The following is a 72089-nucleotide window of genomic DNA, read 5'->3' as shown; positions in this document are numbered from 1 at the left end:
GTAATGTGGTCGAACTACTCGCACCTGTTCACAGTGATATCTTCTTTCAGGAAAAACTATTACTTAATGGATTAGATCTTAAAATTAGAATGACTAGAGGTAAAGATGAATTCTGCCTGATGAGGAGCAACGCTACAGCCTATAAACTAAACATCATGTCTGCGTCGCTATTTGTGAAAAAAGTGTCTGTGTCGCCAGCTGTGAGACTTGGGCATGCACAAGCCCTACTCTCAACCACAGCCAAATACCCCATCGACAGAGTGTGTCTGAAAAACTTCTCAATACCTGCAGGCTCACGTGTCTGCAATCAAGAAAACTTGTTCTTAGGAACTCTGCCAAAATCTCTGGTTCTAGCTATGGTTGATAATGATGCATTTGTGGGTGCCTATAATAAAAACCCATTTGCGTTTAAAAACTATGATTTAGAATTTCTGGCCATTTACCTGGATGGGCAACAGTACCCAGCGAAGCCCCTGCAACCTGAATATGAAAATGGTTCTGCAGTGCGGGAGTTTTACCAGCTAGCGCTGGCTTCTGGAAGGCATCTTAAAAACCAGCCTCTATGTATCGATAGAGAGGATTTTCTGCACGGCTATACACTCTATGCGTTCAATTTCACACCAGATCAGGAGTGTAGCCAGCACGTATCGCTTATCAAAAGTGGCAATATTAGACTAGAAGCCCGTTTTAGACAGCCGCTACCACGTACGATTAACTTAATTGTTTATGATAGTTTGATTGAAGTGTCAAATCGCCGACAGGTCCTGGTTGATTACTAATAATACATTCAAATGAACACTGTACAGCTTACGGCTGTCATGGATAAGGTTTCATGCGATACTTATTTTCTCGGAGTTCTACCATGTGACTACCTACCAAAAACCCCTTTAAGAAAACTACCAGCAATGGTTTTGATCAATACACATCCTTCAGGACTCCCAGGGGAACACTGGTTGGCTATCTACATAAATGAGGATGGTGTAGGATGTTTTTTCGACAGCTTCGGTAATAAACCAGATTATCATGGTTTTCCGCCGATTATCAAAAACTTTTTAAAGCTCAACTCTAGTCAAGTACTAAATTCAACTGTGCAAGTCCAAGATTTTTCATCAGATACATGTGGACAACATTGTGTGTTCTTTCTCTACCACATGGCAAAGGGATTTGATTATGATTATGTGATGAAATTGTATACCAACGATTTTATTAAAAATGACAAAAAGGTGTCATCATTTGTGAGAAAACTAAAACAAGCACCATGTAGTGAAAATGTTTTCAAATGTGTTCAGTGTGTACAAATGGGTGAAATGTTCATGTCTCATGCTTAATATTTTAATAAAAACAACTAAAGAACGGAATTTTGTTTCTTTATCCCCACTTTTATTACACATACATCACATCATAAGTTCTCAAAAAAAAGAGAGAAAATTAGAACACAATACATACAAACTGTTAGTTTAAAAACTTAACCACTGACTCAGGTCGAGATTGGGTGAATTGAACACGAGGTCTTCTGGATATTTTGAATGTATCGGGGTGCCTGGAAGGGCTTTCTGTTTCTTACTCCTCTTAGATGATCCTGTTATAGACGTGGTCGATTTGGTTTTGAAAGAGTTAATTGCATGTCTGACATTGTGGTTTGGTACCACAGAGTATGGCAAATTTAAACTAGCAAAAGCCTCCAGAAATTCACGCCACCCGCCAGGTCTCCGCTCGTCAACAATCTTTTGTGGAGCCGTGACGCTTTTAACTAAGTCAAGCATGTGTGAACCAGGGATTGTTCTGCCTTTAAACACAAACTCTCCCGACTCAGTCCATGAAGTAACATCTTTAGTTTTAGACATTTTATCTAAAATGTAACGAACATTTTTCACACTCCTCTGTGGAATATTCTTTAAAATCTCATCTGCAAAATCACCTAAATCTTCATGGGCACGCACATGGCCTGGTGCGGGTGGGTCTTCTTTTTCAACATTACTAGGCTGTGGTAGCCTTAATGTTAATGTACCGGATTCTCTATCCCCTTGTCTAGTGAGTGTTAAAAACCGCTGCAAAACACCTGTGTACATCTTAGCTTTTTCATGGTGATCCAGATCAGACCTGTGCAAAATATTTCTTATAGTCATGTCCAGGTCATTCTCCACAACCTGTTGTATAGACTCACGGGTGTTAGAGGATTTCAGCTTATCCAACTGGTGTTGCGGTACTAAAAACATCTTCTCGGCATACTCCATCACCAAACTTTATTTAGATGTAACCAAACTGGTTATAAACGGGATTGCCGCACTTAGCAAAGGTAGTAGAAATCCTCCTTGTTGGTTGATTAACCGTCTTTTACGTCTAACTCCAACCTTTTTATCTGCAACAATTTTGATCTCACTTCTTCTTCTCTTCAGTTTCTGATATTGCTGTGGTGTTAGCGGAATATTACCGTGGACTACGTTAAGAGCTACTTCACACAATGTCACAATGAGTTCGTCTGCAGCCGCCTCTAAAATAACGCGTCTTTGTTTAGGCGTGGCTTTTAATAACAATTTTAAAAGAGGTAGGTTTCTTAAAAGTCTTGCAGACATTTTCAAATCTCTCTGTCAATGTTTTCTTTTCTGAATGTACACAACTGGATGTTGTGACAGAATATCTGTTCTGAGACGGTACTGTTCTGGTGTTTTCGCTTTAAAGTCAATCAATAGATACCCGAAAGGGGTGCTGGTAGCATTTTCATAACACTCCATAAAGTATTTTGTGTTCCTGGGGTACATCTGCCGCGCTAAGACATTAATTTGGGTATTGTCTCTAGGGTTTTTAAACAATACCAAATAATTAGTGTTCAAACTGATAGTCCTACTGGATTTACCTTGAAAAAATAAGTTTTGTACGATATATATTGCACTCAAGCTTCTATGGTGCACATAGTTGGTAAACAAACGTTCAACTTCTGAATTGCTGCTAGCATCTTTCATAACATCATCCAATATCACAAAATTGGTCTTGTTGGTGGGAAACAAGCGATCATCATTCAGAGTCTGCGGTATACCTTCAATAAATTTAATATCATACAGTTTCAACAATTCATCATACATAGGTTGCCAGCAGTCATAAATGTACACAATGTTTTCAATTTTTTTTAGAAATTACACTTTTAGCATTTTCCAACAACTTTTTTACAAAAAATGTTTTTCCTGAGCTAGAAGGACCGCTTAACACACATGAAAAAGGATGTTGTAATCTAAAATCAAAACCATCCGGGTCTACCACACCCCGGTGCCCAAAAACGTTGTCAGTAGCCATATGGTAGCGTAGTTAGGTCGGGTAGCAGTACACGCTTGTTGTATACAACTTTAAATTTTTTCACAACTGACTTGTTGTGCAATGTGAACTGCTTTTTGTTCCTCACTATACTGTCGGTGTACGCGAGAATGTAATTACTGTCACCCCGCCCCCTCACATATTGATCGACAAGCCCAATTAATGTGTCTAACCTAATGGTCTCGGAGTTTACAGCATTCAGTGTGATGCCTTTGGCCTTCATACAGACCTTACCCTTAGCAGTTCTGTACCCGTAACTTTTCGGACCACTTGCCGAAAATTCCACTATATGGTCTCCATCCCCAACTTCATCAGTAAGGTCACCAAGATATGGCCCCAGTGGGGGCTCATATTCACCCTCTTTAGACGTGAACACAACACTATCTGTGTCGCAATAAAGTATTCTATCACCCAACCTGTCCATAAGATCATAAAGTTCTAACCGCGCGTGGGCCGTTGTAAAAGCCCCGAGAAAGACGTTAATGTCACGAGTCTGGGTCCCTTTCCCATTTGCGTAAGCCCACTGAACGATTGCAACAGTGTCTGACACAAATGAGAAATGCTTGAGGTCATACTCAGTGCCAAAAATGTATCGGGCAAACTGTTCAGGGTCTGTTAGTATTTCGGTTGTCGGTAACTCCTCGCACATACTGAACCTCCCCCACAAAGAGTTAAGCAGTAGCTTCATGATGGATCTACGTGCAGCATTAAACTCAATCTTGTCCAGATTCAGCTTAATCCCTTCTTTCTCAAAGTAATCTCTAACATACGATTCTTTGTCGGCGTCGGTCACAACGTCTTTTGGAAAACCTGAACTTTCCTGTTTGAACTGTAAAAATGTTTTAACATAATCACAAAACAATGTTTCAGAGCGTTGGGGAAAATGCCAGACCTCATCGATTTTTGTCACTACATAACCCTTCTCAACGGCTTTTAACAGTTCAATGCTAACCCAGCACCCATGAATTGATCTTTCCTCATTAGTATGCACACACGGGTGTGTCTGGTTCTGCTGTTCAGCACATGTCCTGCAAAGCGCGAACATTAACTTACCCCCGGTCCTATAAGGCAGTACGGGGTGAAGCAACTTCCGTGGCGGAAGGACTGTTGCCTTGACGAGTCCGTAATAATCTTCAAGGTTTTGAAAATCCTTGTGTATTATTTCCGGATGCCCAATTGGGTAACATTTTCGAGCCTGACAGTAGGGATATAGTGATGTAAAGTCAACATACCTAATCCGCTCGCCCTCCGCAACTTTGTGATACAGTTTTAATGCGTTAGTTCGGCCGCCGAATAGAGCTTCACGGGGTTTCAATCTTTTAGTGTGTTTGTAAGTGGACATGAAATCCATAACTGCAACATCACTCTGTTTAGCGCGCGTCCATGCACATTCCCAAATCACCTCGACCTGAAGACCGTACGCACGCTCCAAAATTTCAATCTTGTCGTCGCATTGTCTTCTCAAAACGCCATAAGGCACTTTTGATAAAGGGTTTAGGTCGTTGGGGTTATAACATCGTTCACAACCATGAAAGAAACATCCGAGAAATTCGAATGCTTTTTTCACGTAGCCATCGTCGTAGAAACCATCCACATAGGGTTGCCACATTTGATTTTTGAAAAACCGGGACACTTTGAGGAGGGGGGGGGGGGGGGGGGGGGATGGGTCAACCAGGGGCGTTTCCAGCTTTGAAGGACATCCGGGGCTTAGCCCACACCATTTTATGTAAATACAGGATCACTCGAAGAGTTTATTTTTTATTTTTATTAAAGTAACAATTTACTTTCAGTCAAAATACATCTTTAACATTATGCACACACACATACACTCTCTCTCTCTCTCAACACACACACACACACACACACACACACACACACACACACACACACACACACACACACACACACACACACACAGTCAACATGCACTATTCACCTCTTATTGTCTATCTGGTGTGTCCTTCTATATTTGTTATATTACTCTCTCATCACTTGCTGTTGTCTCTCTCTCTCACCACTTGCTGTTGTCGGTTGTAAATCGTTTTTTCTTTGGTGGCTCATGCGATTTTGTTGTGTTATCCTCCTCGTCCGTCTCTCCCCCCATTTCACAAAACTGAGTAACGTAACAACGTTAGGTAAATAGACAGTTTAAAAAAAAGCTAGCTAGCAGTAGCAACTGAACTCGCACGCAGTGTTTAATCCTGGATGTGTGAATGCGCGCGCGCCACCGACAGACAGCAGAGGCAGTTGCTAGGGGATATAGGCGCTTTGTATTTCTCCTTCGAATCAAATAAAAGTAAACGCCTGGCATCAGCCAATCCACTGTTTTACCCGTTTTTACCCGTTTACAGACACAGGATTGGATGTACACAACCATGAAGACAACACAGTAACCTAACAGAAGGAAACGGTTTAATTTGAAACCAGGAAATTCTACTTTAGAAGTACCTTTTCACAAAAAAACGGGACTGTCGCTCAAAAAAAGAGAACAATCCCGGGAAAACCGGGACGGGTGGCAACCCTACATCCACATAGTATTTCCCAAATGACGCCTCACCAGTGTTTAAAGCATGTTGAATTACTATGCCCCGTGATTTTCGGATGAATTCGAGCCATTCAATTGAAATGTTCGAATATGTTTTGTTCTGGTTGGTGTACGCATTGTTACGTGTCAGAGCTATTGTGTCTTTTGGGATGTAGTGTGTTTTATATGTGGCCATACATGTTGCTGCCAAAGTGGTGTAATTAAATGGATCAAGGCCTGTACACAAAATGAATTCGTCGCGGTACTTCATGCATGCCTCCCTCAGCAAAACGACATCGTTTTTACCATAAAGCGCGAGTTCTTTTTTAAAATCGAACACTTGTCAGATATGGTATTGTACCAATCATCAAACGCAGCCCTGTCTTGGTTCGACATTGTTGCATACCCGTAAAATTTCTTGTCAGGGTACGGGCCTATGTAGTTGTCATTTTCAACTCGGTTAAAGTGGTGCGGAAAATACCCCTTCTCTGCATTAGTCAGATTAAATGCAACGGGTGTCTTGGCCAGACGCATGGGTATGAAGGAATATGAATCAATAAAACGTTGCTTGAAAGCTGTGTCATACATTAAGATTAGCCTGCAACCTTGCATTGTGATTTTAGGAGCAATCCCCATCTTAGTAAAGAATTCCAAAATTATGAAATTGTCAAATCCTGATGCATTGTGCGCAAGCCATGTGTAATTAAGGTAACGTGGTTGTCTGAATTTTTTAACGAGACGATCCACACAATCGGTCCCTTCAGCCACGAATTCCTCGCCATTAAACGTGATAGCACATACAAAATTGGCAACGTGTTTACCATTTTCATAACGGGTCTCAAAATCGTAGAAAATGTAACGATCGTTCGGCATCTCCGGCTTAACTGGTTGGATAAAACACTGATGCATACCATCGGTGACCAAACTCTCACCACAGTGCACACAACGATCTGCAGGGCATTTATGGGGTTTGGGTTTAGTACCGCTGACATGGTAACGTCTATTACATTTACCGCAATATTTAGTCACGTCGCACTGCGCGTATTGCATACCCCAATGTTTTTTTATGCATCTCGAAACAATAGTCAGACTTACAGTAGCGCAGGCAGTCGCCGCAATGTTTTGGCTTTTTGGGGTGTTTATGACATTCCGGGTCATTACAGACATCGCAGATGTACCGACATCTGTGATCTCTCCTACAGGTGAATCCTCGGTGGCAGAACTCACACACGTATGGGGTGCCAATAAATGCACGTAGATTTTTAATCATAAAATAATGATTGTCATGCAGGTACAAAAATACTGTTTTAGGATGCGGATCGTCTGTGTTTGTATACTTCTCCAAAACACCCGTATCAGACCGATAGAAGACAACTATTTTAACGCTCAGCATCTGTTCAAACCGTCTGATGTCATTAAACGCTATCTTGTATTGATCACCATAGCCAGCTGACTTCTGTATTGAAGATGCTACAGACTCAAGCTCTACGTGTGGTTTCTGTGGATTTAGGAAATGTGCCAGACAGATTGCAAAACAAAGATTGTTTGAAATGTTCGTGGGACAGAACAGATTAAGTCTGTTTTTGGTAATCACTTCATTGTGGGCAAGATCACGGATCTTTCGATAAACACCGCCGTGTTTATTTCTCGCTATCGACAGTCTTAAATTCAATCTCTCATCAAACTGTACGTCAGAGTTGCTCTGCATTATTTTTTCAAGGTCGTTTATAAATAGATCTACACTATAACCATTGCTACCCGTCAAAAGTGTACTAACATCTGATGTCAAACTCGATCCCCTCAACGTGATGCTGATTAAACACCCGTCTCCGCCTAACAGTTTGGAAAACTCCACAATTTCAGAAAGTGTGTCATGTAAAAACACTGTGTAGGCTGCTAAATCTGTCGAAGATATCTCTCGCAAATTTATAAGCCTGTGGACTTCCAGACCATTGAACCGTGCTCGTGGCAGTACCGTGTACCCACTAACATCACCACCTACTGTTACAAGTGATTCTATATCTCTATCTGTGAGACCCATATTGGGCGCTTCAGGGTTGAGTGTGCGATGTGTCTGTGTACCTGGGCCCTCGCCTGACTGGTGAAAAGACACAAGATGATCAAATGCAGAATTTGGTTCTGGAGGAGGTTCTAACACCTCTCCTGCTTGTTGGGTATTTACAACATGTTCAAAATCATTATTTGGGTCAGGATCCTCATCGGACATTGATCTCACGATGTTTAATAATTCTACCAACGTATCAGTTGAAGACTTGAAGACCTATTCATATCCTCCACAGTCTGTATTAAATAGAGCAATGTTTCTGTGTTACTGCACTGTTCGAGGGGCACCACGCTACCATCGTTTCGTCTAAACCTAGCTACCGGACCCTGATCAAAACCATCTGGCTCCCGACAACGTTTAGGCATTTTTAAATCAGATCTTTTTTATTTTATTTATTTAAATCACATGTAGCAACAACTTAAAAACTATGGATAATAAACCCTGTGTCCATACAGTAAAAAAAGATAGAATGAAAAAACTGTGACAAAATGTTGAAGAAAAAAAAACAAAACAAAAAAACATAGTATGCAAAATATATATATATATAAAATGTTGTCAACTCACCCAAGTTTCTTTTTAAGCATGAGCACCAGTTGCTTTAACAATTCTGTAGTCAGGCCTTGTTCTCTGGCTACTTTTTGAACAGTACCACTATGCAACCGTTGCGCTGCTATGCATTGTTTAAGCCAAATTCCCTGTTGTTGTTGTGTTGACTCATAAGCATCTAAACGTCTCTCAATGGCATTAAGGCGTTTGTCAAAACGTACCTCGAAGGCATTCAATGCGGTCTTGACAGAGTCCTGTATCAGTCCGGCTATGTGCTGATTGTCTATAACGGGTTGTGATTCCTGTTTGTAAGCCTCCTGATTTGAAGGCAGCTGTTCAGGGTCGGATTCTTCCACGACCACGACCCGTTCGCTGGTTGGAACAGACTGCGGTGTTTCTTTAGGGTCGTTTGTAAATACACAGCCGTCCCACGATTGTATCAGACCCTCACTCCAGCTCTGAACATCATTTATATCGGGAACTACGACCACCTCTGTTAAGAAGTAGAAAAGGGTGCAAACAAAAAAAAAGTTAGTACAAATGTGTGTTAATATTATAATGATAACAGTAATATTAATATTAACTATATTTTCTAAGACTAAAAATAAAATAAAAATCAGTCTGGTACTAATGTAACATTAAAAAACAATACGTAGTGTCAAATTCTCTCTCTCTCTCTCTCTCTCTCTCTCTCTCTCTCTCTCTCTATATATATATATATATATATATATATATATATATATATATATGTATATATAAACAAACAATCAAACAAGACCATGCTAATATGGAATGGCGCAGCAGCCTAAAATCATCATGTCTACACTTTTTTTTACACACAGTTCTCCAATGGTGTCACCTAAAATTATAAATAATCACCTACTCTAAGAGATATGCAGGTTTTGTGTTTTATGTTTTTTTTCCAACAATTAATGCTAATGTATGATAACAACAGTTCTAAACTAGCGTATTGGCACATTATACATCCACAAACACATTCGACCTCTCACTATCACATTCAAATAAACAATATTTATCTTTCTGATTTAGTGTGAACAGAAAACAATCCATCAGCTTTTGTTCATTACTTACTTTTATCAGCTGATCGTCTTGGCTTTTTTGGGAAAGATGTCTGTGGTACGTCTCTCGATGACCCATCAGCAGAAGCTTTTGCGTCCGCATGGGACACCACTGCAGCCTTACGTTTCAACTTATTTTTCGGTTTCGCCACTATGCCCTTCAAACTAGCCTTATCCGGGTCATTCACACATTCAGACACACCGACATTGCTCACAACGTTTGATAAACCATCTGTAAATACATGTGTTAAAGTTTTAAAACAAAATCAACAAACCATAGCAGCATAACATTGTTTGATAAAGCCAAATTACAATGCACTTACCCAGGGGAATAACTTCAACGTTAGCAGACTCGCTGCCTCGCTGTGGTCCATGTACTAAGGCCTTGACAGTTACGCGTTTCGGCCCTGGTAAAAACAAAAAACCCAGAGAAGATAAGATATTTTCACACAGCCACAACACTGTTTAAACACGGGTGTAACAACATTTAACAATACCTGGCACAAGTGCTTCCGTGATCGCTCGTGAAGAGGCAACAGCGTTGTGCGTAGCAGCAGCTGTGCTAGGTCTAGCCACGCCTCCTGGCGAAAACAAAACAAAACATCATCCGTCACACACACGCACACAAACACACACACACACACACACACAACGTATGCAACATTTAAACATAATTATACGTACCGCTGGCTTGATTTAGGAAATTAATCTCCTCAACAAGATCGAAGAGACTCAAACTATCACCATCTGAAGCGGGCAGATAAAACCTTAAGTAACGCAATAGAACAGCGACACTCATATAAATAAATAATCATCCTTAACAATGTTACTAAATAATAAAAAATACTTACTGTTAAGACTGGATTCCATCTTCTTGCACTCACGTATCCAACAACACAATATGGCTTGGAAAATAGTAACGTTTTGAGAACGAGAAAAAAACTGCAGAGGAGCGTGACACGAGACACGAGACACTAGTACGCTTCAGTGACTGTGCTCGCGTTCAACACACATTTATACACGCAGCTTTTGGCGAAGTGTGAAAACGGGCCTCCCCAGCAGACAGAATACACAACGACATAACACCTATCTCGCGCAGGTAGACGGCCAATAAACCCGGAAGGCCAAGGGCCAGACACCTTTCTTTTACACCTCTGGCCAGGATGTCAACGCAGGAGGATGTCACATGGCGTCGCGCAGCCTAGACATACCGGAGCCTGTCAGTGACCCATCATAAATCAGAGACAGGGGAACCTCAGAACCATAAATCAAAGTCATAAAACACCTTTTTTTGACACATGGTTTATGTTAATACTACTCCCATGTCAAATAAGATATTTCTCATTTTAATTCAACTCCTCAACCTGGATGTTTAAGGTAGCCTAATTTTAATTTTCCACAAGATATTGAAGCCCAAAATTATACTTAATTTTGAATTAATGTAAAACGCTTAGGCAAGGCGGCTCGCGTGCCTTTTGGCTGTCCTGCGGCAACTGCAGCAGCCTATCGAGAGAGGCCATTTGGTGACGTCAGATCCAATGGGGGCGCTTCACGCCCACTACGTCACCTTCCCGCCGAAGCGGGCGTGGCCTAGCCCTATAAATATAGCTCGATGGGCTGATATAATCTGTTTTTTCATCGCCGAAGCAAACCAGAGCGTGTTGCAGGCACGGCAAAGATACGCAGTACTCTTTCCCTATTCTAGAGAGAACCGAGGTTATGTTAGTAACCGAGTACGTTCTCTTACGAAAGGTTCTCTCGTACTGCGTAATATCTTACGCTAGGGGAACACAGTGTAAAACGCCGTGCGTTCTGGGATCCAACACCAAAGTCCCAAGGGCAGGTGCCCGGGGCTCATATAGTGCATAATCACCAGGGACCCACAAAGAGTCTGAGAAGAGAGGCTAGAAGCATCATTCCCAATAAGTTAGCATCCTAAGGGAGCTAATTATATTCACAGTGTTCCACACATTCAGGGTGAGAAATGTTCGGCCTGAACTGTGTAACAGTATGGGTCTTACGTTTGACCATGGGGTAAGAAACGGGTCAGACAATAATGATTTTATACCGAAAGTAGTTTAGCCTGTAAGGTGGGAACCTCTAGGTTATAAAACCTTATAAACGTAGATGGGGAGGCCCAGCCTGCCACCATACAGATATCCTGCAAGGTAATCCCACTAGACCAAGCCCACAACGAGGTTATGCCTCTTGTTGGGTGCGCTCTAACACCTACGTGTATGCCAGCGCCTTTTGACGTGTATGCCAGCGCTATGGCATCAACTATCCATCCGGATAGGCTCTGTTTCGATGCAGCTAGTCCTTTAGCACGTCCACTGAAGGAAATGCAAAGCTGCTCAGTCTGTCTGAAAACAGACGAGCGAGACACATAAGCTCTTAATGCCCTGACTGGGCAGAGGAAGCTTGCGTCCTTTTCCTCGTTATAAACTGGCAGGGCAGACAGGGAAAAAGTCTGGGCCCTGAGTGGTGTGTTGAGGGATTTAGGCACGTATCCGTGTCTTGGTTGAGTATGACTTTCGCGTCATTTGGCCCAAATTCCATACACGTCGTGCTTACTGAGAGCGCTTGTAAATCCCCTATGCGCTTCACTGAAGCAAGAGCCATGAGAAACACTGTCTTGAATGACAGATGTTTCATATCCGACAAGTGGATGGCTCGAACGGGGCACCTTTCATGGCTTCCAAAACCGTGGAAAGGTCCCACATGGGGGCTGAGGGGGGTCTGGGTGGATTCAGCCTCTTAGCTCCTTTAAGGAAGCGGATGACCAGATCATTCTTCCCCAGTGACTGGCCAGTCGCGGGCTTTGTAAACGCTGCTATGGCCGCCACATAAACTTTGAGCGTGGATGGGGTTCTGCCCTTATCCAGCAGCTCTTGAAGGAAGGAGAGAACTTCCGTAACTCCGCAGTCTAGGGGTGAAAAGCCTCGGGCTTTGCACAGGCCAGCAAACACCGACCATTTTGACGAATAGAGTCGTCTGGAAGACGGCGCTCTAGCCTGCGTGATCGTGTTTAACACTCCCTCCGGGAGGTTTGCGGGTACCCGTTGATGGCCCATGCGTGCAGGGACCACAACTCCGGGCGAGGATGCCAAATCGAGCCCGGTATTGGCCATGGGGCAGTGCTTGTCAGCGGCATCAGAACTGGGAACCAAGCTTGGTTTTTCCAGAGCGGAGCTTCTCCTGCTGAAATATTGTTTCTGGACAGTCTGTCTGGTGCCAAATTCAGGTGACCAGGCACATGCTCTGCTCTCAGTGAGCGCGGATTGTGCTGAGCCCAGACCAGGAGGCGTTCCGTCAGCCTGTAAAGGTTTCTGGACCTGACGCCACCCTGGTGATTTATATAGGCTACCACTGACATGTTGTCTGAGTGGACCAAGACGTGGTGACCTTTTGTTCGGGGACAAAAATGCCTCAGCGCGTTGTCGACTGCCATCATTTCTAGACAGTTTATGTGTAGAAGCTTCTCTCGTTCTGACCACTGGCCGAAGAACGGTCTGCCCTCGTGCAGCGCTCCCTATCCAGAGGTGGAGGGATCCGTGGACATCACCTGCACACTCGAGGAAGTCCCCAGGTTTACACCTGACTGGTACCAGTCGGTCGCTCTCCAAGGTTTCAGAGCTGTGACGCATTTCTGATCGACCTTGAGGCAAAACAGACCGGAGGCTCATGATTGAGGCGGTACTCGTGCTTTTAGCCATAACTGCAGTGGGCGCATGCGAAGCAGACCCAACTGGAGTACTGATGATGCTGAGGCCATGAGACCCAACGTTTTCTGAAACCTCTTGAGCGGGACTATAGTACCGCAGCAGAAGGATTTTGTGATGCGCTGAATATTCAGTCTGCGCTCTGACGACAGTCGCGCTGTCATAGACAGCAAGTTCAGTTCTGTGCCCAGAAAAGATATTTTTGGACTGGGAGACAGCGAACTTTTCGCTTAATTGACTTTGAGACCTAGATTCTCGAGGTGTTCAAGTAATATGGTCCTGTGTTCTATGAGCTCTGAGTGTGATTGAGCTAAAATCAGCCAATCGTCCAAGTAGTTCAAAACTCGCATGCCCCGAAGTTTCAGGGGTGTGAGAGCCGCGTCCATGCACGTTGTAAATGTACGGGGTGCTAGGGACAGGCCGAATGGTAGGACTGTGTATTAATATGCCTGGCCCTCGAAGGCGAATCTCAAGAATCGCCTGTGACGTTATTTGTATTTGGAAATACACGTTCTATTGACATAAACCAGTCCCCTTGGCAAATCTGCGCAAGGATTTTCCTGGTTGTGAGCATTCTGAACTGGCGTTTCACAAGCACTTTGTTCAGCTGTCTTAGATCTAGGATGGGTCTGACACCCCCACCTTTTTTCGGTACCAGAAAATATCTGCTATATAGGCCCCCTTCGCTCTGAGCTTGAGATAAAGGCTCTATTGCCCCTTTGCTCAGTATAGCTTTGCTATTTCGGCTCGAAGTAGATGGGCTACTTCGGTTTTCACCGTAGTTTTGACCCGCGCCGTGTAGCGGCGGGGACGTTGAGCGAATTGCAGCGAATAGCCTCTTTTTATAATGTTCAGCACCCATTCTGATACCCCAGAAAGCTTTGCCCACGCATTTGCATGTATAGCTAGGGGTAGAATGAGATCTGGGCTCTGGCTGCAACATAGTGGCGACAGGGGAGCTTCGGTGTGCTGTAACATAAACACTGTGCTTGCAGTGTTTGAGGCGGGGGGGCTTGCCAATCGCAGCAGGCAGCATGGCTGCACTCGATTCCCTCATAGCAGTTTGCTGAGAGAGAGCGAGCGGGCCAAGCCCTGTGGCAAGCCCCTAACATGTCTGTGAGTGAATGCGGGTGCGTGACAGCGGGCATATTTACTGCACTGAAAACACCGTCGGCCTGAGCTGACTGTATGTGTGTTGGTTTCGTTTTTACAGAAACCGTGGGACATGCGGTGTGGGCACTGGTTCGTGGGCACGTTCACTACATTTAATGCACAATCGACATGAGTTGATTTATTTGTGCGAGCCCTGCACTTTGGCGGGCTGTGTTTGTGTGTAGAAATGAACACTGGGCTGTGGGCATTTTTATTACACTCATAACACCATCGGCTGTGGCCAGAATACCAGAAAATACACTTATGTGATTTATCTGGGTCGCCGTGGAAACGGCATTTGTGTGCAGGCAAGCGGACCGTGGTACCAGCTTGTTTACTGCAAAATACAGTCGCATTTTCTGGAACTGAACGAGCGAAAAATTTCGGCGAGATGGCCGCGGCGAGACTTCAACATCGTCGTTGACGGGCGGAGGCTGTGGCTGGGAGCTTCGAGCAGACGGCTGTGTTGGGTGATCTGCTGTGAAGCTAGAGCGCTTTAAGAAGTGCTTCATAGCCTGTGTCTCTCAGCAACGGTGAGAGAAGTCATGTTCCGCCCAATGGCCGGTTGCGAGGGCGCCGCCCACTCAAGGCCGAGGCTCGCCGCGGCCTGTGAGAGTAGACGCATCAGCTCGGATTCGATGGTGGCCCGTTTCCATGACAACTTGCGGACAGAAGGGGGGAGGTTCACAGAGCTCGCCCAATCCTCACTGTCCGACGCCAGGATAGATCAGCTGGCCTTCTCTACAGATTCAGCTATCTCGTCGTCATTAATGGCACGAGCCACAGGAACGAAGCATCTTTAAAAGGATGCAGTTGTTTTAGATAAAGAGAGAGTGTGAGTCGCGATGGCGAACACACACTCGGCAGAGTAAAAGGATATAAGCGCCGGAAAGCGTAGCAGGTACGGAGGCTGAAGGCGGCGAGATGAAGGCCAGCGTCCTCAGATGCAAAGGCTCGTCCCGCAGAAAGCTTTTCTCAGACGGCGCGGCTTCTTCACTCCGGATCCAGCGATGCGTGAGCGCTGAAGAGATGAAAAGTCAGATTATATCAGCCCATTGAGCTATATTTATAGGGCTAGGCCACGCCCGCTTTGGCAGGAAGGTCATTGGATCTGAGGTCACCAAAGGGCCTCTCTCGATAGGCTGCTGCAGTTGCCGCAGGACACCCAATAGGCACGTGATATAAACGTAAAAAATATTTTCTTATTTAAAATATTGTATATTGTATAAAACATATTGTATAAAAAAACTTTTCAACCAGTTGATTAAATTGATTACATTTTTAAGGTGCAATAGGTGATTCTCTACAGAATTTATTTATTTTTTATTCTGGTTGAAAGTCTCCTCATATCCCGACAGCAATCACTCTGTTAAGCGGCCTCAATGTATTTTTATAAATAAGTTTGTGGAAGGTGTAGGACCATAAAATGTTCGTTCAATCATTTCAAAAGACCCCCTTCTCAAATAACCATATAGTATCTTATTGTCCGAATTCCAAATTCCTCCAGGAGGCGGGACAAAACATTGGAGTTTAAAACCTTAGACCCGAACAGAGCTGTAGGAGAATAAAAGAAAAATAATGCAGAAGAATAATGTAGAAGAATAATGCAGTAGAATAATGCTCTAGAAGAATAGAACAACAAGTCGGGTGGAGCCGACGATGGTTATAGTAACCATGTAGACGCATAGAGACAAATGACCCAAATCAAGATCAGGGTTAAAACAGATTTATTCAAGTCATCTCGTCTCACCTTCCTTTCTTTTCCTTTGTTTCTTTTCCGTTAAAAGTCTCGGTTCTAAGTTAAGTTTTGCTGCAAAGTTTCGTTTAAACGTTTCGACTGCAACACGCTTCCAACTTCAAAGACTTTCATCCATCCGCCAACACACCACTTGACTGGCTGCCCAAGATCTAGCAGGCAGAGGAGACCGCCAGCCAAACAACGGACCCGGGGAACACCTTCACACGACAAAAAGGAGAATCCCCAAAAGCAACGCAAGGACAAGCAAGTACCTCCAGGCTTTTAGCTGAACTGGTGTTTTAATATAAAATTGAATAACCCGCCTAAGAAACGATAGAAGGGTTAAATTAATGATTGATGGTTCGTTCAGGTCATGTCTTATAAGTGCATATAGAAACTTGGGATCTCACCATCTGACTCCTAAAACTCATTCTTCCTCACTCTCTTTCTTTCTGCAACTTGTATGAATGCGTGTGCGTGTGTTTGTGTTAGATATTAGTTTTATGTGTTAGTCATAGGCTTATAATCAATAAAGTATTGTTTGTATTTGAAAAGAGAAGCATTACTTGTGTTATGTGCTTACAGATTTATTGTCTTGAACTGCGATCTAAGCTACTTATGCTTTTACCCTTGAATTATTTCTTAATTTAGCTGTTAGCTGGGAATTAGTCTTTCTTGGCCAAGAAGATATCATATCTCCCAGAATTAATAATTGTTTATGCTTTCCGTTCATTGGATGAACTGATAAAATGATCATACTATTGATCCTGCTACAGTAAATTCTGAAAATAATTAAATTATTAATTATTGATCATAATCCGTTATGAATAATAATTAGTCATATTTATACGTGCGTATAAACGCTACACAGGCTAAAGTTATTTCCCAGATCATGTACTTTTAAGTATTTAATGTTGTATGATTATACAATAATTTAATACAATAATAATTAATGGTCATTGACTCATTTATTTTTATTTATGTAGGCCTATCTACAAAAAAAAAAAAAAAAATCCTCAAAAGGAACGCAGTTGCATCACGAGCCAGAATGATTAGCGTGTGCCTTCCCTCCAATCCCGTCTTCTCATTTGTGAGAACAAAATGGTCGCCCCTCACTCACACTTGAACACTATCAGCGGTGTGTCAAGGGATATAAACTATCTATCAAGATAAGATATGTATATTTCATTTTATATGAACCAAGTTTTACTGTTGCTTTTAAATAATTGGATAATCTTGAAATTTTCTGGAATTCAGTAATGTCAGACTCAAGAATGAACAAACTTAATGAAGCCAGCCGAACTACCTCAGCTAAACCGCTAGCACCCATTCGGGACCCAACTGAGCCCATATAATGAACATCTAAAAGGGCTGTGGACCCATCATGTGTCCCTATGGGTTAACATACATGGCCCATGTGGAGCCAAGGGACACATTTCTCAGGGCCCAATTGGGTTGCCTGCAGGGCCCAAGGGACAGCCCATCAAAAACCCACATGGGAATGTTGGCTGGGACGTTTATCTCATCAGTCTCAACACTAAACACTCCCGAAGAACAAGATTAGATTGAGCCTATAAATCTATAAAACATCTAAATCATTTTAATGATTCAAAGACTTTATGTAGCTTATTATAGAACTCACCATTTAGAAGAAAACAATATAAACAGAATAAAACAGCACAAATCATTTTATTCAACCCTTTGAGGTAAATAGTCATACGGCTTTATGCCTGAAAAAACTCAGCTTGATTTTATGAAACTCAAAAGAGCCAAACGGGGGAGAAAAACTCTTCAGCCAATCAGAAGACTCCTTCAGTCGGCTCGCCTTCGTGTGGTGCGTGTGCATGAACGTGCTACGTGCTACTGATAAGAGCAACGAAGCTTGTAGAAGAAATGTTATCTTTAAGATGTGTGTGAGCATGATAATGACAGTAAAAGAGCACACACACAAAACTTATTCTATTATGGAATTGTATTGGAATGGTAAAGAGTGTTGGTACGTGACAAGAGAGCCTCCACTCAAGGATAAAATATGATAATACCATCATTGGCCTAGAAAGATAACATTCTGTGAGTCAAGACTATAAAGGAGAAAGGATGCCCTCCCTTCACTGTCACACTCTGGAGCCACTCTCTCTGGGTGTGTGTGTGTGTGTGTGTGTGTGTGTACGACTGCTGGCCTTTCCTTGCAAGACAATAAACCTCATCAAAGACAATTGGAAATGTTTGCCTCTTATTCAGTGTTACAATTTTGTTTGCCATCACAAGCTCAAATACTGATGTTGTGGCTCAGTTTCACATCCTGGTTTTTATTCCTTAGCTTTTGATAACACCGCAAAAAAGAAATATGTGTATATCACTTGTTCCATATGTACCTGACACAGCTCTCATTCTCCTAGAAATGCTGTTATTTTTCTTTCCAGAATGTTGCAGCACTGGTTTGGTTCGATCTGCTGTTTTAGGCAATATGTCCTGAGATATAGAGAAATAAAAGCTGTTCAAGAATGCACAAAGAGTAAGAATCAGATATCAGTGTAGCTGGATTCACTGCTTTATTTTTTTGAATTAATTTGTGTAGAGTGGAAATCTGTCTTAAAGGAAAATAATGCCTTTGCCCGTTTACCCATCAGTCAACCGCACACATGCAATAGTAAACAGGAGCAAGACGTTTGTCCACTCAACAGAAACCACATTCATTTGGGTCAGTCTGACACTATCCTGAAATAAACTGGTTTCACTTCGACCCAGAGATTGAGCTGCTAAAGTTTCAAAAGCATTCTGTGGAAACAATGTTTCTTGCATGAGGGTAAAAATACACTTTTATTTAATTTAACAGTACTGTTTTGAGGGGATAATTATTGAATAAAGATTATGTGTTATTAAATGCAATAATCTTAAATAGATATCTGTTCTCTGATCTAAATGTAATGTAGACTGCAGATGATCTCAGTTCTTGTGGTTTGTTTTCTGCATCTTTTCTTCTCTGCGGTTACAGGCCGTGTCTATAGGGAACAACAGAATTAACAAGTTTCAAGTTTGTATTTATTTATAGCACATTTAAAAACAGCAAACAGGGCTGACCAAAGTGCTGAACAATACACAAGATAAAGAACAAGGACAAACCACACATTCATGACAAAATCTCACAATGAATTAAATGCTAAAGAAAAAAAAGGGTTTTAAGAGAGGATTTAAAAACATTATTATTATACAGTATATGTATTATAAACACTACAGAATTATATAGATGCAATGTCTTGCAAACCCTGTTTTTGTTTGTTAACAAAACCTCTTGCTCATTTCCAAACCTCATGAAATACACTGAATACAATTAATGAAGAACTGACTTTATTCAAGTTTACACATTAATTCTTTGTCTGTGGTGTTATTTTCACATCTCACCATAATAGACAACAACTGAGATCTAATAAGGGCATATTTTGAAAGTGACAATAATAGAGCAAACTTTTTTTTAATTGTTTTAGAATTATTTTGTTCAGTCAGTGTCCCTTTGTCACATATACGCTCACAACAGGTATATGTTCTATTATGATTTATTGAGAGCAACAGCTCACTCAACAACACCATGTGCAATTCTTCCAGTATTCATCTGACAACTCCCCCACCACTGCGTCGCACACATTACGTCATACACTCCCCAAAGCCTTATGGGTAATGTAGTATTAACATCCCGACACATCTCCCCTTTTAAACAACATAACACCCATTACAACAGAGAAGTAACACTTATTAAGACAATCAAATTAGAATAACATTCCAGTCAGTTTACCTTCAAAATATTTGAGACACATTAACGAGAACTACTGTCTGTTACTAATTACTAATGAGAAATACTGTTTCCTGAACAATAATATACTCCGTATTATACCATAAACAACTCTTTAAACAAATAGGGGATATGATCCACTACTAGTCTCTGTACCGAACTGGCAGTTTAATTACCCTGCCACTAGAGGTTTTTTTCGGACCAGGAATAGAGTCCGGTGGAGCTTGCTCCGCATTCATGACAGGTGTGGAATGCTCATGCGGTTTCTGCATTAGTGGGGATTGTGAAAAACTGTCCATGTCAGTCTTTGCAGAATCAGTTCTTGTGGGCCCCACTCTCTGTAAGTGACGCCTGTTCCGTCTGAGAACAGTTCCACTTTGTGTCTGCACCAAATAGGAACGTGGCTCCTTTGTGTGCTTCACCACCACACCTGATGTGGACCATGCTTTCTCCCCGTCCAACTTCAAGAGAACTTGATCTCCGGGGTTTAGGTGGGAAAGCATCCGGACTGAATGTCTTTTGTCAAAGAAGCGTTTGTACGCTGCTTTAGCTTGTTTGTCCTTCTCAGCCACTGTTTCAAGACTGATAAGACATGGTCGCAAATTTTTCTCAAGGACAGGCAATGTAGTGCGAATTTGACGTCCCAACATTAGCTGAGCAGGGCTTGCACCGGTAGCTGCAATTGGAGTAGCCCTGTAGCTCAAGAGGGCCAAGTGAGGGTCGGGTTGGCGCAGGATATGCTTTGCTGTTTTAACAGCCCGCTCAACAGCCCCATTGGACTGTGGGTAATGGGGACTGCTAGTAGTGTGCAGGATGCCCCAGCCCTTACAAAAGTCCGCAAAGTCTATGCTGCTGAACTGAGTACCGTTATCAGAGCGTAGTTCGTTTGGAATTCCCCATCTTGCGAACATCCCCTTTAGGGAGGTGATCACACTGCGGCTGCTAGTGGAATGTAAATGGGCAATTTCAATGTCTCTAGAATACAAATCCACCACCACCAAATAATTTTTACCTCCACTTTCACACAGATCTGCTCCAATCGTGTGCCAGGCGCTGGGAGGAAGTGGAGTGGTGACCAAGGGCTCCTTTCTCTGGGTAGGTCTGTGCTCGTGACAGAAGACACATTGAGATACCTTTGCATAAAGATCCGCCCCGATGCCAGGCCACCAAACTGACATTTTTGCTCGTTCTCTACATTTGTTTAGCCCTTGGTGACCTTCATGCAATCGGTCAAGGATATCTCGTCGTTGTGCGGTGGGAACTACAATCCTGTCGCCATGTAAGAGTAGTCCCTCAGCCCTGGACAATGATGCTCGTTCCGCATGGTAAGCTATGAGCTCCGACGGCACGTGGTGTGGCCAACCTTCTTTGATGAAGCGCATTACCTTCCTCATAATCGGGTCGTTGGAAGTGGACTCACGAATTGCATTCAACTTGGGCTCTGACACTGGCCGGGTCTGAATCACGGCCTCCACATAAGCTCGCACATCCTCTTCGGTGTCTGAAACCTCTGATTCTGTTATGGGGTTGCGTGACAAGGTATCCGCCACAACTAATGACTTGCCTGGGACATGGATGGCTTTCACGTTGAAACGCATCAGGCGCATTAGCAGACGTTGACAGCGCAAGGGTGTTTTGTCCAGATCATAAGTGTTAATCAGGGGAACCAGGGGCTTATGGTCCGTTTGCAGTGTAAACTCACCCAGGCCCAGTAGATAACAGGAAAGCCGCTCACATGCCCAAACCGCAGCCAGACATTCTTTCTCTATTTGAGAGTATTTCAATTCAGCACAGGATAAGGTTCTGGAGCAGAAAGCTATAGGAAGTGTCTTGTCGCCATGGATTTGCAACAGAGTGGCACCCAGTCCGAAACTGCTGGCATCCGCGGACACAATGGTAGGTTTTGTGACGTCATAGAAAGCTAATACTGGAGCAGAGGAAAGCATTGCCTTTATTTTGCTAAAGGCCTGCTGCTGTTGCGTGTCCCACAGCCATGCAGAATCTTTCTTGAGCAGTTCGTTGAGTGGGTGCAATACCGTGGACAAATCAGGTAGAAACTTTCCGAGGTAATTTACCATACCTAGCACTTGTCGGAGTTGGGTGATGTCTTTGGGGCATGGCAGGTCTGTAATCGCTTTGACTTTATCTGGATCGGGTTTTACGCCATCACTGCTAATGATGTGCCCAAAGAAACGGAGCTCTGTCTTACTGAAATGGCATTTGTCTTTATTGAGCTTCAGTCCTGACTCCAGGATTGTCTGCAAAACCGCCTCCAGATTCTTATCATGTGTCTCTTGGTCTCCGCCATACACCAGCACATCGTCCATAACCACTACACAGCCCTCATGTCCCTCCAGCAGCTTGGTCATCTCCCTCTGAAAGATCTCAGGAGCTGATGTGATCCCAAAGGGAAGTCTCTGAAAACAAAATCTGCCTCTTGGAGTGATAAACGTCGTAAGCATTGAACTATTGCAGTCCAATGGGATCTGCCAAAATCCAGATGATGCGTCAAGCGTTGAGAACAATTTAGCCCCTGACAGCTTAACAGCAACATCCTCCAGGGTGGGTAGCATGAATTTTTCTCTTTTCACTGCTTTGTTGAGGCGCTTTAAGCTACACATATCCTGACTTTGCCATTTTTCTTGGCTACTGGGACCATTGGAGCGCACCAGTCAGTGGGCTGTGTAACTTCGCGTATTATCTGCATGGACTGCATTCGCTGTAGCTCTTCATCAACCTTCTGGATCAATGGAAAAGGCACCCTGCGTGGTGTTGCTAAACTGTAGGGTTGTACATCTGACTTCAATTCAATTTTTATCGGCTTGCAGTTCAGACAGCCAATTTCCCCGAATACTTCTGCCCGAATGTGGTCTGCTCTGGCTACCAGTCTCATAGCACAGGCCGCACTTCTGCTGAGAAGGTTATTTGAATAATGTCCATCGACTACATAAATCCAAAATTGGTGACGAGCTGCATTTCTTTCAGTCTCAGCAAAAAATTTCCCTATTGCTTTCACATCGCAACCGGGACTGTTAAGCTGTATTGCAGTTTTGTTCAACGGAGGGCGCTTTGGTAGACTTTGGTAAGTGTCATTGGACATAATCGTGATGTCAGCCCCCGTGTCAATTTTAAAGGTTACTGGTTTACCACACACAGGAAGACTCACCAGCCAGTCAGACTCTGAATCACTTTTCTCAATACTGCCCAGAAAGTATGCTTCACAGTCATCATTATCGCTGTATCGCACTTGTACAGCTCTCACAGCCTTGCTTTGGCAGACAGCAGCAAAGTGCCCGAGTTTACTGCATTTACGGCATTGCTTATTATATGCGGGGCAGTCACGTGGCCCATGACATCTATTGCAACGTGAACACAGTTTATCTTCTGTTTGTTTATCCCCGTGCTGTCCCTTCTTGTTTATTCTCTTACCAGTATCGCGGTGTTTACCTCTATGCCGCTGCTGCAACTCCGCCACTTCAACAGACATCACCACTGCCGAATTTTGTGTTTTTACGAGCTCTGCCTGTCGTGCCATCTGCACTGCTCTCTCAAGTGTCAAATCGCTTTCCATCTGAAGTCTTTGTGACACACCACGGTCGGCTATTCCAATAACCAGTCTGTCGCGAATGTGTTCGTCTCTCTGTGTTCCAAATTCACAACGCTCCGCCAGCTCATACAGTCCTCTAACAAAAGCTTCGACTGATTCACCGGTCTTTTGCGACCGTTGGTGAAAGACTGCACGTTCATGTATTATATTTCTGCGCGGTATGAAGTGTTCATTAAACTTGTCCACTACATGCTGATAATCGCTGGAATGGGCGGCCTCCGTGAACCGAAACGAGGCGAATATTGTCTCTGCCTCCATCCCCATAGCGTATAGCAGTGAGTTTACTTGAACCCCACCGTCCTCTTTATCCAACTTTGTAGCAATCCGAAATCGCGCGAAGCGTTGGATCCACAGAGGCCATGTGGAGGGCTGGCTAAAATCGAACGGTTCTGGAGCTTGAAACAACGACATCCCTTTCAGTTTGGTTAGCGGGTACGACGAACTTCTGACACCATGTCACATATACGCTCACAACAGGTATATGTTCTATTATGATTGTAAAAAAGGCCACCATTAGTGTTATATTCAAGTGTCTCAGTTCCTTTGTTATATGACAAAATTGACGCATTCGTCGCAGCATCCGTCCAGCGGGCCAATCCGCGCCGCGGAAAAGACGTGCAGGTCAGTGCTCCCGCCCACTGAATCGAGTCTGACGATCGGGAAAGCGGATGGATGCAAGCTACTTTAGTGTAGTGTTTACCTTTGCTAAAGTTGTGTGCGTGCCTGTAAAAAAACCACACACACATGCAAAGTCGAGGTTATTCAGTGTACTGAGTTGTGGTGACAATAAATGGGTTATTCCCGAATACCTGATATAAGTCTCTCACCGGACGCTCTGTAGTGGGTCTGTTATCAACCGGCAAAGTCAGCTTCTACTAGCCAACATTTCTTCATGGTCCTTCGAGCCGGATCCCCAGATTTACTACGGAAAGATGTCACAGTATGAAGAGGATGAGCCAGTCGTGCGTGTCAGGAGGAAGACAGCCCTCCCCGCACGATATGAAGAGTATGACCTCAGTGGCTTCACTCTCCCAAGACTGTTTCCAGAACCCATGTCACCACACTCTCAGTTTCATCCTACAGTGCCTTCCAGCCCAGAACCAGAGGGTGCAGCTGGTATCACACCAACATCGCTACTGTGCAAAAAGCCTGATCGGCCTTTACAGTGGTCTGATAATGAACCATGGGGAACCAGCATCCTCCAGCGTGAGAACAGGGATCTCCGCCTTGCCCATGACAATCTGCTACAGACGATGCAGCAAGAAAAAGACCAGTACTCACAAGAACTTTCTCAGCTGAAACGACAAATGCAGCAGCTACAGATCCAACTGGAGCAGCGACAGCCTGCAGCACAGTCTTCTCCTCCTGCCACCCCTACGCGACCTGTACCAGCGCCACGCAGTTCGCTGAGAACACAACAGAGTGATAAGAGCTTCACACCAGTGTCAGCCCCACGATTCAGGTCTATTGAATCAGATCAGCCCAGGCACAGTTCTGAGGCTTTCCTAGCTCCAATAGCTATCCCTAGAGCAGAGCCACACTCTCCCCACCACACGTCACACTCCGAACAGGACAGGTGGGATGCTTCAAGGGAGGAAAGAGCCTACCCCAAAACTGAGACGCCTTATAGGCCGAGTCGTTATGCATCATACAAGCCAGAGAACACAGCCCCTCAACCTTTTGAATCCGCCCAACGCTCTCACCTGCCAGGCGGGGCATGCAGCCCAGTTCCACTGGAGCTACAGCAGATGTACAGAGGTCCGTCCCCCACAATTCCAGACTTTGTACATTCGAATCCTAGAGAATTCTCGCGGCTTAAGATAGCACTGGAAAACATTCTCCCAGCTACAGCCACGGAGAGATTCAAATTCCAAATACTCACTGACCACCTCAAACTTGAGGAAGCACTGCTTATCGCTGATTCGTACAGTCATTCACAACAACCCTTCACAAAGACCATGGCAGCACTGGATCAGCAATACGGTCAGCCTCATCAGCTCGCATTGCAACGTATAGCAGAGCTCATGGATGGTCCAAACTTGGCCAGTGGGGACATTAAAGCTTTCCGACTCTTCGCCCTCAGGGTTCGTTCCCTCGTTGGCATGCTAGAGCAACTAGGAAGGAAGGGCACCTTTGAGCTGCAGTGTGGCTCCCATGTCTCCCGGCTCCTAGGGAAGCTGCCGCATGACCTCAGGTCAAGTTTTCGACGCTTTGCACATCCTCACCAGGTGCCAATACCTACCCTTCTTGATCTGTCAGAGTGGCTAGAGTATGAAATTCAAGTGCAGGAGGACACATCAAGGTTTGTAGGAGTTAGTCGTCGTGGATATCCAGCACGAACACGAGAAGTAATCAGAGACTCTAAACCATTCGCTAAAAGTGCCACCATTCTTTTTGGCACAGAGAAAGCACCTCCACAGACAAAGATGGCACCTACAGCCAACAAACCTGCTTCAACCCCTTACTGCCCTTACTGTGACCACCATAAACACTCCCTCAACAATTGCAACAACTTTAAGCAGCTTACCGTTGACCAGAAACGAAACTGGATAAGAGACTGCAATAGATGCTGGCGCTGTGGGAGGAATCATCAAGTTTCAGAGTGCAATCTGAAAATGCGCTGCAAACAGTGTAATGGACGCCACCTACTGGTCCTTCATGCAATCAATCCCAAGAGTGCAGACATCCCAAAGACTACCCCGAATGAAGGTTCGTCTGCTAATGCCTGCCTTCTCAACACTACAAACGAGATACTTCTCATTCGTAAGCCCCCTGCCAGCCGAAAGGTTCTTCTAAAGATCGTCAAGGTCATTATCCGAAACGGGGCACACAAGATGAAAGCCTATGCTATCCTGGACGATGGATCGGAGAGGACCATCCTTCTGCACAATGCTGCCAAACAGCTGGGCTTAAAAGGTCAGCCAGAAGATCTTCCACTTCGCACAATCAGGCAGGAATTACAAATGCTCTCTGGTGCAGCAGTGTCCTTTCACATCTCCCCCCTGTCTCAGCCCAGCAAACTGTATCACATAAAGGGTGCATTCACAGCACAGCAGTTGAGTCTTGCTGAACATACACACCCGGTTAAGAGCTTACGGGAGAAATACCACCACCTCAGAGGGCTTCCTTTGAGCCATTTAGAGGCAGTTCGCCCTGTCCTGCTCATCGGATCAGACTACCCCCACCTCATTACGTCAGTGGAGCCAATCCGCTTAGGCCCCCCAGGGGGACCAGCAGCCATCAAGACTCGTCTCGGCTGGACTTTGCAGGGCCCTGTACAACACCTGCAGCATGCGGTCACTGAACAACAGTGTCTTTTCACCTCAATGGCATCTCCAGAAACTGATCTTCTCAAACAAGTGGAGAGACTTTGGCAGATAGATGTGCTTCCCTGGCAAAGTGAAAAGATGAGCACAAGATCCAAACAAGACCAGGAAGCAGTGGAAATTCTGGAGAGCAAGACAGTGAGAGTAGAGGTGGATGGTGTTAAGCGCTATGCAACACCACTTTTGCATGTTAAGAACATGCCAGACCTCAAGGCCCCCAAAAATGCTGTTCTCCCTCATCTGCGAGCCACAGAGAGAAGGCTGGCCAAAGACCCAAAGCAAGCATCTGCCTACACTGCAGAGATTCAGAAACTAGAGCAGGCAGGTTATGCAGTCAGGGTGGAACCAAGTGCTGAAGCATGCTCAACTAACACCTGGTACATTCCCCATCACCTGGTCCAACACAATGGGAAGAACAGAGTTGTATTTAATTGCTCATTTCAATATCAGGGTCAAAACCTTAACAAGCTCTTGCTCCCTGGACCTGTGTTAGGCCCATCTCTTCTCGCAGTGTTGCTCAGATTCAGAGAACATTCCATTGCTATCAGCAGTGACATCAAGGGGATGTTCCACCAGATTAGATTGCTTCCAGAAGACAAGCCACTCCTGCGATTCCTCTGGAGGGATCTAAAGACACAGGATCCACCCAGTGTTTATGAATGGCAGGTTCTCCCCTTCGGCACGACATGCAGCCCTTGCTGTGCAATCTTTGCATTACAAAAACATGTCCATGACCATAGCCATCCTGGGGAAGACGTCCACCATTCTGTCCTGAAGTCTTTCTACGTCGACAATTGTCTGCAAAGCTTCTCCTCAGTGGAAGAAGCAAAGATTCTTGTTGACAAACTCAGGAGCTTATTAGCAGAGGGGGGTTTTGACCTGAGGCAGTGGTCCAGCAACCAGCTCTCTATCGTAAGCCATTTACCTCCTGAGGCCAGATCAGATGGCACTGAACTTTGGATTTCACAAGGGCAGAGCAACACCCAGGAATCTACACTGGGGCTTCTCTGGAATCACCAAACGGACACGCTTTCCTACAAGTACCGTCCCATAGCAACCACTGAGACTACCATGCGTACCATTTACAAAGTTGTGGCAAGTCAGTACGACCCTCTGGGCTATCTTATTCCCTTCACTACCAGAGCCAAGCTCATAGTGCAGCACCTTTGGGATAAGAAAAGGGACTGGGATGACCCACATTTACCTGCAGATCTTCTACAGACCTGGAGAGAGTGGGTGGAGGAGTTGCCTGCTTTGCAACACATTGTCCTTCCAAGGTGTTACACCAGCCCACTCAGAGACACAGACATGAGTCAGAGAGAAATACATGTTTTCTGTGATGCCTCTGAGCGTGCTTATGGCTCAGTCGCCTACCTCCGCACAGAGGATCAACATGGGCAGGTAGAGGTTGCCTTCCTCACAGCCAGATCACGAGTGGCACCCAAAAAACAGCAATCGATCCCTCGGCTGGAACTCTGTGCTGCTCTGACTGGGGCACAGCTCGCTAAAGTAGTCAGAACAGAACTGAACCTTCCCATAAACCAAATCACTCTTTGGACTGACTCCACCACAGTCCTCACTTGGCTGCAGTCAGACTCTTGCCGATATAAAGTGTTTGTCGGAACCAGAGTCGCTGAGATCCAGGATATTACAGACAGGCACACATGGCGTTATGTACCATCAGCTCATAACCCAGCAGACGATATAACACGAGGGAAGAGCCTAAATAAGCTGGGATCAGACAGCTTTTGGTACCAAGGGCCATCCTTTCTCAAAGATCCTCCAAATCTGTGGCCGGAAATCCCACATCCTGTGGCTGCAGATGAAGACGAGCTTCGTAAAACAGTTCCCTGCTTCTTTACCTGCTTCGCAGCCAGCTTGTCATTCCCTGACATCAGCCTGTTTAAGACTTTTGAAGAGCTAGTTGAATCCAGGGCCTGTTATGGGGCGGCAGGCAATAGTCAGACAGCTGATGACTACAAAATGGCCGAAATCAGTGTCCTACAGCAAGCTCAGGAGGAGTGCTTCACCTCTGAACTGGAGCAGTTAAAGGCAGGTAAATCACTTTCCAGAAGCAGTCGATTAAAGACACTTGCCCCTGAACTTGACCATGAGACTCAGCTGATCAGAGTAGGAGGTCGCCTACGTTGGAGCCCTTATCTAGATCCAGATACAGTGCACCCCATTGTCCTAGACCCGAAACACCCAGTCTCTAAACTGCTCATACAGAGTTACGACAATAAACTCCACCATCCAGGCCCTGAAAGAGTCTTTGCCGAGCTTCGGCGTAAATATTGGATTCTTCGAGGCAGAGAGGCCATCAAACGGTGTCAGAGTGCTTGTATGGACTGCCAGAAGTGGAGAAAAAACCCTGAGGTACCAAGAATGGCAGACCTACCTCCAGCCAGATTACGTTTATTCAAGCCCGCCTTCTACTCAACAGGAATGGATTGTTTCGGTCCATATACTGTTAAAGTAGGTCGCAGAAACGAGAAGAAATGGGGCATCCTGTTCAAATGTCTCACTACCCGGGCAGTCTACATTGACGTCCTTCATAGTCTCGACTCTGATTCATTCCTCATGGCTCTCAGGCGATTCATCGCAAGACGAGGCAAGCCATTCGAGCTTTTATCGGATCAAGGGACCAACTTCAAAGGAGGGGAGAGAGAACTGAGAGAAGCATACGCAGCTATGGTCCCAGAACTGCAAGAGCAGCTGGCAAGCCAGCAAATACAATTCCACTTCAATCCCCCTAATTCTCCACACTTTGGTGGCAGCTGGGAAAGAGAGATTCGATCCCTAAAACAGGCCTTGATGACAACACTTGGCGCCCAGTCTGTCACCTTCGAAGTGCTGTACACTATGTTGGTGGAGATCGAGGGGATCTTAAATTCCAAGCCAATGGGCTACACTTCATCCAATATTTCCGATCTGGACCCCATCACACCAAATTCCCTTCTGATGGGGCGGCCAGATTCATCACTTCCTCCTGTGATTTATCCGGAATCTGAACTGATCAGTCGACGCAGATGGCGGCATAGTCAAGTCCTTGCCGACCAATTCTGGAAGCGATTCATCAGGTTCTACCTACCAAGCCTTCAGACCCGCCAGAAGTGGCAGGATGAGAAATCTGACATCCAGGTTGGCACCATCGTCCTGATCGTTGACCCCCAATTGCCAAGAGCCCTCTGGCCGGTGGGCCAGGTGTCAAGGGTATTCCCCGGAGTAGACAGCAGAGTAAGAACAGCTCAAATTAACGTAGGAGAGAGGTCGTACACACGCCCAGTCGCACGCCTCATCCAATTGCCTGCCATACCAGATTAGAGCTATTTTGAGTGGTATATGTTATAGGCCTTTTGTTATTGTACATATTTCCTTACGGACATCTGGGGGCGGCTGTAAAAAAGGCCACCATTAGTGTTATATTCAAGTGTCTCAGTTCCTTTGTTATATGACAAAATTGACGCATTCGTCGCAGCATCCGTCCAGCGGGCCAATCCGCGCCGCGGAAAAGACGTGCAGGTCAGTGCTCCCGCCCACTGAATCGAGTCTGACGATCGGGAAAGCGGATGGATGCAAGCTACTTTAGTGTAGTGTTTACCTTTGCTAAAGTTGTGTGCGTGCCTGTAAAAAAACCACACACACATGCAAAGTCGAGGTTATTCAGTGTACTGAGTTGTGGTGACAATAAATGGGTTATTCCCGAATACCTGATATAAGTCTCTCACCGGACGCTCTGTAGTGGGTCTGTTATCAACCGGCAAAGTCAGCTTCTACTAGCCAACATTTCTTCAATGATTTATTGAGAGCAACAGCTCACTCAACAACACCATGTGCAATTCTTCCAGTATTCATCTGACAACTCCCCCACCACTGCGTCGCACACATTACGTCATACACTCCCCAAAGCCTTATGGGTAATGTAGTATTAACATCCCGACACACCCTTTATGTTACATCATTAATCCAGTAGATGGAGACAAGTGACTGTGTTTTCACTTTCTCAGCAACCATCTCCTCCATGTCTGTTGACTTGAGACTGGTCTGAACTGAAGAAAACGTTTCTGGCGTCGCACAGATGCTTGTTGCTTTAAAAATCCCATAAACTTTCATTGAGAACTTTTGAACAATATTGTGCTAATCATGTGATGTGCTAATCATGTTAGCAATATGTTAAAACTTGCAAGCATGGTGTTATATCATGGTAGCAACATGTTGAAACTTGTAAGCAATGTGCTAAATCATGTGAGCAACAATGTACTAATGCTAAAAAAATGCTTTTTGGCATACATGTTTAGCACATGCATTGAATCATGCTAGAAACATGTTACATTATGATAAACATGAGCAATTTGCTAAACCTTATGTTAATGATGTGTTAAAATATGCTGGCAACTTGCTAAACATGTTATCAATATTTTATTGATTTTAAGTAAAATCTTCAAACTTCAAGCTTGAAAAGTTATTTTAAACATTCAGACAAATGCTCTGTCAAGTCAACTTCAAAGTTTGTTCACAAACTTTACTTATCTAGTTTTATTGTATTATAAACACTACAGAATTATATAGATGCAATGTCTTGCAAACCCTCTTTTGTTAACCAGATGTGTTTGGTATTGAGAAATGGAACTGAGAGTATCAGTGGTGATCTCTCCATTTTCTTTACACTTGACCACTTGTCTACTTGCATGTCATATTTCCTTTATTTGGCACAAGTGTTCAAGTAGCCTAGGTGTAAAGACTGCCTCCAGGACCGAGTTTGAGGAACCTTACCTTAAAGCACAGTAAACCCACACTATCTCCAATACTTCAGAGCGGTATTCAAGGCTAAGTGTATCCCATCATGCATTATGTTCGGACCGGAACTCATGTGCCCCGGAATCGCGAGATGTCGAGGAAAAAAACATTCCACTGTAATTTAAATTTATTAGATACATATCATTTGGTAGTAAAAACAGAGTGTTGCACATTTTATTGGTGCAAAGATGAGTATGGTATGTGTAGGCCTATTTTGTACAACATTTGCAACTGTTTTTATCACTTAAATTTGTCTTCTGTTAGTTACATAGCGACTACTGAACAGACATGTAGAAGTTTATTTTAAAATGCAAAGTATTGAAAATATAATATATCAAATCTCTGTAAACACTTGCTTTTTTTCAAGACTATAAGTGTTTCCCATCGAGTAATTAAAAGTTCTACTCACACTTGGCCACTGTCCTGCAGAGTTCAGCTCCAACCCTGATCAAACACACAAGCTAATCAAGGTCTTCAGGATCACTAGAAACTCACAGGTAGGTTTGTTTGATCAGGGTTGGAGCTAAACTCTGCAGGACAGTGGCCCTCCAGGACCGAGTTTGAGGAACCCTGCTTTAAGGGCACTGTGCTTTGGGATTTAAGACATGGGACAGTCTTGCGCGCAACTCCTGTCACGTGCACGCGCTCTCAAGTGGCCAAGACCATAGGTAGATGGCTTCTGGGCACAAGAGGGGCGCAAGTAATGCGGGCGCCATCTTTAACCGGTCATACTCCTAATTGCGGTGCATAGCAGCAGTTAAGATGCCAGAGCACTGTGCAGCATATTCCTGCTCAAACCGGCAGACCATCGCAAATAGGCCTCGGGAGAATTACTTTTCACAAGAAAGATTTAACATTGGTTGTATTTTATGTATTTGTACCATGTGTCCTGTATCATATATAGCTACATGTGTGACCTTTGCAGCAAAAAAAAACAAAGAAACATGTGAAAATCAGTTCGGTATTCAGTGATATATGATTAATTAAATGCGCTGACAGCTCATTGCACCTGCCAAACAGATTACACTGAGCGGAGCGGGTGACCAGTCTAAGATGGCGGCCCCACGGCTTGTCCGCGCCAGTAGGCTGTAGCGGTCGATAGGGCGTCACCAGAGAATGTCTAACAACGGGAGAACTTCCACTCAGTAAACTTCCGGTTTCTGAACTGGTTGCAGTTCCATATGAGGGTGCTCACAGGACGGGTGCAGAATGGAGGTCTATGGAGCTATACCCCTCAAAATCCACTTTTCTCAGGATATATTTTTTTGTCTAGTAATTTAAATGTTGTATTCGAAACGAGATGCAAATAAATTGCTGGGTGTTAGATTTTTTAGTCACTTATTTGCTTTAAAAAGTCTTTTAAAATGTCAATGACGTCATACACATCGTACGACTAGATACTGCTTTACGGCAATCCTTCAGTCACTTTGGTGCTTTCGCGCTCTGCACTTTCTTTTCTCTCGAGGCATCGACAACACAGCTGACACATGTAAATACACGTGCTAGAAGAGTTTTTGTTAAACAAAAAAGTTCTTAACATTCCGGTCCCGCTTCGGATGCCACGATGCCATCAAGCGTTATCTCTGGTCATAATCAATCCTTCACTGACCAATCAGCGTCCATTAGCAGAATGCTAGCGTGTTATGGGCAACAACAACTCAACCTGTAAGAAATCGAAAGGACATAAGTAGTCGTTCATTCAACTTACGACCTATAACCCATGTTGAACTTGCAAAACCCACAATCAAATCTGAGATTTCTCAATGGCAATCGGGTGAAAGAGACAAATTTAGCCGTCTAGCTCCATAGACTCCTATTCATTTTGCACTCATGGGCGATCGCCCCCAGTGGAACTCTGGTGGAACTACAACCAAAATTCGGTACAATAGGACTTAATAGGGAGTGGCCAGGCTTTCCGTAGACGGGCTCTGGCGAAACTCTCTGTTATGTCCATGGCCAAGAAGACCGCAAGTGTGGGTATTTGGACAAGGCATTTGTTGTGAGAAATCGGGTCTCCATTAGGACCCCAAGTCATTCTATGAAAATGGTGGCTTTTTGAACAGACAACTTTTAAAAAATGTAATTCTTTGTTTTATACCAAAACTTATAGTCAGATAATAGTTAACCTCTTAACATTATAAATCAACTTAAATGACAGCTTAATGTATTTTTATATTTTTACTACATTACATAAAAAAAATGCTTGAGCTGCCTTTTTGTCACTGGTGTTACCTATATTTTAGATGACAATTCAGGCTTTCCAGAATGTAATTTGACCATTTAATTTGCATACATAATCAAAGATAGAAAAAGTTAATGTAATATTAAGGAATTGTCTTGATTAGTAATAATTTGCTTTAACCAGGTATGTGTAAAGTTCTATTGTGTGACATTTTTCTATTTCTACCATTGTGTTTTTTGTTGTAACATTAGAAATAATTGAGGTAGAGTGATCAAAATTGAATGATCATATCCTTAAAATGCTTACTAATGAACGCAGCAACAGTTAGGTAGATACAAAAACCATATTCTATAAAACTGGGCTACTCTGATGCCAGAACACCAATATCCCATGCAGTAACACCAGTGACGCAATGTAACACCAGTGACGCAATGTGAAACCAATGACATAACATACGATTATTTCAAACAAATTTTTATCAATTTATTAGTAATATTTATTGTTGAGGCTTTTATGAAACCTTATGTTAATAAAAACGTTAGTGGTGTTATTGATTGTCACTGGTGTTATCGTCATGTCACTGGTGTTACCAGCAGCAACAGTAACACCAGTGACGATAACACCAGTGACAAATCAGCAGACAAGATAAAAGATGGCTACCACAGTAGTTCAAACCACACTTCTTAAATTGTAAATAAATCATTTAATCATGCAATTTGAACAATTATTTTAATCAAATTTCCTTTTCCCTTACTATAATCTGTAGAACACCAGTGACACATCTTAAGTCCTCGCATGAAATTATCAAATTATTTATCAAATTGCTAAAAGATGAAGAGAGAGTGCAAACTCACCATGTGCTTTTCAAAACAGCCCCACCTCCAAATTAACCTTTGACCCAGAAAGAAGTTGGCAAGTATTTTGCATTATTTCAAAGTAGTGGTTTTTATAAATTGTAACACCAGTGACATGAAATTGAGGGACAGCTATTCCCTGTAAATTATTTATAATATTTAGTTGATATTTTAGTTTTTTAAGTAGTCCACTAAATAAATATACTACTTTTCTTTGTATTATGACATTTAAAGGGGGAGAAAAATATATTTTTAAAATCAAAATACGTCACTAAACCACCACGACTCCTGACCAGAGGGACAAGCCAATTTCATGGTACTGACCGTGTTCTACAATATATTAAAAAAATTGTTTGCAATATAACTGTCTTACAAATGTTTTATTAACAATTAAACACTTCAATTAAAAAAAAAAAAAAAACATATGGTGTCATTAACTGACATTTTTAAGTGTTTTTTTCTGGTGGTTAAGGCCGGGACAGAAAAGCCACCATTTTCGTAGAATGACCTCTCTTTACCACCTGATTAAAGATCCCTTTAAGAAATAGGCCTATGTCATTTGAACTGAAAAAGAGATGTTAGTTAAAATGACCATTAATATGTTTTAGTAAGCTTACTAGCATAGCATACAAATACTCTATTAGCCTGATAGTTTAGCATTTACATGTATTCACAACCATCTTTATTAATTCAGTCCAAATGTTGAAGTTATTAGAACAATGTAATGTTCAATTATTCATTAATTATTTTTTAAACAGTTTATCAAGGGAAAGATATTAGCCTATATGATGTCCAATTTGTTTTATGCATTATATAATAAACAATTATGCATTTATATACCGTAATTTAAATTAACATAGTTTGTGTGTACCTACAGTAGTATAAACTATTAACTGATAGATGATGGAGATTGGAGACCAGTCAGTATGATCGCATTTCTCTTGGACGTGCATGCGGCAATATTGGACACCTTGGGAGAGAGAACAGTATTTTTTTTTTTTGGAACAAACTTGCCCATCACCAAGTTGGGACATGTGCTCATCAATGTCTGTTTTAAATCAAGTTGTACTTCTCTGTACGGTTCCAGTAGAGCTATAGAGCTCCAGATGAACTTAATTTCTAATTTTGATCAAAGAAAACACAAAATTACTTTGTGGATTTTTACAATTTAATAAAATAAAATAAATCATACACAATAATCTGAAGTCACTATTTTATTTTAAGCACAGCAAGCATACAGTTCTATTCCAATTTTGGTATATTGAACAAACATAGCATTTTAAAAAACACTGCATCCATTTTCTTTTATTTTTGTCATCATTCAAAATGAAAAATTGCACACAAAAAGATTGCACCAAATTAAAAAGTAAAAAAGACTGCTTAATCTTGTTTTAGAGTATCAGATCCATCATTGAGGGTCTGATGTCTCTCTTGTTCAGCTCTTCTGGATCTGATGTCATAAACCAGCACAATGAAAGCAGCCGCAGCAGCCAGACCCACCAGAGCAGTGCCGACCAATCGGATCACAGCTTCAGTGCTTTCACAACAACTGACGTCATCTGAAGAAAGAAATTAAGCACAGAAAAAGATATTTTTTTTAAATCAGTACACTAATGTACAGATACTGGTTCAGTAAATAAATTATAACAACACTGGTAACATACCTGTATACAAACGACAGAGATCCGTAATGCAGACGTGTTTGGTCTGTTTGCTGACAGGATTGTTGATCACACAGCTGTAAGTGTTGTTATCCTGATATTCCACCTCCAGAGGAAGAGAGAGACTGATGCTGAGATCAGACACACTGATGCTGGACAATACACTGATTCCTGCGTACCAGGAGAGAGTCACATGACTCACATTCAACACTGAACACAGGACGATCCTTGATGATCTTTCAGCCGATACAGAACATTGTGAAGTGTCACTGAAGATCACAGGAACGGGTAGAGGAGCTGCAAAACATAAAATAAAACAGTCAGACAAGTGACTGTCGTTAAAGGGTTCATTACGTGAAGCTTTTCATGTACGTTGTGGCCATCTGGTGGTCAAATTATGAATATCCCCTTCGTGTCTGGCCAATTCAAAAATTTTTAGCCGATTTTTTTTTTTTTTTTTTTTTTTTGCCGTAGGCTACAGCTTGAATAGTATATGTAGCCTAATGTTCAATATAAAAATCATCTTGAATAATGGATAATTATAATAACGATTTAGTGCCATTTGCTATATGAAAAAGACATTACGCTATAGGCCTAAATTAATTAGGATAGCCTACAACACCTACCATAAACAGTAACACTGAACATCTTTATTAACTCCTTGTTATTGATAATGGTCCTAAATTTATAGACTCCAGTGTCTGTGGTTCTGGTCCCGTTGATGGTAAGAGATCCGTTTCTCTCCAGCTTCAGTCTGTCTTTGAATCTGTCATTATCATACTTTGGATTGCCCTTAATTGTGTAAACTATGCGACTGTTGTCAATGTCAAACCTCCACTCGATATCATTCTTCAGCTGTGTTTCAGAAACATTACAGTCCAGAGTGACAGAGTCTCCCAGCATTAACGTTACTGACTGAACTTCATGTGATTCAACCTGAAAAACACCTGCAGAACGAGATTACATGGCTTAAATATTTAAATCATGGAAATCTCCTTACCGTTTTGTGTAGTTTGTAATTACTGTGATAACAGTATTGTCGTGAAAAATAGATTTAGGCTAACTTACCAACCAGACATAACAAAACGAGCAAAACAAATGTGCGAATCATTTTCGTAGGTTCTCAGATTGTCACATTACAAGTCCGACAATGTGATATTATTTTATAATGAATATGTTCTATGTTATATAGATTATGTTATATATATTTTTCTTAAGCTGATAACAGATCCGCTTTATAGCCTAGGCTACTCCAGCACTCTGCACGCCACCGTTATGTGCGCGCGCCTGTGGGCGTTAACTAGTGTGCAACAGGTGGTGACGTAGGTATCTGTTCAACCAATGAGAAATTTGAAGAGGCTGGTGCGGTCCGGTTCTTCTTAAAGAAATCCACCCAGTTCATTCAACTTCTATTGGTAAATAAGTAGGTTAATAAACCTGACATTGTAAATAAAGTTTGCATCCAACTGTAATTGTGCAGGATAGAAGTTGGTAAAACAGGACACTTAAGATATAAATAAATGTACATAATTATTAATAATTATTAGCTATAATAAAAATATTAAGCAAAAACCTGTGTGCAACAATTCTAGTTTTCCAAAAAGTAAGCTGTTGATGATCATCTGTTGGATGTGGAAATCTACAGGAAAATAATTCCCATGTTTCTTTTGTTTCTTGCTGTTTTTAAACTAAGTCAAACCATGAGATTCATAGATGAAGAAGACGCCCTTCATACACACTAAATATACAAACCCACACATCCTGTGAAAATTCACAAAAAAATGTGTTATCATGTGAGGTCTTTTTCAGTTCTTCATTTTACTTCTAATTTCACACTTTTTTTAATCCCTTTAGGTTCTAATAGTCAAAAAGAGACATGTAATCATGTGTAGAGTTGTTTTATGATAAAGATTCTGTACTCATTGGATGTAAATAATCTTAAACTGATATCTGTTCTCTGATCTGAAGCTAATGTTTGCAGATGGTCTCAGGTCTTGTGGTTTATTTTCAGCATCTTCTCTTCTCTGAGGTTATAGGCCTTATCTCGAGAATAACAGAGATACTCTCCCTCATTTCCAAACCTCACAGAAGAAGATCAATGGACAGAGGAACTGTCTTGACTCAAGTTTACACTTTAATTCTGTTTGTGTGCTTATTTTCTCTTCTCATTTCATATTGACTGAACTTTAGTTTTGTCATTTTGAGTTCCCATAGAACACATGTTTGACAGTAGATCTGTCTCAGCGGACACAAACTGACCCTTAAAGGGATAGTTCACCCCAAATCTGTAATCACTCACCCTCATGATGTTCCAACCCCGTAAGACTTTCGTTCATCTTCGAAACACAAATTAAGATATTTTTGATTAAATCTGAGAGCTGGATCACTCCTCCATAGGCTTCTTAAGGGATCGAAACTTGCCGGCCCAGAAAAGTTAAAGACATCGTTAAAATAGTCCGAGTGACTACAGTGGCTCAACCTTAAGTTTTTCAAGCGACGAGAATACTTTTTGTGCACAAAAAAACAAACAAAAATAACAACTTTATTCAACTATTCATTTCCTTCTCTGTGGGCCGTGAGATTTCACATAGTGAAACCGCTTCTAGGTTGTACATCACACATAGGCTCACTATTGGCCGACGCTGGTCATGTGTGTGATGCGTGTGACGTACAACACAGAAGCGCTGCGCAGTTTCACTACGTGAACGATCTTAATGATGAGAACATCCCTTTAATGTTCTTAGAGTTATTTAAACGCTGCTTTATTCTGGTATTTAATTGCCTAATATTGGATTCATCACTTTGTTGTGACATTCTGCATTATTTTTCTTCCATTCATCCATCAATTCTCAATACCGCTTGTCCTATAGGGTCACATTAGGGTCTATGATCTTGCCCGTAGGCAGAGGAAACACCATGAACAAGTGGCCAGTCATAGCAGGACTATTTTTTCTTGGTTATGGTAATTAAGTTACTAAACTAAATATAGGCCTAAAAAATATTTCAAGAAAACTGAGCATGGCGTGTAACTTAATTTAGTGTGGGACACCACTTTTGTGTATTTTTTTGTATATTTTATGTTTTATAGGTTAAAATTTCAAACAATTCATTTTTTTTTTATATTTTCAAAGCCCTTGCATTTAGACATAGGCCTACCATCATCAGTGACATACAGATGTTAACCTCACAACTGCAGTCAGGCTCACCAGAGCAGAGGCGACCGCTTTCTTGCTTTCTTTTCCTTTGGACTGTTTGGACCGCTTTGAAATAGTAGCCTATGACGTAACTCACTCTTTCGCAGAAATCACGTGACCTGGACGGTTTGCTGCGACTCCATCATCTATATCCTGCATCACTTTCTTCATTCCGTTCGCATGCGGCCAGAAGCGACATCACTATGAGGAACCTTTCCTTCGTTTTGGTGGCTTTAATGCTAGTGGACGGTGAGTCACATTTATTCTCATTAATTCAACACTTTCGGTTTCAAAATAAACCGGAAACAGAAAATGCGCATTTGCTCTTGTCATCTAATTTTCTTGTAGCCCATCACCATTATTTCTTGAAAAAACTGTTATAACTTTTCTACAAATAGACGGTGTGATAAATCATAGTGTGAAAGTAACAACGCCATTATAAGGGTATTTTGGGGGGTAAGTTTGTTCGTGCGTGTGTGTGTGTTTGTCTGGTAGTGAACACAAGAGGGCGCAGACGACCTGTAATATTCTGCAAAACACTTTATTTTTTATTTTTGTGTGAATAATAATAATAATAATAATAACAACAACAACAACAACAACAATAATAATCTCATTATATTGGCTACTGTTTTAGCGGAATACAAAATAAAAATCACAAGTAAATCGGCATAAAAGTGTCTCTCTCTCTCTTTTTTTCTGTCGGTCGGTTATGGGTGTGGCTCATAACAGCAAGTGCACATTAATAACTTATCATCATTTATCCAGTCAGATGTCTCTGCAAACCTATATGGATTAGGCCTACTTAAAACAATGTTTTCGTTATTAATTTGAGATATTCTGTGTCACTATAGTCCAGAAATAGAAAACTAGTTGCATTTCTTCATCAAGTTCATAATTATCACTATTTGCCTCAAAAGTAGATCGAGCTCAGTTGTTTCTGCTCCTGTAACCGCTGGGGTTAGTTTGAATTATTGTGCTAAGTTTTCCTTTCTAAATATTATGCAATGCAAACTCCACCCTTATTTCATATACAATATTTTGATTAAAAATGTAAATAAATGGTACAATTATTAATTCAAAATACTACAATTTGTAACAAATATATAACAAATAGACTGTGATGGAAACAAATATGAGATGGGAGATAAAATTAGCCTAAATGTTTTGCTTTTCACTTTTTTTTTTCACTCGCAAAACCTTTGCAGATCTATTTTTTTTAGCAATTCCTGAAATGTTCTTAAAAAAAAAAATCTTCAAACCTGTTTTTTTATTCTGTAAATTCTTTCTAGACTATATTGACTCACAACTTCTACTGTCATGAGGATGCTGGTGTTCATGCAAGACTGTGATTAAGCTCTATTCTTCATTTCTAAGTTAAACTGATGGTGTTTGAACTCACCTCAAACAACACTCTCTGGTCTCCCCTATATCTGTGAAGAACTTTAAAACATTCTGTATGGATATATATTCTCTGAATAATGCTATTCCAGTGTAAGAAACATTTAACATTTTAACAACAGAAATTTATTTTGGTTCATTGCATTTTTTTTAATCCAGTGCTTTCAGGCTGCACTTTTAATTGTATTTACTTATTTATTTTGTGTGTTTTTGTGTTTTGTTTGAGTGTTGCATGTCACAGCCACATATGTTTTACAATTTGTGTTTTGTTGAAATTACAGGTCATGTCATGTTTAATTTTCAGGAGACACAACACTGATGCAATGGACGTAAAACGATATCCTTACAAAAATGTAAAGTGTGGTTTTATGGTAAATAGTTATTTGAAATTGATATTGGGGAAATTAACTTTTCAGAGTCGGCAAAAGACAGTTTCAAACTATATTTAGAAAACATAAAATATCATAACAGCAGTCGTCACACACACAGCAGTGATACAGACTCAGTTCTGGATTCTCCATGTCTCTGTTTCAGACGTAGAGAGCACTTCAGTAATGAAAAACACTGTGTATCAGGGTAAATTCACTCTAGCATTTGCTGCACTGAAAAAAAATGGCAGAATTGATCAAGAATTAACATCTTTTATTTATTTTCCCCCCACCAGGAGTGTTTGGTGTTGAGAAAGTTGATGTGACCGTGATGGAGGGAGATTCTGTCACTCTAAAACATCAAACTGTAATACCAGCAAATGATACAGCTGATTGGAAGTTTGATGAAAATATCCTAGCACTTAAAAATGCACTTGAAATCTTCTCTACATCTGAGGCTGTTGATGAGAAATTCAAAGGCAAATTGAATTTGGACAAGCAGACTGGATCTCTGACCATCACAAACATCAGAACTGACCATGCTGGACTCTATACACTACAGATCATGAGCACACCTGCTAAAATATTCAGTGTTACTGTCACCGGTGAGTAAATCAAGTCTTACAATCTGATAACTGGATTAAAATCTAGATTAATTTTCTGAGAACAGTTTAGATGTTGTGGAATAATCAGAGGTTTATTCTCCAAAACCTGTTGTTGTTTTAGTGAATTAAAAAAAAAAAGCAGCTATGAGTATAAAAAGAGAATAAAGGAAATATTATCTACTGACAGAATTGTAACATTGATGCTTCAGAGATTTACAGCAAAGATCAATCTAGAGTTATTTTCACAACTTGAAAAAAAAGAAACAAGGCATATTAATGATGACCATATAAACTTGTTTATATGTTTACAGATTAAACAAAATAAAGACTGTTTTGTTTAATCTGATCATGTCTCTCTTTTACATTACTTTAATGTATTTTTACATTTAATCTTCCTGTATCCACATATGAAGGGGCTGGTAAACAACAGCAACAAAGCTCACACAGATTAGAGTTATTTTAGGTAGACACTGCTTATTAAGATTTAATGCAGTGTTTTATGAGACACAATAATAAGACTGATGATGGATGAAGCTCCACAATGAATAGATTTGATCTGAGACGATCTTAAGAACATGTTGAGCTTCAGGAGCCGTCTGTAAAGTCACATGATCAATGACACTCATTTACTCTTATTATTTATTATTGCCCTTTATTTAACCAGATAAAACTTTCTGAGATTAAGAATCTCTTTTACAGAAGTGACCTGGCCAAGATAAACAGCACAACATTATCAAAAAAGAAAAGAAGGAAGAAAGAAAAAATGGGAAAACAATTACCATACCATTAAAAGATATCAGCAAAACAATAAAAACATTTACAAATAGTTTCTTCCTTTAACAGCTCATAAGCAACGATCCTAAGATGTTCACTGACACCAGGGTCTGCAAATTCAGCTCATTTTGTAAAAGGTTCTGTCACTACTTACATTTAGTTAGTGACCTAGAGATATAGTGCCGATTCTGAAATAGTTATCATGCATTTTACATCATAAAACACATTGTTTATTTCCAGTGTCATGATCCAAGTTTGGGATCAATATAAGGAGTCACTCAGAAAGATACAAACAGATTCAATCGCCAGAGGGAAAAAAGGAAGAAACTTTACAGTGATAAAAGTAGGAAAACACAACAAATAGAGTAAATATATGCAAAAACAAAATTTACAGCTGAGCGTACTAATTTAAACTGCAATGACTACAGAGTTATCAAACTTCATAACTCAAAAATAACAATAAAGGTCAACAACCCTTAGATAGGCAGAGGTTCAAATGTCAATTCAACAAAAAGAGCAAGAGAAAGAAAAGCAAGAGCAGCACATCTACAGAATCTGAGTCAAAGATTTCCAGCATCTCTGACTTCTAGACCTGAAGCATTATTAGCTTGATCTGTTTTAATCTGTTTCTGTTTGTTCTCCTCGTGTGTTTGTTACTGTGACAGACGTGAAATCACTATCAGTGCTGGAGGGAGATACTGTCACTCTACACACTGGTGTTACTGGTATACCAAGAGAACTGATACAGTGGAAGTCTGGAGCTCCAAACTTAAATGGCCCTGGTGACACGAGATGGAGAAACATTCATCGGGATAATCAAACCGGAGATCTCACCATCAGTAACATCCAAACAGATCAGTCTGGAGAATATGAATTGAAGATCAACACCAGCAGTGTGATCTTACACAAGAAATTACATATTATTATTACTGGTGAGTAGCTCAAACTTTCTATAAATTTGTATTCTGTTAGATTCTATAATTATCATATTTATATTGTGTGATCACTAGTGAACAATTAATGCTCAAATTAACACTGATGTTAAATTAATTTGAATTTTAAAGATGGACAAGTCCTTTTATTTAATTATTTTAATGGGCAGATTTTCATTTGTGTATGCGTAGGTGCCATTCCTACTTTAATTATTTTGGTGTACAAATATCTCCAGTAAGACTAATATCATTCTCATATTTGAATGTTGCTCAATGTAATTCGTCTTTCTGAGTCATGAAGCGCCCCTGGAGGAGAAACTTTGTACCCCATAGAAAACACATGACCAAAGTACTAAACAGTGGAGCTGAGGAGGGCAGCATAACTCGGGCAGGTTTACTGTTAACTATTGTAAAATGGATATTACTTTTGATATGCTATAGCAAGAGCTGATGTACAGACAGCAGAGATGAGAATAATGTAAAGAAAGAAATAAGCAACATTATTTGCCCATGGGATTATACTGAGATTATATCGGTTTAAAATAGAAATTGCACAGAGAATAAATGTTACATTGTATTATATAGTAAATTCATTGAATCCTTCATCTTTGGGACACAGGTTTCCCTTTCTTGAAGTGAGATGCCATCCATTTATTTTAGCTCACACATTCCCTTACATTTTCAGATTTTTCTGCATCATATGTCAATCTACAACAAAATATTACTTTGTTTTATGCAAGATCATGTACAACCGTATGAGTAAAACATAATCCAAATTAATTAACATGCATTATAATAAAAAAATCATACATAAAAAATGATTGAAATGGCACAGAGTATTCATTTCAGTTACACTTTATTTTCACTATTTCATGCAGAGTGAAATTCCTATAAGACTTTACACATAAAACAGTCTATTTCACATACTGTACATATTTTACAAAATATAGCTACACACATGCAAATTAGACTCGTCCATAATATGAACTGCAACGCTAAACAGAGTTTGAGTCACAATCAAAATGTAAAACATATTATATTTTTTAAAAACAAAAAGGAAAAACATAGTGTTGAAGCCTCTGATCAGTTTTCTTAATGTTTTCTTCAGTGTAGAGCAAACAGTGTGAAGCTGTTTATTTATTTTATTCGTCATTTTGTTTCATTGAATTTCAAAAATACAAAACTAGTATGTTATCAAGACATTTAACAAACAATGCTGCAATAACTACATAAAAATGATTAAAATAAATAAAAATGAAAGGGAATCACAAACAATAAATTAATCTAGCCCCTCTGACATCATCATCTGATGTCATGCGGAGGACAGTAGAAATTCGGCACAACACCGGCTACAATGTTCTTCCAAAAGCCGCTTGCAGTTCTGTTTTTTAACCGCGACAGCGCTAAAAGTTACATAGTGTACCTTTAAAAATGTGCTACAGAGTTCCAGTTGTTTATTAGGTGCCAATCCTTGGAATTAATACATTAATTACATGACGACAGCGCTGGGATTTTGAAGCAGATTTTGTAGCCTACATTACAAAGATGGATGCCGCCGTCGAACATCACTCGTTCGAATCAGCTATCGCGTCTGTTTTAAGCGATTTGAATGTTTCCTTTTTGTTAAAAACCGAGCAAAGAACAACACTCGGAGATGTTTCTCCGCCGCTCTGCATACGTCATCTCCTTCATCGCTCTGATTGGTTTTAGGTCTATCCGCGACGTCCGTTGGTGACGCCCCTCTGGAAATGATTTGTCTATGACGCTTTGCCAGACCATAACTCAGTTACAACTGAGAATGGTCTGGTTTTAACCAGGCTAATTAAAATGTACAAAATGTCAAAATTGATTTAAGAAGATGAAACTGAAATAAGTAGATCAGCTTTTGCAAGAGGTGAGAACAAACAATAGGATATGCAGTGCTTAACCAGAGTTCATCACACTCATCTTTACACTTGAAAAGCAGACAGCATACGTATATCTCCAAGATGCATGTTAAAGAGCGCTTCGTCTGGAAACAAATCTCTTGTTACAGACGTTTGATAAACATTTTTTTAAAAAGCTCTTTTATGTGCATTCTAAATCATAATAACTTTTTTTCACTTATGACAGGAAACATCTTAAGGCAAGCTCTCACTACACACTTTTGGCCAGATTTTGCTTATTACTGCCATTATTTGATGCCCAAAAAGCCTGTCCTAACTCACTCAGGGCTGCCCAATCCTGTTCCTGGAAACAATACCCACTGTAATGATCAAGTGCTCCTGAAGATCTTCATTATCTGCTTCAGGTGTGTTTGATCAGGGTTGGAGCTGAACATTGCAGGAAGATCTCCAGGAACAGGATTGGGCATCCCTGCTTTAACTAGTTTTGCACTTGACACGCTGTAATATTTGCTGCTAGGAGACACTGAACTGAGAGCTTGTGAGAGAAGGAAAGAATTTTCTCCACTTGTGTTCGTTTATATGAAATGACAGAGGAAGACGTTATCCAAATATATTGTTTGCAGATCCATGTTATATTTAATATGCTGCTGCTGTGTTTTCAGTAGATCTCTCTTGTTTGAAACTCTATACGAATTTGTGCTGCTCTTGGTAGACTGCGTTGTCATTATAGAAATGAGCTGCTGCGTCTGTGTTAATTTTCAGTAGCAGAACACTTAACTGTGTGATTAAAAAATTATTATTCATATGTGTAATCATATGTTCTTCATATGTGTTTGTTGCTGTAACAGGTGAAATGACGACAGTGTCAGTGATGGTGGGAGAACCTGTCAATCTACGCACTGGTCTTATTGGAATGCAGGGATATGATTTGATAAAGTGGAAGTTTGAAGACCAACTCATTGCTGAAATCAACAATAGAACCAAACGGTTTTCATTGTATGACAGCAAAGATAAGAGATTCAAAGGCAGACTGCGGGAAGGTGAGAAAACTTTATCTCTCACCATCAGTGGCTCCAGAATCACAGACTCTGGAGATTATCATCTGGACATGATCAGCAGCTCACACACCGTTCAGAGGAACATCAGTGTTACTGTCAGTGGTGAGTAGATCAGATCTTTCAGTATCCATATCTTATTTACATCTGTGTTCTGTGAACAATTTAGACATGAAATCAACATATATATATATATATATATATATATATATATATATACATCTAATTGAAGAAGGACATCTGACAAACAAAGCATGTTAAACAAGAAATTGTTTGCAAGAAATTAGAAATTTGTAGAGGAAATTTACATTATTTCACGTATTGTCTCATGGATCCTTAGATTAGTGTTTCTAATATTTTTTCATTAGAGAAACCGGTTTTAAATATTTCAGTGAGAACAGAATCTGTCACAGAAGAGCTTCAGTGTTTTTTTTTATGTTGGCAATATGAGTCTCTCTGAATCAGCTTATATTACTAATACATACAGGATAGTTTCACTACAGTGTTTCATGCTGTAGTTGATGCTTTTTTGTCTGTTACCACCATTTGCTTTTTTCATTGACAGAAGTAATTGCAGTTATAGATCACACATTCACAGTAATAACTGTCTATATCATTACAGTATCAGATCTAATCAGTATCAGATCAGATTTTGACCCCCCTCTACAAAATATTATTATTTTAATAAATTAATATTTTGGCTTTATTCTTCACTTGTGGCCCGTGCTGGCAAAATGAGTTGCAATGAGCAAATTTTCTAAAATTGTCACGAAGAGTTATTTTTAGTTAAAGTTTTCTGAAGGTTCTGAAACAAAATAATCTAGCAACCATACCTTAAAATCCCTGGTAATAACACCAAATTTGGCACACACAAAGTCAAAACCAAATATCTTATATATATATATAGAATATAGAATAATATGTACATTTAAAACAATTTCCTTACATGAGCCTATTGTATTTCTTAAATTCACCAGACTTCTGCAAAAATGTGTTATGAGCCTCAGATCAAGCTGTACATGGATGTAAAGTGTGTTTTATTTTAAATAGTTATTTGAAAATGGTTTTGGGGGAATTGATTTTAAAAAGCATGCTCAGAGTCTATGAAAGCCAGTTTCAAACTATATTTAGTCAACTAAATAACAGCAGAGCCACACACACACAGCAGTGATACAGACTCAGTTCTGGATTCTCCATCTCTCTGTTTCAGCCGTAGAGAGCACTTCAGTATAATTATGAAAAAATTCACTGTAACATTTGCTGCACTGCAAAAAGAAAAATGGCAAAATTGATCAAGATTCTTTTATTTATGTTTTCCCCATCAGGTGTGTTTAGTGTTGATGTGTCAGTGATGAAGGGAGATTCTGTCATTCTAAACCCTCATGCTTTAATATCAGAAGATGATTCAGCTCAGTGGTGGTTTGGTGATAAAATCATAGCTGACATGAATAAAGCAGATGGACTCTTCTCTACATCTGAGGGTGATGACGTGGGATTCAAAGGCAGACTGAATCTGGACAAGCAGACTGGATCTCTGACCATCACAGACATCACAACTGACCATGCTGGACTCTATAAACTACAGATCATGAGCAGAACTGAGACATTCAAAATATTCAGTGTTACTGTCCATGGTGAGTAACTCAAGTCTTACAATCTGATAACTGGATTCAAATCTAGATTCATTTTCATTGATTTTTTAATGATAGAAAAAGGAGAATGTCCAAATGTAATGTAATTTATATTTTCAAAAAAATGTGAAAAGTGTTATATCAAACGATACCTACCTTTTGACTCTCCTTTCTATAGTTTTGGAGTTATGAATCTTTACTTTTATGTGTGTCACTCGGACAAAACAACAAAAATGGCTTCAGGGCTTAAGGGGTTAATGGGGGAATTATTGTGCATAATTATGGGCAGGCCCGGCCCTAACCAATTTGGTGCCCTAGGCAAGATTTTAAGTGGCGCCCCCGCGCCCCCTTGCATCGCAGTACAGTACTTGCACTGTTAGTGTACATATACTCACAAGAAACTTAATAGCTTTGTTTTAGACATTCTTTTATTTAACTAAAACAATTGCACATTCAAAATACTAATTATAGTTATAATAATTATTGTAAAAAAATACAATAAAATGAAATAATATAAATGAGAAACCTCATTTTAAATACATGATAAATAGACTATAGTAAAAGATAAATACATGATGTAGACTATAGTGTATAATATACAATGTATTTTTTCAGATACAAATTATATTAGTAATTCATATATTAGTAATAATTTAAATTTTATTGTCATTACAATGAAATTCTAATTAGCAGAATGCAAAAGAATCAGTAAACTGCAGTATAATATTGCATGTGGGAATGCTAAGTTATGCTCTAACATTAATGATGTGCACTTTAACACAGCCACAGGTGTAAATTTTAACATGATAAACACACTTTATAGACAATATGAGCTGTAACACAGTTAATTATTATGATTATTAATGGTATTTTGATTGATTATTACAAGCTGGGAAAACGTGATATAATGATGTCAATGAAATTAACATTAATACACCTGCGGATTAGATCTAATATTTACACATTTGTCTGAGGAAGGTACTCATATTACTATTTTCCATAATAATAGCGCTAGGCTTATCTGTTAGAACCATTGACTGTTAAGATTTTGGTTAGAACTAGCAGATAGCGCTGGTTATTTATAGATTAGCTAACCATGTATGCTAATGACTAATGGCATTATTGATCATCGTTCTGTAACAATAAAATAATATCATTATTTAACATCATCTTTACTGTAACATTACCTTTGTCTTTGTCACGTTTTTCCTCCTCTTCTTTTCTTTTTTTCCTCCCCTGGGCACCAGATAATTTGGGACGCTTTGACATATTAACTTTTTTTGACGCAATAAAAACGAAAACCGAATGGCGGGTAAAAGAAGTCTGATTGTGATTGGTGGAGGTGGTTTCCCATCCTGCTTTGTGGCGCCTCATGTTTTGTTCTGCACCGTGAACTAAGTGTATATGTGTGATCCCTTCAACTCCCCCCTGGTCACGTTAAAGTAAGAATTTATTAGAAAAATTTGATCACAAAAACCCCCCCAAAAAACCAAGAAAGTCAATGCCATGTAAATCCCATTATTGCTCCACTCGTTGCAGTGTTAATGAAGTACAATAAAAGCGGAAAGTTCCTTACGCGGCTCTGGCGCCCCCCCTAGGGTATTAGGCGCTAGAGCCCTGCATGGGCCTCAAATCTAGGCCCTAGCCCGGCCCTGGCCCGAGACGCTCAGGCCCTAGCCCGGCCCGTGTCCGACAGCTCATCAGAATGATCAGTCCGAGTCCGACCCGAGCCCGTTAAAAAAAAAAAAAAATTCCACAGCCTGTCCTATGATGCAGTCAGTAAAACAGATATGTTTTGTTCTCAATGGCAAAGTATTTACCAGTAAGTTTATTTTCATTTCGTTATAAAGTTAATTTAGAAAAATGTTTTTTTTTTTTTATGACGACCAAGCAGCCGACAGTGAGTTAAACATGTTTGATCCATTTATAGCCTCTCAAATCAACACTTTACTTGGCTACAATAAAATCCATATATATAAAACAACTTAAGCATATCACACAGACAGCTAACGTTTGTTTAAACGTTTATTGTCATTTTTGAAAAGCTGAGGCAAACTGCTATGCTGCTCAGTCGCAACAGCGCTCGCAAACTAAATGAGTTTACAATAAAATACAGAGAATGCAATCTAAACAAATCAAATAAATTACATTAAAAACAAACATGCAGGTTATCTTACCTCAAAAATCAAGTCTTCACTACAGAACATGGCCATTCTTATTTCCAATAGTTTCCAACAGACTCATGAAAATAAAGTCCAATCAAACAAAAAACAACCTCCTAACATGGCACAGTCTCAGAGCATCGTGAAGAAAAAGCACAGCATCCACAGTGGAAGGTTTTAATCCAGTCGTACTTTTTCCAGCTGCACTGAAGTCACGCTCGCTACCGGGACACTAAACACAGAACGAGCCGGTTGCACGAATCTCAGATCGCGCCGCCGGGAAACCTGTGTGCGTGTGCGTGAGCAGACTGTCATGTGTCAGTCATGTCAGTGTGATAGGTTATAAAACGTCTTTCTATGTTTGCTTTTCAATCGTCATCTTCTCATATTTTATTTTAATTAATGTCTAAAATAGGCTATAAAAAAGTAAGCCTAAAACAGGCCCGAGGCCCGGCCCCGCGTGTTAACTATGACGTGAAAATTGGCCCGAAGCCCGGCCCTAGAAGCGTAAATAAGTCGGGGCCCGTCGGGCTCGGGCTGAAATGCAGGCCTCTATAATGCGCCGGCGCCCTTAGCATTTGCCTATACTGCCTATGCCACGGGCCGGCCCTGATTATGGGCACCCTTCATTCCGATGATTTAAAAAATAAATAAATAAATAAAGGTATAAAAAAAATAGTCAAACTGAACAGGGATAGCTTTGACAACGTTGTTATCTGTACGTGAAAAACATTGTTTTTAGGACATCGTTGTTCTCTTTCATCATCTCGTGTTCGAGATCCACCTATGGGAAGGGCATCCGTACCTGACCTCTGCAGAAGCATCCAATTGCACCAAGTCTGGCTAGACAGACAGAAGCGCGCAGCCAATACCCGGTAAGGCCCCGCCCCCTACCTGAGGGCATATAACGCCTGCAAGCGCTGCTATTCTCCTCCGGTTGACATTCGCTTCTCGCGATCTCTGCACGTACACAGTTTGATTGGATTACACTTTTCACTTGCGTGTCTTCAGGAGGACATATCGACTGATCAGCCTCCGCCAGACGTGACAGTCGTTTTTCAACCTATCAGCTGTGTTCTGCATCTGGAGCCGCCCGCGCTCTCGTCGTTCTCACCACCTCCTCCTTCCACGGCTGCCCGCCACGGATTTTTCCGAGTTCTTCGCCGATATGTCGCTGTCTAAACCTTCCGCCTCTCCGGGGAACAGCCTATCACGGGCCTGCCCGGCCACGTGTGGTGCTCTCATCACCGCTAAGGACCTGCAGTCGTTCTGCGTGGTCTGCTTGGGTCTCAAACACGCTCAAGAAGCCTTGGAGAACCCGGAGAATTGCAGTCATTGTCTTATGCTGCCCAAGAAGCGTTTACGACGCCGTCTCAAAGTTGCCGCGACCCAGTGTGCCGAGCTCGGCCTTTCTGACTCGGATGGGGGACACAGTGACGACGACGCGCTACCGGGGGACTCCCGGGGCGCCACCGCACTTATTTGGGCTGACCAGCCCAATCCTGCTTTCCCCGAAGAGGACATCTTCGCGGGCAACCTCACGCTCGTCGACGAACCGGCCGGTTCCGGCGACGAGGATGACACGGCCCTTCTTGGGGTCTCACAGGACGAGGAGGCCATCCCGCCCTCTGGCGTTCCCCAGGCCATCGCCCACGCGGCCTTGCCTCAGTCCATCCTCCTGGAGGTTTGTGAGCGAGCGGCTGCTCGCCTCAACATTGAGTGGCCGGCTCCACAGAGCGCCACTGACCAGGAGAGGGACATTTACGACGGGAAAGTTCTGGGACCCCCTCCCGGCCCGAGAAAACAACTCTTTCCCGTCCTTCCAGCGTGCGCGAAGCACATGAGGCACAACTGGAGCGACGCCCTCGACTTCAAACACGGGCTCACGGGCCTTGAAGTTAAGGATATGGCGGCCCTTGGCATGGGTGACCCCCCCGCTATCGAGCCTTCCATCGCCAGGCACCTTGACCACGCCCAGGGAGGGCTGCTCGCTCCCCCTAAACCGGTCTTGCCCAACAAGATGGACCGTTTTTCTGCCTCAGTTCACCAGGCCGCATACAAGTCATCGGCCTTGGCTGTCAGGGCCCTGAACGTCTCTTCTCTCCTCTCCGCCTACCAGGCGGAGATTTTGGACGAATTAGGGCAACAGCTGGAAAAAGGAACACCTTCTCTACCCTTGTGGAAGGAGATCCTCACGGTGAACGACCTCGTCCTCCGTAACGCTCGGCAGGCCGTCCAAGCCTTCGGGCGCTCTATGGCGCTGTCTGTTGTGGGAGAGCGCGCGCTGTGGCTTAACTTGTCGGGCCTCCCTGACAGTGAGAAGAGGCGCATCGCGGGCGCGTCGGTGGAGCCCGGTCGGGCTCTCTTTGGCCCCGCCGTCGCATTAATGCAACAACGGTGTGACGAAAAAAAGAAGGAAGACGAGGCCTTCAAGTTATGCCTTCCTCGGAAGGCGGCCCCACGCCAGGCGCCACCTGCGCGTTTGCCTAACCCACCTGCCATGGGACGACATTTCCATCAGGGCAAGGAAAGGCCCCGCAACAAACCCCCCGCCCCACGGCATAATAACCTACCGCCTGCTAAGCACTGGGGAAAATCGACTCCCGCCGCGGCTGCGGCTGGAAGACCTTCTAACGCTACCCCCACCTACTCGAAACGCCAGCGGCCTGCCTGATGTTCGGCCGATGGGGGAATCGAGTCCGCGTTCTCTTCTTGTTTCAGAACCCCTGTCCAAAAGACGCAGATTTTCCAGCGGATGGGTCGGTTCCCCCCCGCTCGAGGCTGCCCAGCCCAAGTGTTTAGTGGACGTTGTGTGTTCCCCCCCCCACGTTCAGGGGGTCTGTCGTGAGGCAAAGTTCAAAAGCAGTGTCACCACACCGCATACACTCTGTTCCCCTCACCCAGTTATTAAAGGCTTCGGCCCCAGTGTTTCCCCAACACAAAACACACACAAAACAAAAAAACACATTAAAACTAACGAATCAAATGAATTCGTTACAGAGAGAGGATCTCTCTCCGCAGAGAGAATTAATCTCCCTGCAGAGAGAGAAAATCTCTCTGAACCCCTGCATGTCGCCCCTAGTTTGTCCACAAGGGGGCACCATTGCATCACAAATGAGCCAGCTGGGCATACACAACGCCGCCCCGGCTCGGGTGGGAACACTCGCGAGTCACGAAGGGGCTTGGCAAACTGTTTCGGCTCCCGAGTGGGTATTGCGTACAATAATGCAGGGCTACAGACTGCAGTTTGCAATGAAACCTCCGCATTTCAACGGCGTTCTCTCTTCACACACGGAAGGGAGCACCTCACACATTCTGAAAGAGGAAATATCCTTTCTCCTAAACAAGGGAGCGATTCAGGTGGTCCCCCCCAATCTGATGAATCAGGGATTTTATGGTGCGTTCTATTATTTATCTGTCTCGGAGATCCGAATCGGAAGACAGACGTTGCCTAGCAACACGCCCCCTTTCCTCGGATTTCTCCTCTCGGACGTCGGACAACCGTGAGGACACCGAGCAAGAATTCCGTTTCGGAATTCAAGATGGCTGCGCCCTGTGTGACTTGTAAGTATGAATTGTTTTCATTGTTAATGAACCGCTTTGGTATTTTAAATGACTATTATAATCACACGTTGCTAGCGTTGCTAACAGAAGATTAACATGAAAAACATGAAATAAAGTGAACATTTTCAAGTTCAAATGGCTGCGTTTTGATAAGGTGTAGTCATATATATTTTTTTTTTATGTATTCCGGACATCACGGTATTTCGGACAATTGACCTTTTCCCGCAAATTCTATAAATAAACACTTCCCGGTCATAAAGCTTATAGTTGTTAAAATGTATGTGTTTTATATAGATTGTGCAGTAGATGGGACATGTTATTTTAGTCATATTATGGACACCTCCCAATTCTAGAAAATTGCTTTATGTGGGTTAAATCTCAATGTTGTGTGTTAAACTGGTATTTCAATTTGCTGTGTGATAAAATGATAACTGTACATGATAGCGTACTGCCCAAAAAATACAGGGTGTAATATACATTGTTTCATTTTTAGTGTTTATTGATGGGAAGATGGATCTCTACTGGGACCAGGACAAGACCCGGCCCTTTCATGGGCCCTTGTTCCAACAACAAGCCAACCCAGCAGCTGGTTATTACTTGGACCAGGGGCTCATGACCTCAGTTAACTTGGAGTGCATTGAAAGCACAGGTGATACACTAATGCACATGCACTCTTATTAAACCCTGAGGGCTGTGCTAGCATCTTTCTTACTTTTTCTTTTCTGATTCAGATATCAGCCAGGTGGGAGCCACCTCCTCACTGCCTTCAAATGACCCACTGCCTGCCACTGCCTCACTTGTCACCAACGAGTCTTTCTTGAAGGACCAAACATTATTTCTAATTGACCTCATGTGGCTGCAAATAGAAGCAGAGGGTAAGGGCCCTCCCAGGTCCCTCCATGACCTGAACCAGCGCCTGAAGCTGGCCAGGAAGTCCAAGAAACTGCTGTGGGAGGATATTGCTGGCAAGCTGAGCCACCATTTCAAGCACACCTCTGTGCCAGAAAAGGTGGCTCGCAAATGGAACACGTTGGTGGAGGCCTACAAAAAAATAAAGAACAACAATTCATCCACAGGAAGGACCCCAAGTAAATTTAAATTTTTTGATGAGATGGATGCCCTCTTAGGAGGTCACCATGATATTGTCTTCCCTGTTGTGGGAACAACCATGGGCCTGGATGTTCGCAGACCAGATGCACTACAAGTCAATGTGTCTGCACCAGACATCTCACCTGCACAGTCCACTAGTGCTCCCTCATCTGTGCGTCTGACCAATTCCTCCTCTCCAGCTCCATCCAGCCCTCCTCCGTCACCTCCTCCATCCTCCTGTGTTCCCCATCCCACTGTTACCACCATCCCCCCTGACACCCCAAGGCGGCCACGCAAGCGCCAGAGGGAGGATGAGCTGTTGGCATTTCTCAGGGAGTCTGAGGCAGCCTCCCAAGCGGCCTCCCAAAAACGCCACGATGAGACCCTGGCACAAATGAAGGAATCCCAGGAGGGATTCCAGAGGTTGTTTGCCCAGATGGTGGAGAAGATGTGAAATTATTTTTATTCTCATGTTAATGCATGTTGAATTGTTTACATGCTGTTATACAGTTTATTTTTAATTTACTTAATTTTATTAGTTTATTTAAATTATTATTTTTATATTATTTTTATCCAGTTTAATTTTATTGAATATCAATATTATTTTTTTATTATTATTATTATATATATATATTATATATATAAAAATATATATATATATACAAAATAACTGGCCAGTGAAGCACAATGCAGCATTAAGTTAAGCAATTATTGCAGTATTTCAGATTAATATAGAAGCTAGGCCTTTTAAATCCTTTTTTTAAGTCAGATCATCACCATCTGCTGATAGAAAATTAAATAAAACATGTTATTGCATGGGTTTACCACTAGATGCCTGTACAGCGCTCTATGGAGAGGCTTGTGAATTCTCTATTAGTTTTAAGATGTGGATTTGAATGTGTTTTTTTAGAAATTCTCAAATAATACTTTTTACCAAGGTTTAAACAATAAAAAAAAAAAAAAAATGTGACGTTTACATTTGCATTTGCATTATTACTACAGTCAAACCTGTATACAGAGAAAGCATTTTATTACATTTTGACTAATTTTTGTACGACCACTTAGCCTGCTTGAATCATGACCTACATTTTTTTTGTGTTCACATACCTAATGCCAAAAGTCACCAAGTTTCATATCATTCAGATGAAGCTGTGATTTTTATAAATTCAAAACTGAATTTTTTCCGGTCAGAAATGACCGAAGAGCACCGGAGGAGGAGAAAATTGACACTGAAACCTTAAAAGGTGTAAAAAGACGATGGACATTTATTAGATGACAATAGTCACAACTACTCGTTGCCATCCCTCTGGGTGTTCATCACAGCCATTCACAGATCCAAGGGAAAAGTTGTGGAAGAAGCATGCAGCCATGATAATCATTACCACAATGTCCATCCTGGTGTTCTGCAGATCTCTTAAGCGCCGCCACTTGCACTTCATCCTGCCAAATGCCTGCTCAACAATGACCCTCCCCCGACTGATGTTGTAATTTTGCTGGTGGTCAGCATCGGTGAGGGCCCCGTTGTCACGTTTAGGTGTTACAATGAAGGGAAAGGCCTGACCAATATAGGCACTGTCCCCGAGCAGACGATAGTCCCCCATCTTCTCCTGCCATTCGGTGTAAAAAGTGGAGCCCCGGAGCATCCTGGCATCATGCACCCTGCCTGGTGGTCCAGCAAAGATGTCAATGAAGCGGCCTTCATCATTGACAATTCCCTGGAGGAGGACAGAGTAGTAGGACTTCCTGTTGATGTAATCCCCTCCTCTGATGGGTGGCCTCTGGACCCTGATGTGGCAACCATCTATCGCCCCAATGACTCCATCGAGGCCAGAGATGCGCTGGAAGACAGCAGAAGACATCCTCTTCTCACAGCCCCTTGGCCAAGACACAAAGTTTGTGCCGATCTCTGACATGATGGTCAGCACTTGAAGGATGGCTCTGTGCGTCGCTGACTGGGAAGCATTACATTTATCAGAAATCTCTCTGAAGCTGTTCTGGTTGGCCATATACCAGAGAAACATGAGGACCTTTTTGGGAACAGGCAAGGGGGGAAGTCCATGGCTGTATTCGCTGTGCAGGCCCCCCTCCTGAAGCAGTCGAAGGAGCTGCTCAAACCTGGCTCTTCTGATCCGGAAATGACGGGCAAATGTATTGTCATCCATATCCAGCATGATCTCCCACTCCGTTCCAGACTTGAGGATGATCTGCTGTCTGGACATCAGTACAGCTGATACCACAGCCCTACGTGAATGAGAAAAGGCAATTTTTTTTTTTTTTTTAACTGCCGTTAATATATGTATTTTAACTCATGTAACAGTGCGTCTAAGTTGCTACTTTTCGCTGCGTTCGACAGCAAAGTTTGCATCTTGCACAAGTTGTCAAAAAACATGCATAAAACATTACCTTTAGCTTTTAAGTGCATCTATTTTTGTCAACATAGAGCGTTATGTAAAAGAGCAACACTGCAAGGAGTTCAATATCACCTTTAGCGACGTGGGCACTGGAGCCCATTTCCTGCTAGCTGGCGTGCTAGCTAAAATTATCTACTATAACATCGCTCAAACTTTACCAAACATACTGAAATATACCTTCTGTGTCTTATGGCCTCTTCCTGGAGTTCTTCCTCGGTGTTCTGTAGGTGAAGCACATACTTATTTTGGAGCGCCTGGTACTCGGCCAGTGCTACCATTACAACAGCTTTCCGGGTGGCGTCCATATTTTTCTCCGACTCGGACGTGCAAAACATAATAGAACGCTTGGAAGTGTGGACGTGACGTCATATCTGAGGTCCGAGTCGGTTCGTTGGTTATAATAGAACGCACCATAATTCTCGTTCTTTCCTGGTCCCAAAGAAGGATGGCTCTCTCCGCCCAATCTTGGACCTTTGTGTGTTGAACAAACATTTGAGGAAATACAATTTCAGAATGTTAACTCATGGCTCGCTCGCCCGCGCCATAAAACAGAATGACTGGTTCACATCGGTCGATCTGAAAGATGCTTTCTTCCATATAAGCATTTATCCGCCACACAGGAAGTTTCTTCGTTTTGCCTACCAGGGCACATGTTACGAATTCACAGTTCTGCCGTTTGGACTCGCCCTGAGTCCTCGGTGTTTTTGTCTGTGTGCAGAGGCGGGCTTAGCACCCATGAGAATGGCAGGTCTGAGGATTCTGACATACATACATGTAGACGATTAGCTCATTATAGCCGAATCGAAGGAGAAAGTGTTGCAGGACACCTGCCGTGTGCTCGCGCACATCACATCTCTCGGGTTCTGGGTGAATGTGAGCAAGAGCAATTTTATTCCCAGTCAGAATGTCATTTTCCTGGGCTTGGAGTTGAACTCAGTCGCCATGTGAGCGCGTCTCTCGCAAGAGCGCGTTCTCTCTCTAATGAAATGTCTGTCGCAGTTCAGAGAGGGGGCAAAAGTACAATATCGCACATGCCTCAGGCTGCAGGGTCTGATGGCTTCATCCATCCAGGTTGTGCCACTGGGACTCCTGAGAATGAGAGCGTTCATGAAATGGGTTTTGTCACTACATTTCAGCCCGATTCGCGATCTTTGCCGCTGTTATAGTGACGCGCGCCTGCTCGGCAGCCTTGCGCCACTGGAAGAGCGCAGACTTTTACGCACAGGGAACCCCCCTGGGGACGGTTATGATGCGGAAAGTTGTGACGACAGATGCGTCCTTAACAGGCTGGGGTGCCACCCAGGAGGGCAGAACGGTGAACGGTCTGTGGCCGAGCAGACTACGTTCAGCGCACATAAATAATTTAGAGCTTATGACCGTTTGGAAAGCTCTGAATCATTTTCTGCCTCGTCTGCAGGGACATCATGTTCTCGTACGCTGCGACAATACCACGGCAGTGGCTTATATCAACCGTCAGGGCGGCGTGCGCTCGTCGAAACTTCACGCTCTAGCTTACAAGCTTTTGGTGTGGAGCAGACGGGTTTTCCTGTTGTTACGCGCGACTCATGTTCCGGGCATTCTGATAAGAGGTGCGGATCTTCTATCGAGGGAAAACCCAATCTACGGGGATTGGCGTCTTCACCCGCAGATAGTAGATATGTTATGGATGAGATTCGGACAGGCAACCGTAGATCTATTCGCCTCGCGCGAAAACTACCATTGTCCTATGTTCTTCTCGCTAAAGGACGTGGACGCGCCCCTCGGGGTGGATGCACTGGCCCACCCATGGCCCAAAGTGCTGCTGTATGCTTTTCCTCCCCTGTGCCTGATAATTCCCACACTGGCCAGGGTGAGAGAGCAGGGCCTGTCTCTCATTCTCAGCACCGTGGCTGGCGGAGATAATCCCTCTGTTATATGCCGAGCCGTGGCGCCTCCCCCCTCGCACGGACCTATTGTCCCAAGCGAATGGGGAGATTTATCACCCACACCCAGACAGGGTGGCTCTCTGGGCCACTGTACAGACTGCACTATACTGCTACTATACAGAATGCCAGGGCCGTTTCTACTCGGCCCTTATATGGCTGTAAGTGGCAAGTGTTCGAAGGGTGGTGCGATGGGCGTGGTCTCACATCTTATCAGTGTTCAGTTCCTGATATTTTGTGTTTCCTTCAAGACCTCATGGAAAAAGGGAGGTCTTTTTCCACTATTAAGGTCTACCTGGCTGCGATTTCGGCCTGCCATGTGGGTTTTGAGGGCTCAACAGTCGGGCAGCATCCTCTAATCCGCAGATTTATGAAGGGTGCCCGTCGCTCTTTGCCCAGTCGTCAGGAGAACTGTTCCTGAGTGGGACCTCTCGATGGTGCTGGAGGCTTTGTCTCAATATCCTTTTGAGCCTCTGGGAAGTATTTCCCTAAAGCTGCTGTCCTTTAAGACAGCTTTGCTCTTGGCTTTGGCATCAGCCAAACGTGTCAGTGAGCTACATGCACTCTCGGTTCATTCCTCGTGCACTATATTCTCTCTTAGTGGAGATAAGGTTGCCCTTAAGCCTAATCCGGCCTTCATGCCTAAATGCTTCCCTGCGTTCACTTCGGTGGTGTTGGAGCTGTTCGCTTTTCACCCTCCTCCTTTTTCCTCCCTGGAGGATCAGAGGCTAAATGCTCTGTGTCCCGTCCGTGCTTTACAGACATATATGACCATGACCAGTGCTTTCAGGAGGAGCGACCAGCTCTTTATTTCATGGGCGCCCCCTCATAGAGGGAATCCCATATCTAAGCAACGCCTCTCACATTGGCTTGTGAATGCTATAGCTTTGGCATATGAGTCAAAGGGAGTGCAGCCCCCAGGGGACATCAGAGCTCATTCCACGAGGGGCTTAGCCGCCTCTTGGGCTTTGTTTAGGGGAGTGTCACTGCAGGACATCTGCTCCGCTGCCAGTTGGGCTTCTCCTCATACCTTTGTGCGTTACTACCGGCTGGATGTCACCAGAACCTCGGTAGCACATTCGGTTTTGGGGGTGGGGTCTTCTTAGCCCTTCCCTGCAACCCCGTTGGAAGTACAAATAAGGAGTGAATGGGCCGGCTGGCCATGCACATTCCTGTCACCAAGCACTTCTGGGGGTATATATGCACATTCGTGTTGCTGGGATTATTATCATGTGTGTGCCACTTACATGTTTCATGTCCTGCATGTGCACAGCAGTTATGTGTGTGCGTCTGGATTGCAGGTTCATGATTATGGGACGTGTCAGGCCCCGCCTTCCTGGGGCGACCGTCCTTTCTGGCTTTCAGAACCTCACTGTGAGTGTATTGAGCAATCGGGGAGCTGTCCATGTCTCTCCCATAGGTGGATCTCGAACACGAGATGATGAAAGAGAACAATAGGTTACTATCGTACCCCGGTTCTCTGAAACATCGAGTGGAGAGATCCACCAGCTTTGCCCCGCTTGCCGCACGAGAAGCGAATATACTTACTGGAGAATAGCAGCGCTTGCAGGCGTTATATGCCCTCAGGTAGGGGGCGGGGCCTTACCGGGTATTGGCTGCGCGCTTCTGTCTGTCTAGCCAGACTTGGTGCAATTGGATGCTTCTGCAGAGGTCAGGTACGGATGCCCTTCCCATAGGTGGATCTCTCTACTCGATGTTTCAGAAAACCGGGGTTACGGTAGTAACCTATTGTTTTGTAGACCTACTTTATGTAATGAATTCCTCTGTTCATTCCTGTGACGGTAAAGCTGAATTTTTACATCTCTCAGTCTTCAGTGTCACATTATTTATGTGATGACAAAGTTCAATTCAAGAATGATCACACTGCTTTCTAGCACACATGTGAGTTATTGTAGGTATGTAATCAACATGTTATCTCTTTGGAAAGGCATATCGGCATAATTTTTCATATCGGGCCAATAATAAACAACCAGCAAACACCTGAGGGAGAACTGAGGACTTATAATCCAACACGTGTTGTCTAACTCCAATAGAGTTTAGAATGTCTGTAAATGCCAATCCCAATGCATCTTTTTCATTATCTACATGGTTATTAAAAACACCAACAATTAGGACTTTAACTGTGGCCAGTAGCCTACTAACTCTTGATAGAAATAAGTTCTTTGATAAAGTCTGTATCGTGCCCTGGTGGCCTCTATACAGTAGCCAGCACAAACGTCAAGCGGGATTTAAATATCAGATCATATAACAGCAGGATATATAGTGCTGATGTTTATAGTGTGTGTTATAAATCAGACACATTCACACTAATGTCTGTTTTTATCATTACAGTATCAGATCTACACTCAGGTTATATAGTGCTGATGTTTATAGTGTGTGTTATAGATCAGACACATTCACACTAATGTCTGTCTTTATCATTACAGTATCAGATCTTCACTCAGGTTATATAGTGCTGATGTTTATAGTGTGTGTTATAGATCAGACACATTCACACTAATGTCTGTCTTTATCATTACAGTATCAGATCTACACTCAGGTTATATAGTGCTGATGTTTATAGTGTGTGTTATAGATCAGACACATTCACACTAATGTCTTTATCATTACAGTATCAGATCTTCACTCAGGTTATATAGTGCTGATGTTTATAGTGTGTGTTATAGATCAGACACATTCACACTAATGTCAGTCTTTATCATTACAGTATCAGATCTTCACTCAGGTTATATAGTGCTGATGTTTATAGTGTGTGTTATAGATCAGACACATTCACACTAATGTCTGTCTTTATCATTACAGTATCAGATCTTCACTCAGGTTATATAGTGCTGATGTTTATAGTGTGTGTTATAGATCAGACACATTCACACTAATGTCTGTCTTTATCATTACAGTATCAGATCTTCACTCAGGTTATATAGTGCTGATGTTTATAGTGTGTGTTATAGATCAGACACATTCACACTAATATCTGTCTTTATCATTACAGATCCAGGTCTGTCTTCAGGTGCTGTAGCAGTGATATTTGTTGTTGTTCTGCTGCTGGTGTTTGCAGGAGGTTTCGCTGTTGGTGTGATTTACTATCGGCACAAAAAATCTAAACCTCAAAGACGTTCGGGTAAGTATCATCCACAGTTAACATAATTTGGAAATAAACCTGAGTGAAGTGTGAATACTGTTAAACAATAACAGAAGAAGGGCAGAGACTGATCTACTGTGATCTGCATCCGTGTGTCTGTAGAAAACTCGAACTGAACATAGTACTGCAGATATGATAGTTTGATCTCAGCAACAATCGCACCATTTGTTGGGTCTGTGTATGATGTGCCCTCATTAATCTATAATGAAGATATGAAATATTTAAATATATTTTTAACATATTATAAAGATACACCATTAATACACACTGTTAGACATTTTATTGCATTTTTGCGGTAACTTACTGGCAGCACTATTGCTTAACAGCTTACCTGTAAATGTGTTTTACGGTATGATGCCCTTACTGTAATTTCATTTTACAGTAAGATGCCCTTACTGCGATTTAATTTTACAGTAAGATTCCCTTACCACGATTTAATTTTACAGTAAGATGGCCTTAATGTGATTTAATTTTACAGTAAGATGCCCTTACCGTGATTTAATTTTACAGTATGATGCCCTTACTGTAATTTCATTTTACAGTAAGATGCCCTTACCACAATTTCATTTTACAGTATATTGCCATTACTGCACTTTATTTTTACAGAATGAAACAGTAAATTTACTTTAATTTATATTTTACATGAATGCTATTGAATTTAATAAATTCCCCAAAAAGTGACTTGAGTCCATGTACATCAGCATATTCTTTATTCACTCACAATCCATTACATCCATTTGATACATTTATTGTGATGCAACATTAGGCAAGGCAGTTCTCTTACGAGAGGTTCTCTCGTATTGCGTAAGTATAGCTTACGCTACGGGAAAGATTCATCTTCTCGAGATATTGAAGCCAAAAATTATCCTTAATTTTGTATTCATTGTCAACGCAGTGCAGCAGCTAGCAGACCATCTCGCGTGCTCATAGGCTGCCATGCCAGCATCTGCTGCAGCCTACCAGTGAGCCCCGCGTGACATCACGCCCAGTGAGGGGCGCTCGCGCCCTCATAGCGTCACAGCCCGCCAGAATGGGCGTGGCTTAGCGTATAAAAGAAGGGGCTGTAGGCTGACTTCACTGATTTTTCAACTCTTCAGCGAGCTCTCCGCATCGCTGGATCAGAGAGAAGCCACCGCCGCCGTCGAACAGCGAACAGCCAGCTTAGGACAGCGCTGAGGAAGCCGGCCGTCTTCGCCACCTTCAGCCATCCGTGCGAGCTACGCTATCCGGCGACGTATCCTTTTTACTTGCAAAACTCTATTTCTAAAAGAGCGCGAGCATCTTTTTAAAGATGCCTCGCACTTCCTGCGGCTCGTGCAGAGCCCCGCTCAGCGCTGGAGACCGCCACATGATCTGCGCTCTCTGCCTGGGCCTGGAACATGCAGAGCTCGCCCTCGCGTCCGGGGGCTGCGAGCTCTGCGAAGCACTTCCGCTGGCGACCCTACGGGCTCGTCTCGAAGTCTTCAACCCGGATGCAGCCGCTCCGCCCTCCGTGGGACCGCGCAGGAAGAAGCGCCGTTCCCTGAGACAGCCGGAGCCCGTGGCCACAGCGACACGCTCGCCGGAGGATCTCCCTCGAGCCCCGCTTTCGCCTTCCCCGCCTCCCCTCCCCGACGCGCAGCTGCCGCTCACGAGCCTCACTGCCGTCGCGTCTGAGGAGGAGGCCGAGGAACACGCCACGAGAGACTTCTGCTCCATCCTGGCATCGGACAGCGAGGAATGGTCGCTTCACTCCGGCTCCTCGTCGATCCAGGAATCCAGCCGTACCCGCGCTGGAGCTGACGCGGAACTTATGCGCCTGCTGACGCAGGCCGTCGACCGCCTCGGGCTCGAGTGGTCGCTGCCAAAGGAACCCGCGCCGAACAGGCTCGACGGCTGTTTCCTTCAAAGTCGCCGCCGTGCAGCTTCAGCGAGCAGGCCCGCTCCATTCCTGCCGGAACTTCATACGGAGCTGACGAAGTCTTGGAATGCACCATTCTCCTCGAGACTTCAGTCCCAGGCCTCCGCATCGCTCTCCCAAGTGGACGGCGCCGCCGAGAAAGGGTACACGGTCGCAGCGCACCTTTGCCCGCCCTCCGCGACATGGCGGTCTCGGTCAGCCCTCCCGTCGAAAGCCTGCAGAGCCACGTCCGCCTTGGTCGGCCGCGCATATGCCGCCTCCGGGCAGGCCGCGTCTGCTCTCCACTCCATGGCTGTGCTACAGATCCTGCAAGCCGACCTCCTCCGTGAATGGGATGAGAAGGGCGGGGATCCAGCTGCGGTTACAGATCTGAGAAGCGCGACGGATCTCTCTCTCCGCGCCACCAAAACCGCAGCTCAAGCCATCGGACGAGCCATGGCCGCGTTGACTGTAACAGAGAGGCACCTCTGGTTGACGCTCGCGGATATGAGGGAAGCTGAGCGAGCCACCTTCCTGAACGCGCCGCTCTCCCCCACTGGTCTCTTCGGCCCAGCGGTAAACGGGATCGTTGACCGTTTTTCTGAAGTACAAAAGACCACACAGGCCATGAACCTCTTCCTGCCGCGACGCTCGAGCTCCGTTACAGGCCGCTCTCGCGAGAAACAAAGCCAGCCTCCTGTACGAGCTAGCACCCAGCGTCCAGCGCACCCCCAGCCTTCGCAGCGACGTCAGGGCGGCCGCCCTAGGTCGCGCTCGGACAGCCGTCACAGACCGCCGCCCCCCAGGGGGCCTCGGCAGAAGATCACGCTGAAGTCTGAGCACGCGAAGTCCTCCTAACAAAGAGAGAGAAAAGACGCGCGTGTCCCGCCACGGCCGGACCGCCGTCAAAGCTTATTTCCCTGTCAGTCCCCTTCAATCAGGCTACTGCAGTGGTTCATTTAGCAGCCAACGAGGCGGTTTGTTCACCCTCTCGCCTGCACACAAACGCCGTTTTTACGGCGACCCAGAGAAATCTCAAAAAGAGTATTATGTCTGGTCCGGCTCACGCCGTCAGTGTTTTCAGTGTAGTGAAAGTGCCCACGCCCCAGTGTTCACCCCTACACACAAGCACTTCAAATATCGTGTCACCCACAGAGCACACTCTCATAAAGTGCAGAAAAGCCGCTCGAGTGTTGAATATAAGAAATGTTTCCACTGTTACACGGTCAAGAAAGCAGGTTATGAATGTAAGTCCCGTGCCCGCCAGAGAGCGTTCACGCTTACTAACACAAACCTCCCCCCGGGCGCCGCCCGCGCGTTTGAGTATTATCACAAAACGCAGGGCATTAATAAAACGCTCCCCATCCATTATGATCGGGACATCAAATACACGTGTAAGTCTCGTGCCCGCGCAAATGCGCTCACGCTTACAGAACGCTTTTCCGCCCAAAGCGCCGCTCGCGCGTCAAAAAGTAAGGAGAAAAGGTTCCTCATCCCTTATGATCGGGACATCTCACATAAATCAGCCGGTTTCGGCTTTCAGCGAGCAGCCATCGCCCAGAACAGAGAGCGCGCGCGCCGTGCTCTCAGCTCCGGCTCAGTTTCACAAGCCCGCAAATGGCGGCGATCTGAACCCGGAGGCCATTCGCCCCCTAGCGGCTCACATAGCTGCATGGGAATCTATCCCGGGGATTTCGGAATGGGTGCTGAGCACAATAAAGCAGGGCTATACACTTCAATTCATTCGCCGTCCCCCGCGCTTTCGAGCCCGGACCGCGACGATAGTGAATGCGGAAGTAGCACACCTACTTCACGCAGAAATAGCAAAGCTGCTGTGCAAAGGGGCTATAGAAAAGGTGCCGCCTTCTCTGAGCGAGTCAGGCTTTTACAGCCGTTATTTTCTCGTACCCAAGAAGGACGGAGCCTTCAGACCTATCATAGATCTGAGACATTTGAACAGAGTGCTTGTGAAAAGACCGTTCAAAATGCTTACGACCAGGAAAATCCTCGCGCACGTTCGCCCGAGGGACTGGTTTATTTCTCTAGATCTGAAGGATGCCTATTTTCAGATTCAGATAATACCCCGTCACAGGCAATTTTTGAGATTCGCCTTCGACTGTCAGGTATATCAATACACCGTCCTGCCGTTCGGCCTGTCTCTAGCACCCCGTACATTTACGAAGTGCATGGACGCGGCGCTCGCCCCCCTGAGAAGTCAGGGGCTGCGAATAATGAACTATCTGGACGATTGGCTGATTTTGGCACAGTCAGAGACAGAGCTGCTATCTCACAGAACAGTGCTTCTCAGTCACCTGGAAAGCTTGGGTCTCACGGTCAACTGGACCAAGAGCTCATTACTGCCCAGCCAGTCAATTTCCTTTTTGGGAATAGAACTGGACTCGGTGACCATGTCGGCTCGTCTATCGGCACAACGCGCGCTCCGTGTTCGCCACCTAGCCGCATCTTTCCAGAAGGACAGCTTTCTCCCCTTGAAAACGTTTCAAAGGATGTTGGGCTGTATGGCATCAGCTGCAGCGGTGCTCCAGCTGGGCCTACTGTGCATGCGCCCGCTCCAACGCTGGTTGAATGCTCGCGCGTCCCGCCGAGCTGGGGTTTCTGGCGGTCAGAAAATCAGAGTGACTCAGACCTGCATAGCGGCTCTGCAGCCCTGGTTAGTGGCCGACTGGTACCAGCAGGGAGTGATGATGGGAACCATCTCTTATCGGAAAGTCATCTCGACAGACGCGTCCAACTGGGGTTGGGGCGCGCTGTTCGAGGGCAAACCGGTCTTCGGCCAGTGGTCGGACCAAGAGAGGTGTTTTCACATAAACTGTCTGGAGATGATAGCGGTCGAGAACGCGCTGAAGCGCTTCCTCCCGTTCATACAGGACCAACATGTTCTTGTCCGCTCGGACAACATGTCTGTGGTATCCTATGTAAACCGTCAGGGCGGTGTCAGATCCAGAAATCTCTGCAAGCTGACGGAACGCCTCCTTATTTGGTCTCAGATACACCTGCGCTCGCTGAGGGCGGCGCACGTGCCTGGCCATTTGAACGACGGGCCAGACAAACTGTCCAGGGACAACGTTCCCCCAGGGGAATGGTCCCTGCACCCCCAAACGGTCCAGAAACTGTGGCGCCTATTCGGCAGGGCGGAAGTCGACCTATTTGCGTCAAAAGACAACGCTCAATGCCCGACGTTCTTCTCGAAGGACGAGGACGCGCTGGCCCAGGTTTGGCCCAGCCTCCGGCTATATGCTTTCCCTCCGGTCTCTCTGTTACCACAGGTGATCAAGAGAATCAGGGAAACGCGCCACTCGGTGCTCCTCATAGCCCCGCGTTGGGAGAATCAGATTTGGTTCCCGGAAGTAGCACGGCTGTCACATACAGCTCCGTGGCCGATTCCGGTGAGGGCAGATCTCCTCTCTCAGCGTTCGCAGAATCGACGCACGGCCAGTCATTAGGAAGACATGAGTTGGTCATCCGCTTCCTTAGAGGAGCTAGGAGGATGAACCTGCCGCGCCCCCCGTCGGTTCCCATGTGGGATCTTTCGCTGGTCCTAGAGGCCCTGAAAGCTTTTCCCTTCGAACCACTAAACTCCGTGGGGTTGAAATACCTATCACTGAAAACCGTCTTTCTGACTGCACTGTCGTCAGTAAAACGTGTGGGGGACCTGCATGCGCTGTCTGTCAGCGCATCGTGTCTTGAGTTCGGGCCGAATGACTCTAAAGTCATCCTCAGACCTAGACATGGCTACGTTCCTAAAGTGATGGGCACTCCGTTCAGAGCGCAAGTTATCTCGTTGTCAGCTCTCCCAGCATCTGATAGCGAAAGTGACGTGAACCTCCTCTGCCCTGTCAGAGCGCTGAGGTTTTACATTACGCGCTCCGCCTCATTCAGGCGTTCGGAACAGCTGTTTGTTTCGTTCGGTGGGCGCACCAAAGGTCTCGCCTCCTCGAAACAGAGCCTATCCAGATGGATAGTGGACACTATAGCAGCCGCTTACGCGTCAAAAGGTCTGCAATGCCCTCTGGGCATCAGGGCTCATTCCACGAGAGGCGTGGCCTCTTCGTGGGCATGGTCCAGTGGAATTTCTATCCATGATATATGTGTAGCAGCGGGCTGGAGCTCCCCGTCTACCTTTGTCAGGTTTTATAACCTAGAAGTTCCTGCTTTGCAGGCTAAACTGTTGTCAGTTTGAAGGAGAGGTGTATTCTGCCCAGACCTCCTGCTCAGATCACTCTCACATGACTCAGCTCTCCTGGTTGAGCTGCACTAAGTAGGGTATGTGCCATGTGCCTATACAGACCGGCGCGCTGCTCTGTATTCCCTATGTGTGCTTATGTACAAGTGATGGCCCGCATGGCTGGCCACCTTATTCTCCACCTTATATATTGTTCCCCTGAAAGTTCGGGGTCTCATGGTGGGTGCTTGGTGCGCACGCCGTTGACAAAGTGTTCCCGTAGCGTAAGCTATACTTACGCAATACGAGAGAACCTCTCGTAAGAGAACGATACTCGGTTACTGACGTAACCTCGGTTCTCTCTAGAGAGGGAACGAGTATTGCGTAACCGGCCGTGCTCGCGCCACGAGCGACTTCGCTTCAGTCGTTGAAAAACCAGGGAAGTCAGCCTACAGCCCCTTCTTTTATACGCTAAGCCACGCCCATTCACGCCCATTCTGTGACGCTATGAGGGCGCGAGCGCCCCTCATTGGGCGTGATGTCACGCGGGGCTCACTGGTAGGCTGCAGCAGATGCTAGCAGGGCAGCCTATGAGCACGCGAGATGGCCTGCTCAAGGTCTGCTAGCTGCTGCACTGCGTTGACAATGAATACAAAATTAAGGATAATTTTTGGCTTCAATATCTCGAGAAGATGAATCTTTCCCGTAGCGTAAGCTATACTTACGCAATACTCGTTCCCTCTCTAGAGAGAACCGAGGTTACGTCAGTAACCGAGTATCGTTTTATTTATATAGAACATTTCATACACTTTGGCAATTCAAAGTGCTTTACACAGCAAGGAATTAAAATAATCACAAAATAAAAGCAAGGAAAATTAAAGTGCCCCTATTATGGATTTTTGAAAATTACCTTTCATGTAGTGTGTAACATAGCTCTAAGTGGATGAAAACATCCTGCAAAGTTGAAAACATCCTGCAGTTTTAAATTTGAAAGTGCACCGTATATAAAGTTATTGTCTTTCAAACTTAAGAGTCGACTCTCGAGTTAATGAAATGAATCGTTTTTCAAACGAGTCATAAGCCGGTTCATTGTGACGTCAAGATGAAATATTAGCATATTGCCCGCCCACTTATTGCGCCAAACATTGCAGCTGATTCCTGTGGATGCTGGACAGCATCATGTCGAGAAGATGCTGTGCTCTACAATGTGACCGTTAAGCCAGTTTTTTTTTTCACTGCTCAAGGACGAGCATGTGAAGAATCAGTGGTTAAAATTCATCTTTACCATGATACCACAGCAGTATAATCCCAAACTTTTGCTGTGTTCCATTTATTTTACTAACGACTGCTTCTCAAATCTATCAATGCAGGATTCAAGAACCGCTTGCTTTTGAAAGATGGTGTTCAAATACTTAGTTTTGAGTTTTATATTGTGTAGGTCTCCTGCTAACTGGTCTTACTGAAATACTTCTGCTGATCCGCTGTGGGCCACTATTACCTAAAACTGTGTCTATTAATGCAGATTGTCTATCGTTCTCACTACTTTGAGGAAAGATTAAGCATGGAGCAAGATTTGTTTTATCAACGTTTATTTTACATCAGTCATTCACACTAGAGCTCGGCTAATGTATCCAGTTATTGATACAGTTTCCACGTGTTCATCGCAATAAATTAGAAAAATACTCTGTAAATAAATAAGTACAAGTAAAATAATCAGTTTGTTGATGGACATGCACTTGTTAAAGGGATAGTTCACCCAAAAATGAAAATTCTGCCAGTAATTACTCACCCTCATGTTGTTCCAACCCCGTAAGACTTTCGTTCATCTTCGGGCAAGTTTCAATCCCATAGAAGCCTATGGAGGAGTGATCCAGCTCTCAGATTTCATCAAAAATATCTTCATTTGTGTTCCGAAGATGAGCGAAAGTCTTTGCGAGAATCGTTGAAAAATGTGGTGATGTGCAAATGTATATTATGAGAAAATTAAACAGTTTTTTGACCTTTGATGCATCTAAACCTGTTGTAGGAGACTACAAAACAACATTAGGGAACTTTAAAATAGCATAATAGGGGCACTTTAAAACAGTTTTATAAGGAATTAAAAGAGATATATGCTACAGTTATAAAATTAATTAAAAGAGTAAAAAGATGATACATAGATAAACTTCTCATCTGGGAAAACACCGGCGTATCATATTTTTCATAACTCCCAATTTTACTCTGAGATTTTCCCATGGTGATTATACTGTGTCTGTGGTGTTCTTTCGGCGTGCCTAAGAAATATATTGGACGTATCCAATAGACCCGATTTTTCCCTAAAATCATACAGGAGGAGCTCTAGGACTGACTCACGGTGTAACCTCGGGTTCACTGCCACATCAGTCCGCACCCCACAGAACCTCGATTTTAATAACACATCAAACTCACTACTCTACCACAGACCCAAGTCATCAGCATGGTTTCATCTCTCAAATTCCCCAATTAAGTAATTTCTGTCAGGTCCATAAAGTCAAGAACACACAGACAAAATAATTAAGAATTATTTGAATAGATTGCAAACAGGTTGATGTTCCTGAATTGAAATTTGGCGGTATGGCTCTGTTCAGGGAGTCCTCTGACCTTTCATGAGCACCATGAAATAGCAGAGAGTCAGAGGACAGCAGCAGCAGCATTAGGGAACGCTCACACAGTTTTAGACTGTGAGAGCTAAAATATCCCCCTGTGAACAGAGCAGGCAACATGACATAGCAAATGCCACGTTATGCATAAGGAGGAGCTGGGGAGGTGGCGGGCAGCAGAAGCGAGCAGCGAGCCAGCAGAAGCGAGCAGCGAGCCAGCAGAGCGAGCAGCGAGCATGTATGAGCAAGGTGAATGAGCTTAAATAGGGCGCCTTGTTTGAGCTTTGGCCATTGAGCAGCGAGGGGAGTTAACCAGCTAATGCGGCTCAGCTGGAGCAGATCAGCTGACGGGACAGTGTTGATAGCAAATAGCATAAGCAGCGGCTTGACTACCTGGCCTGCCAGAACTGACGCTGACGCTCAATTTCTGTCAGGTCCATAAAGTCAAGAACACACAGACAAAATAATTAAGAATTATTTGAATAGATTGCAAACAGGTTGATGTTCCTGAATTGAAATTTGGCGGTATGGCTCTGTTCAGGGAGTCCTCTGACCTTTCATGAGCACCATGAAATAGCAGAGAGTCAGAGGACAGCAGCAGCAGCATTAGGGAACGCTCACACAGTTTTAGACTGTGAGAGCTAAAATATCCCCCCAAACAAAACCACACCTGGCAATCCTCTGTGATACAGAGGATGATTTATTGACTACATGAGCTATTCCCCCCAAAACAAAATTGAGTGTCTCGAACGGTGTCGACTGAGCCGCCCTAATTTAGCGATTTATAATAGTAAAATATTAATTAATTACTGAAATGACTAATCAAGAGCGCAATAGCTAAAACATGCTGTTACCTAGATTATCTGTATTTAAACTGTTTGACAGTCTACAGTGTAAGCTCTATGG

General features: G+C 43.3%; 1 protein-coding gene and 1 pseudogene across 1 annotated transcript; one reads left to right on the top strand and one right to left on the bottom strand.

Annotated features, from left to right (window-relative positions):
* Positions 1-36027: 36027 nt before the first annotated feature.
* LOC130071878 (CD48 antigen-like) lies at positions 36028-37304 on the bottom strand. The gene is made up of 3 exons (XM_056236797.1): positions 36973-37304; positions 36350-36643; positions 36028-36244 (listed from the first exon to the last, which is right to left on the bottom strand). The coding sequence occupies exons 1-3, from the start codon at positions 37247-37249 to the stop codon at positions 36066-36068; spliced, it is 750 nt and encodes a 249-aa protein (XP_056092772.1). The 5' UTR covers positions 37250-37304; the 3' UTR covers positions 36028-36065.
* Positions 37305-53366: 16062 nt separating this feature from the next.
* Positions 53367-59505, top strand: LOC130071888 (uncharacterized; annotated as a pseudogene).
* The last annotated feature ends 12584 nt before the right edge of the window (positions 59506-72089 follow it).

This window comes from Rhinichthys klamathensis, unplaced genomic scaffold (genome assembly GCF_029890125.1).
Source record: "Rhinichthys klamathensis goyatoka isolate OS25496 unplaced genomic scaffold, OSU_Roscu_1.1 h1tg000465l_1, whole genome shotgun sequence".
NCBI lineage: Eukaryota > Metazoa > Chordata > Actinopteri > Cypriniformes > Leuciscidae > Rhinichthys > Rhinichthys klamathensis.
The sequence above is the reverse complement of the archived record's forward strand: the minus strand, read 5'-3'. Positions and strand labels throughout refer to the sequence as shown.

What these genes read in the sequence shown, in the direction of transcription:
- LOC130071878 (XM_056236797.1), bottom strand. Translation starts at nt 37,249, where the DNA reads ATGCTGGGAGACTCTGTCACTCTGGACTGTAATGTTTCTGAAACACAG. An exon ending in GTTCAGTGTTACTGTTTATG is followed by an intron (nt 36,644 to 36,972) that starts GTAGGTGTTGTA and finishes TATGTTTTGCAG; the next exon opens with CTCCTCTACCCGTTCCTGTG. An exon ending in TCTCTGTCGTTTGTATACAG is followed by an intron (nt 36,245 to 36,349) that starts GTATGTTACCAG and finishes TTCTTTCTTCAG; the next exon opens with ATGACGTCAGTTGTTGTGAA.